A 71,291-nucleotide genomic window follows, 5' to 3' on the forward strand; every position below is an offset into this window, starting at 1 on the left:
GGGCTTGGAGATGAAGCCATCTGCATGACTCCTTCCCTGTCCCCAAAGACAGAGACACTTTATGAGACAATACCAGCAGCCACCATGGGCACACAGCAGGAGGCCGGAGAAAGCAAGAGGACAAAGGCCTTCCTCCAGGGTCAACTCAGAACACAGCCCTGCCTGTAGCCAGTCCCTTGGTGCCGCCGGCTTTTTAAGAGGCTCCTTGGAAGGATCCGGGCATCCTGAGGCTGTCTTGCGGAAAGCTTCTCCTCCAGCAGATTTCCATTAGTGGGGGCTGGGGGAAGTGTGGCGGGTGGGCGGGCTGGCTTAGGAGTGGGCTTGGAGGAGCACTCTGGGTGGTCTGAAAGCAGGCATGGGGCTGGGGACCGCGAGGCGCCAGCCAGTCATCCTTATAAGAGACTTAGAGAGATGCAGGCTCCGCTGTGAGACTGGGTGGTGGCTGTGATGGTGATGGCAGAGTCTTCCTCAGGGTTCAGGGTCCATCTTTTAAGCTCACTCTGAGTGATCTTTGCTGGCTTAGAGAAAGTGCTGGGGAGGACTGCGCCAGAAGCGGACTGCGCCAGAAGCGGACTGCGCCAGAAGCGGACTGCACCATCCCCACTGGTCCTTTGCTGTGGGCACTCTGAGCAACTTATACACAATGGTTCCCCTGGGCCTCCACTTTCCCACCCAAAGTGTGTCCTGCAACCCAGCAAGGAGAGGGCATCAACCTACTCCGCCCCCCCCCCCCCCCCCCCGCGCCCCAGCTCTTCTTTCAGCTGGTGAGAAGGCAGCTAAGGGGTGACATGGCTGTAGCGCTACGAATGTGGGTGGGCTTTCACAGGCAGGCAGTGCAAGGCCTGAGAGTGCAGGCAGGCCAGCAAGAGACTCCTGAGGAAGGAATAATACCGCCCAAGCTTTCAGTCCGTAGCTGTGCTGCTGAAGTGAGCCGCTGTGACCCGCAGCAGGGAGCCAGCTCCATGGGACAGGTGAAACTCCATTTCTCCGTGTAGCGTCTGTTTAACTCGGTGGTTCTCAACCTGTGGGTCCTGACCCCATAGTGGGGGTTTGCATATCAGCTATGCTTTGTTATGGTAGCAAAGTTACAGTTAGGAAGTAGCAATGAAAATAATGTTATAGTTGTCTGTGTTTGTGTGTGTATGTGTGTGTGTGTGTGGGGGGGGTGTTACCACAACATAAGGAACTGTGTTAAAAGGGCTCAGCATTAGGAAGGTTGAGAACCAATGGTCTATCTTAATGCCCTCTCTATCATTGATTTATCATTTATCTATCATCTGTCTATATATCGATGACCTTTCCATCCATTGTCTATTAATTGTCCATCTAGCTATACTCTATCTATCTATCTATCTATCTATCTATCTATCATCTACATATCTTTCTATAGAAATTGTCAGCTACCTGCCCTTCTGTCCATCTCACCTGTCAGCATCCTTGCCTCTCTGTCCATCCCTGCAGTTTCCTCTCTGTCCAGCTCTTGGTAGTTGACCCTTTGCTTAGCCCTGCCTCCACTGCAGCCAATGGTTGGCATGAACACATCACTCTCTCAGCCTGAGTACCTAGCTCTGTCCTAAAAGAGGGGCTTTAGTAAAGGACAGGCAGGTTACTGCAGGCCCAGGGTGCTGTCCATATTTAGTTAGACCACACAGGTCTGGGACAAGGTGTGAGTCTTTAGAGGCTGAGCGACACATCTGTTCCCATTGACCCCTCTCTTGGGTCCACACTGAGCCTATGCCCTGTGTCAGCTGGGTGCCCACTAGGATCCAGTGTGGCATGCTCATGCTGCCTAAAGAGCCTGCCCTCTCTAGGCAGAAAGGGAGACAGTATAGAAGTGAGAACGAGATCTTATTGACAAATCTCAGACCAGGTCAATATCAGAAGCGCAAGGCTGTCAGAAACCTTAAGGACCAAGGAGTAAGAAACCATATTTGGGTCATGGTTAGTGTAGGGGTGCAATGCCAGGCCAGAAGCCCAGCTGGGACAGAAAGCATTTTTTTTCTGCTTTCTCCCTTAACAGCCTCATTTGTGAAGTTGAACCCTTGAGCGCTGGCAGAAACATTTGACGAGATGCCCCCAATCACATGGCGGAGCCATGAGGGTGGCCGCTGGCTGTCTCTGCTGCTCTGCCACCTGCTTCCGTCGTCACTTCCTGCCTTCCTGCCCACCTTCGGATGGTGGCAACACAAAGCTGACTCCTCCTTGTTATGGTCCCAGGCTGGCTGTCTCCACTTCTCCCCACCCTCTGTACACCCTGGAGCTGGGTGCCCCTCTCACTGTGGTACGGTCCTCTTCTTCAAATAGACACCTGGATCAGAGAACCCTGGTCCTCCTAAGCAAGCCTTCAGCTCCTGGCTCTGGAGCCAGCCTCCTGTTCCTCTGTCACTCATGATGACTCATGGATGCTGAAATCACCACCATCAACAAAGCACACCTCCTACTGGGGGTCTGCTGACGCACCCCAGGCTGGCCCCTGGCCAGCTTGGCCTGTGTTCTGCAGAGGGTGTGCCGATGGCTCATAGGGGTGGCTTGCTGCACACCCAAGGGAGGTCAGGCAGAGAGAGCCAACTTTTTTTTTTTTTTTTTTTTTAGGCATAGACTTACCTTTAGATACAGGGCAGCCCCTGCTTGCATAATTGTCACTAGTCAGCCTTTTGCCCTACTGGGCTATCAGTGTGGTTCTCTTGGCCCCCTGGTGTCGCCTTTGCAGGTGTTCCCCTGGCTGGCCAAGTATTTACCTGTCTGTGTGTGACTCACACCCAGGAGATGAGGCACCTAGACCAATTCCAGGTCCATTTTTGCTGCAGATGAGCCTCTCTAGTGGCTCAGTATAGCCTAAATACTTTAAAAGAGAATGGGAGTCTATGGAGTGTCTATTTCCAAATGAGTCGGTGTTGTTCCTATGGCCCTAACTATTCTTTAGGCCAAGCGGAGAATGGAGAATCTTCCTTGTGGTTGTTTACCGAGCAGGTTAGTATCTGTGGGTCACAGGAGCAAGGGTGTGTGGAGTAAGACAATAAAATCAGTCCATAGGACAGACTCTGAAGTACGTGGTTAGCCAGACTGCCCCCCCTGAAGCTTCCAGAAAATGTACCCTTTTGCCTGTCCTCCTGTTTGCTGGTTAAGGCATCCCTGGATTATGGTTCCTCAAGACTGGGTCTTGGTTTGGTTTTTCGGGACAGGGGCTCTCTGTGTTAGCCTTGGCTGTCCTGGAGTCACTTCGTAGACCAGGCTGGCCTTGAACTCACGGTGATCTTCCTGCCTCTGCTTCCCGAGTGCTGGGATTAAAGGCGTGCGCCACCACACCCGGCTTGTCTGTTTCATCTTTAGGAGGCTTCCGTGTTATATCTCTTCTTACGGGCAGTGCCGGTTCGCCTAAATGTCCCTAGTTCCACAGAATCACATCCTGGGGTCCAAGTTTAGGGTTTGAATGTATCTTATGGAACTCGCTCCTCAACTCTTCATCCTTTCCGGACTTTTTGAGAATGGATCTGTAGGTGGCTGTGGCCTCCCAGTCCTTCTGCCTCAGCCTCCTTAGGGACTGGGATGACAGGCCTGTGACACTAGACCATACTAATTTTCTTCTTATTAGGATGGCTAATAAGTTTCCTTGGCCAACCGTCAAGCTAGACAAAGAGTACAAAAGTGGATGGCACGAGAGGGGAAAGCCGAATGTGGAGGAGCCTCAGGCCCTGGTGCCAAGGAGCCATAGAGAGGGAAGGCAAAGAGCCAGGACTAAAGCTGGTCTTTTGCGCTCTTCCCTGTGAGGGAGGCTCAAGTAGAAGCTGACTTTGCTGGGAGACATTTGAGGGGGCTGGAGGGGGGCTCGGGTGGTGGTGGTGGTGGAGGGAAATGACAACTGGGCCATCCTCTCAGGGGCAGATAAATAAGAGACTATCACTTAAGGAGTAGCCTAATGGACATGAGACTAAGTCATAGAATGGCATGGAACATTCTCTGGGCTTCTTCTGAAGGTGCCGCCATGCCGTGAGGAAACCCTTGTTCACCGTGGAGGCACCCTATGGATAGTCTACAAGACATTGCCATGACCCCAGTCTGGAGACAGGCACTAGCGATGGGGGAGCGTATCAACTTTCCAGCTGTGACAAGAGTGAGAACAGCATTGACCCTATTCTGCCAGCTCCTTACCCTGCAGGAACCCAGGGATGTGACTCTGTGGTGTTTACGTCCTTAAGCATCTTGTGTAGCTCTGAGAACTAAAACACAGTCTTGCAATTCTTTTCTGGGGGACCACTGTGCATACTTTTACCTTGCAGAGTGCTGGGTATGGGGGACGCGATGGTTGAACCAGGCTGGGTCATGGCGGCCTTGGGCACCTCGGTTCTAGCAAGCCCCAGAAGGTGAAAGTGGCATGTGGCTTTCTCCTCTGCCAGAGTTTGTTTATGTTGCTGTTTTATTATGTTTTTAAAAGAGAAGGAAACTTGGCCTGCATCCTCAAAGGGCTTTGAAGCTCCTGCCAGACAACTCAGCCAGGAGCTCTTGGGTCTGGCAGTGCCACTTCAGCCAGTCTGAACAGAATTAGCTGTGAGCCACTTTTTGTGGCCTTGCGGAGGATTGATGTCTTCCTTTGGTCTTTTATCTCACAGCTTCTAACTTGGGGGCAGGTGGGGTCAGATACACACGAGGAAGTGGAGGGCTTAGGCCCTGGCTCTGAGGCCACTAGGGTGACCACTTTTCAAGCTTTTCCAGAGAGGCCCCATCTTGGGCTCCTTGGAGATGCCCGCTCATCACGGTCTTCTAAGGATTATGCAGAGGTCGGTGGGGGATGGAAAAAGCCGGTTCTTTCCCATGGGTAAGGCCAAGGCTCAAGTTTGCAGAGTCTATGAAAACAAACCCTAGAGCAAGTGTTTCCAGTCCATCAGGGAGGATGAGCAGGAGGAGGGATTCCAAGGGACAGCTGCAGGGTAAAAACTGCCCATGGAGAAGCCAGGGACAAGAGTGACCCAAGGTTGGGTGCTATGGCCAGACCCCTGGTTGACTTTCCCGTGGGAACTAGGAATTGTTACAGATGGCCATGGCTCAGATTGGCACCGTGACCAGAACCTCTGTAGCATCCTTTTAGCAGAAGGTGTTCCAGAATTTATCACAGGCCTGGCCCCTCTCTGTTCATGGCAACAGAGCAGTTGTCTTTTAGCAGAGGCAGCACAGGCCCCAGGGCCTTGCAGAGGACCCTATTTCAAACACCCAGCCTCTGCCCCGCATTTTACATCACAGGACACTATGCTTTCTTGAATGCCTCCTTTACGTCCTTTCCGTACTCTCTCACTGCCTGCAAGAGTGGCTGATCACAACATCATATCTCTTGACTATGGGGATTGGCTCACAGGTAGGAACCTGAGCAAATTTTGGCCAATAATAGTCATGCTTAGGTTCATACCTAAGAAGAGAAAGATGCTCACTTTCTATGGAGCCTCAGGCAAAGATGCATAGCTGAGACCCCTACCTGGGGGGCATCATGGGGGCAGCACACACTGGAGAATGTGGATACACTGAGGTGAGATGGCACAGATGACGGCATGTGTACCCAGCCACACCCAACCTTTCACTTTCCATTAAGAGGAGTGTATGAATTCATTTTCTTATTGATGTGACAAAATACCTTAAAAAAAAAAAACTTAATGGGAGAGAGTTTATTTTGGTCTACAGTTCTAGTAAATCATGATGGGGAAAGGGAGGGTAGACTTCATGGTGGTAGAATATGGTAGCCCAAGTGTTCAAACCCCTGACCAGACGGGAACACGTCCCATTCCAACTCTTTATTTTTATTATATTAAGATTTATTTTTATTTTCATTTGTGGTGTCTGTGTGCATGTGTGTGTGCATGCACATGTATACGTGTGTACACGCATATGTATATATGTGTGTGTGTGTGTATGCCACATGTGAGTGCAGGTGCCCATGGTAGCCAGAAGAGGGCGGTAGATCCTCCTGGAGCTGGAATTACAGATGCTTGTATGTGAGATTCACAATATAGTAGGAATTGGGAACAAACTCAGATCCTCTGCAAGAGCAAGAACTCTTAACCACTGAGCCATCTCTCTAGCTTCCTCCTCTTTATTTTTGTATTTGTGTGTGTGTGCATGTGTGTGTGTGCATGCATGTGTTTGCATGCCTGTGTGTGTGTGTGTGTGTGTTTGTATGTGTTCATGCAACATGGTACATATATGGAGGTTAAAGGATGACCTACAGCCAGGCGTGGTGGCGCACGCCTTTAATCCCAACACTCAGGAGGCAGAGGCAGGCGGATCACTGTGAGTTTGAGGCCAGCCTGGTCTACAAAGGGAGTCCCGGACAGCCAAGGCTAACACAGAGAAACCCTGGCTCAAAAAACCAAAACCAAACCAAACCAACCAACCAATCAACCAAAAAAAAAAAAAAAAAACAAAACAAAACAAAACAAAAAAACAAACAAAAAACCCAAAACCCAAAAAACCAACAAAACAAAACAGCTAACCTGCAGGAGCTGGTTCTCTCCTTCCACTATGTTGGTCCTGGAGCTGGAACTCAGGCCATCAGGCTTGGTGAGAAGCTGCTTTATCCCTGAGCCACCTCACAGGCCCTTCATTCCTCTTCTACTTCTCTTTGGACCTGCGAGTTGGGTCCTAGGGACCCTGTGGCTGAAAAGCCCCTGCTAGAATCATTCTATCCTGCGAGTTATGAACCCTGTGCTCTCCAGGAATATAAAACCATGAGGCCAGGGACACAGGAGAAGACTTGATGGCCACCACAACCGATCATAGAACTCTCACGGCTTTAGACCCCAGGTCTCCTCTCTGATGGTTCTTCTGGAGATCTGGATGACCTGTGTGCATGAGCCAGCTTTGCAATCTTGCAAGAAGCTCCCACTTTGCCGGTCCAGTGGCAACCAGTCCTTAATTCCCCTCCCCCCCCCCCCCCCCCCCCCCCCCCGCCCAGTCAGAACCACCAGCATTTCATATCTCTACCCTCAGCTCCATGCGGTCACATCCAGGAGCGGTTTGCTGAATTTAAAGACATATGTGCTAAGACAAGAACCACGTGGGTCCTTAGGTCACTCATGGCCTTCAGGGCTGAAGGTATCAACGAGGATGGGATTGTTCTGCCTGTCAGTCACACAGTTAGCAGGAACTTATTATGGACCTGTCATACACTGTAATAGTTGTTTAGGGCTCATAGAGGCTGTTTGTTTTAAAAATCTAAAAAAAACCATAAAACAAAGACTGCTCATGGTATTTGCAAAATGTCACAAAACTGAAGGGCTGGGAAGTGGCTTGGTTAGTAAAGTATTGCCTTGCAAACATAAGGACCTGAATTCAGGCCCTAATACCCATGTTATAAAACAACAACAACAACAACAACAACAACAACAACAACAACAACAACAACAACCAGACCAGTGTGGCGGTTCACACTTAGGACTTCTAGGGAGGTAGAGACATGAGGGTGCCTGGGACTCATCGGGCAGTCAGTCTGCTTCGTTGGTATGCACCAGTGTCTATCTCAACAGACACGGCAGATAGTAACTGTGATTGCTGTGCTAAACACCATGGTATCAACTCGGGGAGGAAACGGTTTATTTCATCTTACAGCTGATAAGTCCTTCACGAAGGAAAGTCAGGAACCTGGAAGCAGGAACTGAAGCCGAGGCCATAGAGGAGTTCTGGCTATTGGTTTGCTCCCCATGGCTTGCTCAGCCTGATTTCTAATGGTGCCTAGGAATGGCACCTTATGATGATTATGGCCAACTCAGGTATCAATCAAAAAAAAAAAAAAAAGTCCCGCAGGCTTGTGCACAGGCCAAGCTGGTGGGGGAATTTTCTCAACTGAGGTTTCCTCCTCTCCGATGACTCTAGGTTGTCTCAAGTTGACATGAAACTTGTCAGCACAGCACAGGGATGACAATGGAGACTGTCGTCTGGTGTGTGTGCAAGACACACACACACACACACACACACACACATACACACACTCACATAACTGAAAGTTCAGTGGTTTCAAATCCCAGGGGTGTCTGAATTGCTCCTTCAGGCTCTTGTGGACAGCCTAAGCAAGCTAGAGTCAGTCTTTCTCTTCCTTGATTTATATGAAAGACCAGTGCAAAATGTCACTGAGACCAAAAAAAGAAGAAAAAAAAAAAGAAAAGAAAAGAAAAAGAGAAAGAAAAAAAGAAAGAAAGAAAGAAAGAAAGAAAGAAAGAAAGAAAGAAAGAAAAATCCTTTCCAGCTGAAAGTTAGAATCAGGGGAAGGGGGCTTTGTCCTGGTCAACCTCCCGTCCCAGACTTCCTGCCTAGCTCTTCTGATGTAGCCTGAGCCAGGGTACCATACTTGTCTTTGCTGCATTCAATTTCCTGCCCTTGGGAAACACAGGCCCTCTGTGGGTGTGTGACCAGGGCAGACAAGCCCAGGATGGAGCTGTGGCTCTGGGGTGGAGCTTAGAGGGACATGCATAGACAGGCACACCAGCTCCTGCTGCAGCGAGCAGAAAGCATTTCTCTCTGCACCGAGCCCCGAAGCTGACTGCCTACTAAACTCTGTGGGCCTTCATTTCCCCTGGGCATGTCTGTGAGGGAGTAGATTGGGTCCGCTGAGGTAAGAAGAGTCACTCTGGATATTAGCAGCACTCTTGCATGAACTGGAGGCCTAGACTGAACAAAAAGGAGCCAGTGAGCTGAGCACCAGCATCCATCTCTCTCTGCATATTGTGAATACAATATAGCCAGCCACATCACTCTCCTGCCAGCATGACCTTCCCCAATGGTGATGGACTGTGCACCCATGAACTGTGAGCCACAACAAACCCTTCCTTCCTTAAGTTTGCCTTGGCCAGGTATTTTGTTATAGCAACAAAGAAGTAACAAAGACAATGAAGAGCCCCTGGCATGAGAAGTTCCTTTTGTTAATTGAACTCAAGTCCCAAGAATGCCGCTTCCAGAATATTCTCTGAGCTCAGGGAGACTGATTTCTGCAGACATGCTCCCTCATCAATGCTTACTGCAGCACTACCCACACTGTTCACGTTACAAAATCAGCCTGGATGCCCTCCAGTAGATGAAGGCATGATGAAATGTAGTATATCCTCACAGTGGGGTATTAGTCATAAAGAAAGAAATGACATCAGCACAGGGAAATGGATGGAACTGGAGATCACTGAGTCAAGCAAAATAAGGGAGACTCAAAAAGGCAGATACTCACATGAGGAATCCAGATAATGTGTATATGATATTATAATATATATCATATATATATCATATATATTATATATGGCATAAATGGAGTAGAGTGTTCAAAGTACGATACACACTTGAATAAAAATATCACAAATTATGAAATTCGTTTCGCACAATAAGCACATGCTTATAATCTTTTTCTAGGACACGAATAAAAACACAAACCATCATCTTTTGCAGGTGAAGAGAGGAGGGAGGGTGGTAACATAAATTGGAGGAGACCAAACAAAGAAAGATCCCTCTGTCAACATCTGTCTGGGCCTGTGATGGCCAATGCATCAAAACCCCAGACTGAGCAACTCACACCCAGTAGACATTTACTCGTAGCTTCAGAGGCTGCAAGGAAGAGACAGCTCTGTGTCTCCCACTTCAGAGATGACATCGTCTCTGTGTCCTTATAGCTGGGAGAGACATAGGGCTTTTGTTTTGTTTTTCAAGACAGGGTTTCTCTGTGTAGCTTTGGCTGTCCTGGACTTGCTTTGTAGACTAGGCTGGCCTCAAACTCACAATGATCCGTCTGCTTCTGCCTCCTACGTGCTGGGATTAAAGGCGTGCGCCACCCCTGCCTGGTTCTCTGGGGTCTCTTATTCTGGTTTCTTGTTCAATGCTCGGAAACGTTTATTCTGCCTTACAGTTCAAGTGAGTGTAGACCATGTTGTCCATGGTGTGGCTGTCACATCGCATCAGCAGTCAGGGAGCAGAGGGCCATGGACACTGGTGCTCAGCTTGCTTTCCCTTTTTTTTTTTTAGTTAGCCCAGGATCCCAGCTCACTGGGTCAGTTTAGCTTCTCTGAAAGTTAACTTTAACTTCCTCCCAGACTTACCCAGAGGTGTGCCTTCTAGGTGACTCCTGCCAAGGTTGCCAGTCAATGTGAACCCTTATGATCCTTTCTGCTTTGGAAGGGAGAGGAAGAAGGGAGAGAGGGAAAGGAAGGGGTGAGGAGGGGAGAGAGGGAAAGGGAGGGATGGGGGGAGAGGAAGAAAAGAGAAGGTAAAGAGGGAAGGAGGGCTGGGAAGGAAGGCTAATGAAGGGAAGATAAAGAGGAGGGGAAGAAGCCAGGCCGACAGTGGTGGTGCATGCCTTTAATCCCAGCACTTGGGAGGCAGAGGCATGCTGATCTATGTGAGTTCGGGGCCAGCCTGGACTACAGAGTGAGTTCCAGGAGAGCCAGAACTATTGTACAGAGAAACCTTGTCTCCGGGGAGAAGAATAAAAGGGGGGGAGGAGAGAGAGGAAGGAAGGAAAGGGAGAATGCTGTGTTCCTGGAGCACTCAGACCAGCTAACTGGGGCAAGTTTAAACTATGCCTCCCCCACTCTTACCCCAAGGATGCTCTAGCCACAGGTGTCATTTGAGCCCCACACCTAGGTGTGTACATCAGGATCCCGCAGCAGACAGGTATACCCTAGAGAAGCACATCACTCAATGCTCCTGCGTGGCCAGCTGTCTCCATGAGCTCCCTTAGGAGGAACGAGGGGGCAGGGGGTCTGTTTCCACTGCAGGGGACCTGCACGGGGATGTTTCTGGGGAGCAGTGATTGTGGCACACAGTGACCACCCTTGGCCGGCACCTCACCCAGCCTTTGGGCCTGCAAGGTAATCGCTGTGCTTCTGTCACACACTGACATGTGCCGTAGAGGCACCTGGGAACCTGCTTGACCGCACAGATACTGCTGGGATGGCCTCCTCTGGGGCCAGAGGAAGCTGGTCAGTTCCTCAAAAGACTGGCTTGGAGGGCCTGAAGATAGGGCTGACCCCAGGCCTGGAAGAGCCACACAAGGTTGCAGCTATGAGCTCATCCTGTGAGGCAAAGGCTCTGGGCACTGCCCCAGCCCAGGATCCTTGGGGCCACAAGTCCCGTCTTGTGTTTCAATCTGAACCTGAGATTCAGACCTTCCCAGTGGCCTGGAATGCGTTTCATCTCTTCACCTCCTTCTTAATTGTACCGGGAGGGGGGTGGGGGGGGAGAAGAAAGGGGGCTTATTATTCCTTTGAGAATTTAAAAAGGCTAGGGAGACTCTTCTCATTGCCTCCCTCCAGCTCAGGGAGGAGATGCGAGCTTTTGCCAAAACTTGCGTGAGCTGCTGAGAAAACATCCGGAAGCCCCCGTGCTGAAGAAAGTTTGGGGGGCAAAAAGTTAACCATCAAAGGAATGTTTGAGGAGATAGGACCAGGGGGACTTTCCTGTGGTTTCTCCCTCCGAGCTACAGACATCTCTGTCATCTTCTAGATTGTTCTGCTTGGGGGTGGAGGGTGGGGCAGTTGAGTCTGAGAGAATGAAGACTGTACCCACGGGCCTGCTTAAGAGGCAAACGGGATCAGCAGGGGCAGGCTTGCTGGCTGTCAGCGTGCTGATGGGCGAATGACCAGCTGCTGTCTGGGGTAGCCTGGGACTAGGGCATGGTTGTCTGTAAGGTCCAGCTGTTTAATTTACCCTGACGCCCAGCACTGACCAGCTCAGCTATCAGGGACAAGAGAGGGGCAACCCTTCCTTCTCCCTTTAGCTCTAGAGGCACTAGGGCAATCTTTAGGCTCCTCCCCCCACCCCACCCCCATTACACCAACCTCCTGCTGCTTCTTCTTCTTGTCATCCCCCAAGGACTCTGTGAGGACAATTTCTGATGTATGTCCCTTCTCAACCTACTCATATCAGGAGTCCCTCCTGTCACATAAGGACACATGTTCACGTCCCCAGGATCCTGATGTGGATGCCTTCTGGGTGACCCACAGACTTGTATCATGTAATGATAGCTGTGGGTCCTTTCTATGTTTTCCTATCCCATGTTGTCGACCCCCAGGCTGGGGCAATGGACCAAGAGCATCTCTGCTTAAGGCAGCCTGGAGTGGGTGGCGGGGGGTGTTTGCCAACGGCAGTGGTGCGAGAGGCTCAGACTTACTGAAGCTGCCGGCAAAATAAGCAAATTTTCTGAAGGAGAGAGAAACAAAGGAATCGAGTTCACCCAGGTTAGCACGGGAGGTTTACAGAGAATGAACACATCCTCAGGGCCCCCTCCGGGTCCCCTAATCCCAGCTGTAACTCCCGCAACCAGGTTCCCTCCTGCCCTGATGCTCCTTCAGATTCCTGAGAAGTACCTCCTGGCAGTCTTTCCCACCCAGCTCTGTCCGGGTCAGTACCTCAGCCCTTCTGTAGAATATTCTGTACTCATGGAGATCATGGTTGCTTTGGCTAGGTGGGCTCTAAGTCCTTGCTTTCCTGTTTCTTGTCTTTCCTACACTCTGCCCTCCTCACCATCCCAACATTTGTCCCTAAGGACCAGGCTGTGAAGCTTCTAGCCTCTTGGAAACTGGTGATTCTTTTTTTTTTTTGGGGGGGGGGTGTTGTTGTTATTGTTGTTGGTTTGTTTTGGCTTTGTTTTTTTTGTTTTGTTTTGTTTTTCAAGACATGGCTTTCTTTCTGTAGGCCTTGGCTGTCCTGGACTCGCTCTGTAGACCAGGCTGACTCCGAACTCACGAAGATCTGCCTACGCCTGCCTCCCAAATGCTGGGATTAAAGGCGTGCGCCACTACGCCTGGCTCGATTTGGGTTATTTTTAAATTTTAATAAATTTACTTTATGGGTATGTGTTGTGGGAGTTTTTGTGTTTTGCCTGCATGTCTATATTTCTACCACATGCGTGCCTGGCACCTGTGGAGGTCAGAAAAGGGCATCAGATCCCCGTAGAACTGGAGTTACAGATGGCTCAAGAGTCTCTATGTGGGTGTTGGCAACCACGCCTGGGTCCTCTGCAAGAGCAGCCAGTACTCTTAGTGGCTGAGCCATCTTTCCAGCCTCTCGTTTTTTTAGTTACGGGTATGTCTGTTTGTGTGTGTCTCTGTGTGGATATAGTCATGTGACTATAGTTTCCCAAGGAGGATAGAAGAAGTTGTTAGATTCCCTGGAACTGGACTTACAGGTGGTTATGAGACACCATGTGCATGCTGGGAACTGAACTCCGATCCTCTGCAAGAACAGCCCTTGCTCTTAAGCACTAAACTATCTCTCCAGCCCTTGATGATTTTTTAAAAATAAATCTCCCTTCGGTCTCACCAACATTGCAGTCACCTAGGGTGGGGCTTGTGGCAGCATTAAAAGCTCCCAGAATCCAATTCTGAGCAGCCAGTAGCTGTCATCCCAACACACTTTTCCCAAGGAGGTTCTCAAGTTCCCAATGTAGCAACGTGGTTTCCACCCTTAATGCCTTCAAAAAGGGTTGTGAGCAACAAAATATGTTACCATCTCATTCCGGATCACTTGTCATCCTCTAATAATCTTTGTTGCCCTTCAGAGCTGGAAAGGCTCTGGCTTCTGTGATTTCCAAGGGGTGCCAAGAAGCCCGAAACAGAAAAGCACAATGGCCCAGGGACCTCAGGGTGAGGCCTCCTGGGGCCTTTGCCTCAGGGTCAGCTGCCTCCAGGGGCTGGAAGTCTGCCCCTGGCTGCCCAGGGACCAGCAGGCAGGCTGGAGCTCTTCCTGCCTCTCAGGAGGGAGGGAGTTGCCCAGAGAGCAGGCAGCCCTGCTGTTGTTCTTTGAAGCTGCAGCTTCTCATCCCCTCCGCCTCGCCTCACCCCTGCTGCTCCCAAGAAAGGCTGGGCAGGGTCAGCAAGGGCTCAGCCTGGATGGTGGGAATGGAGCTCAGCTTCATTCAGCAAGGCTCAGCTGTTGCTTGCTGCGAGGCTATGGCCCAAGGCACTGGTGGTGAGGGTGGCAGAAGGGGTGGGCGCCTCCTGGAAAGGGCTGCCAAGCAGGTATCAGCTAGGCTGCAGAGAGTGGTTGGTACCCAGGCTCTGTGTGTCAGTCAGCTGCTTCATGCTCCCCACGTGTGTCCATCCATCCTGCAGCCTGGACTCATAGCCCACTAGAGCTGTGCCTGTGGCCATGAAGACTGTGGTGAACTCCCCAGAAGTACTGCTGAGTCCCCTTTGCTTTGGGGACTCCCCATTAATCATGAATATCCCCAGCGATCTTTGACTCAGGTCTCGGATCTCCATGGATACAGCTGTTCAGTCCTCATCCTCTCCTCAGATGTGGAACCAGGCCTGGCTCAGGCTACAGAGCATAGAACCAGCAAGCTCTGATCCTGATTCTGTCTCTAGCTAGACCACAGAACTCTTCCTTTTCAGCACTGTGGATTGAATTCGGGGCCCCGTGTGTGCTAGGCAAGCAGTCTACCACATAGCTATATTCCTACCTCTTCTGTAGAACACTCTATGACCCTCAAGTCAGGACCCAAATCCTTAATCGACACTAAGATGTGGGGAGAGCTGATACTTGGAAAGGCTGGTTTCCCGAACACCATAGAATCTAGTAGAAAATTGACACATGACCTAGCATACTCTGCTTTTCTGAAATCACCAAGTACAGGTTTTGAGAGAATTCCAGCTGACCTAGAGGTGGCAGGTGAATCTGAAGGAAGGAGAAGGAGGGAAGGAGGGAGGGAAGGCGGGAGGGAAGGCGGGAGGGAGGGAGGGAGGGAGGGAGGGAAGGAGGGAGGAATGAGAGGAGAGGGGAAAGGAGGAAAGGAGGGGAGGGGAGAGGAAGAGGGAGAGGAGAGGAAAGGGAAGGGAAGGGAAGGGAAGAGAAGAAAAGAGGGAAAGAGTTACTTGCAGAGCTTGAAGCAGAGAAAGCCACACAGAACCCCCTGCAGATGCCAGATGAAAATCGGAGGAGGGCGGGTCCCGAGGCGAGGCGTTCTCGCAGGGCACCTGTTTGCTGTTGGCAATTTGAGAACTAACGAAGGTGCTTCGTTAGAGGCAAGGAGGATAAAGGACTAGAGTAGTCGGTTGGTGCGGCACAAAGGCAGGCTTCTGAAATACAAGTTAATTTTAATAAATCAGATTTGCTTCCGAACGCCACGGACTAGTTAAAAAGTCAAAGCCGGGCTGCTTTCTGCAGTTTCACTGTGTGTGGGTATGAAGAGATGGATCAGAGGCAGCACTCCTGTCAGTGATAATGCTGGCAGCGTTTCTTGTCTTGTTTTGAGAGAGGCTTTCTCTGTATAGCCTGGGTGGAATCCAAACTCGCGATCTTGCTGCGTCAGCCTTCCCTGTGCTGAGGTCACAGGCACAGCCCTCAAACTTATGATCTTTTTGTGTCATCCTTCCCAGTGTTAAGGTCACAGGCATCGCCCGTGAATTCATAGTTCTCCTGCCTCAGCCTCTCTGGTGCTACATACATGTGGCATATAGACATACATACAAGTAAAACATTCATATGCATAAGGTAAAACAAAATAAAAGTTTTAAACAAACAAAACCCACAAGATGGATGGCTCTTGAGAAGCAACACCCAAGGTTGACTTCACACACACACACACACACACACACACACACACACACACACACACACCCCACCCCTCACCCCAAGAAGCCATCCACAGCTCATATCACTACAGGTGGAGACTTAACACACAGGCCCAGGAGGAAAGGTGCACTGTGCCATCGGACTGTGCCAACCTAGGTCTGGTCCTATCAGCCCCTCTGCTATGTGCCCGTGTCCACCACCCTTATCCCTCGTCTAGTCACATGATCACAGACCCACTCATGTGGCTATCTGTCACACGGACACCGCAGCCTCTTAGTTTCACTTTCCGTTCCTAGGGGAGGAGTCTTAGTAGGATAATGTGTGCTTACCAGCCAGCTGCTGCCTGGATGGCATCCATAGTGTCCCAGCACAACTCCTGGTGGCCCCTTGATACCACCCTGTGCGTCTGTTTCAGGACAGGAGGCTACATAGATAGCCCTGTTGCTGACGTTCTTCACACTTCCTTTCTCTGCCATTCCCATCTCATAGGTTTAAATGACAGAGTAGGCCTGGGAGGCTGCAGTACAGCAGATACTCAAACCTGGAGGTCTCGCCTCATCCTCTGAGCTGAAGGGCTCTTGATTCCTGTTCTTGGAGGAACACCTCACGGTGGTTGGTTCCTGGAGAGAACTGATTCCAGCTACGTAAGGGCCCCAACATTTTTGGGACGCAAAGTAGCACCGGTCACATCCTCTGCTGATGCACCTACATATCTCTGGAATTTGGCAGGGCTGGCTCTTCAGCTCTGTACAGGGCTGGCTAGCCCATGGCTCCCCCTCATAGTTGGAGGTGACAAGAGAATAGATGCTCGGCGTGCGGTGTGGCTTGAAGGTCTCTTTGGTTCTGCTCAGGCCTATGCCCTTCATAGCATTATGGTCTCAGGAGAGGCATGCAGCACAGGTAGTGGCTTGTCTCAGAGATGTGTTCCCAAGAGCCAAGAGTCACAGCTGCAAGCTTCTTAGCATAAAATCCAGGACGCACAGAGTGCCCCTTCTACTTTGCTCTATTAAGCCAGGCACCACAGCTAGCTCATATCCAATTGAATCAGTCACACACACACACACACACACACACACACACACACACACACACACACGAATAGCTCAGCAGGCAACACTTGTGTCTGCCTGCCCAGGAGGACAGTATACCTTATTGGTAGAGGATATTGCTCTTTAAGGCAGCCGCTATCCAAGGCGGAGGTAGCTCTGGAAAGTTGATGTGTCCCTCCTTGGTCCTTCTCACCTTGACCTTCCCTCAGCAGCAATCAGGACAAGTGTCTTACCAGGTTGCTTCCACCCACAATGTGCACAGTGTAGGACTTTTCTCATGTCACTGTTGAGCTGTCCTGAGTATAAGTGGCTAACACTTGTACCACTAGAAATATATTCCTTAGTTGCAAATGGGATGCAGTCATGTCTGGAATTTCTTCTAAATATCCTCAGCTTGAAGGGGTGAGCAGGAGAGTAGATAGCCGAGGCTGGCCCAGCATTCCAATGCTGTAGAAAACATCACATATGGGATACGTTTGTCCTAGTTCTCTTTTTGTTGCTGTGATAAAATATCTTGACAAAAAGCAAGTTAGGGACTAAGAGCTCGTTTTCAGCTCACAAAACCAGATTTACAGTCCATCACTGTGGGGAAGTCTAAGCAGGGACTCCGAAGAGCTGGTCACATCACATCCACAGTCAAGTGGATGCTTGCTTGCTTGTGCTCGGCTGATTTCCCCACTCTTTCTTTTTGTTTGTCTGGTTGGTTGGTTTTTCGAGACAGGGTCTCTCTGTGTTAGCCTTGGCTGTTCTGGACTCACTTTGTAGACCAGGCTGGCCTCGAACTCACAGTGATCTGCCTGCCTCTGCCTCCCGAGTGCTGGGATTAAAGGCCTGCGCCACCACACCCGGCTCGATTTCCCCACTCTTAATACAGTTCGGGCTCCTTTGCCTAGGGACTGGTGTCTCCCACAGTGGGCAGGCCATCCCCCATCCATTAACTTAAGATAATTCCCCACAGATGTGTTTGAAGGCCAACCTGTTATATACAGATTCCTCACCGAGACCCTCTTCCCATGTGATTCTAGCCTGTGTCCCCCTCTTCCCATGTGATTCTAGCTTGTGTCCGCTGACAATGACCACTAACCATCTCGATATTTTACATGCTAAGATGCATTCACTGCACCCAACAGCGTACACTGCATTCTCTCCACTGAGACCTCTGGGAAAGGTACAGAGACAGCGAAGGTTCCCAATACCTGTGTCAGTTTCACAAAATCATTTCTGCAGCAGCCAGGAGGCAGCCAGAGTCCAACAGGGGCGAATGTTTCCTCCACTGGCAACAGCCTCCATTAACTTGCAGACCAATTCAGCCCCCCCCCCCCTTTTTATCCCTTAAAGACATAAATCCATCATAAACCTTCCTGACGGCAGCCAGATGCCGAGAATTGGCTGTAAAAGATTTCAAGGTCTCTGAGCAATTGAATGTCCTATGAAAGTAAAATAAGTTGTGTACAAATAATTCAATCAGCTCAGGGGAATGGCGTAGGGCTGGGTGCTAAGCGTGTTGCAGATGGTACCTCCGGGCAGTTTATTAAAGCCGGTTTCATAATTTAACAAAACCATCCTGGCATCCTACACAAAGGCCTCCCTGTTTGATCCCCTAACAACACCGCTTAGCACTTTCTGAGGAACTGGGCTTTGGAGCCTGAGCTGTTTGTAGCCTTAGCTAATCAATCATCAAAAGATACTTTCCACACAGGCAGCTGACCTAGAGTCCTGGCTTGACCTCCACAGTTGGATGTCTAGTAATGGATTTTCCAAGGTCAGTGCTGGGTATAGGGGGGGGGGGCGTTGAGGTACAGGTCATGGCTGGGGCCTACCCTGTAAGTGGTTTTCTTTTGACCATTGCTACCTCCTCTTCTTTAACCATGTGGTCTACCTGGATTATCCCAGGAGCTGACAGCCCCTCTCCCAGCTTGGAACTCAAATTCGAGTCACTGCTGTTGTTTATCAAAGCACAGGCATGTAGTTGGCTTAGCCAGCCGTTCCTGGTTCTGAGAGTAGACAAGGTCCATTCTGTCTTCCCAAATGCCGAGAACTCTGTCCCCGTCTGTTCAGTGGATTCATCTGCCTCTTTATTTTTTGGTGTCACCTGTGTGTGGTGCTCTATATTTTAAAGTTAGAAGTGATACAGGATCTTCCAGGGAGGATTCAAGGAGAGAGATGTTGAGTGAATATACAGTGGTCCCTTGAGAGAGCTGGTGTCTACTCTGACACCACTACACTGTCATGTAGTCTCTGGCATTTGTCCCCAAACCCAGCCTGATTGTAATAAACAGGAAAACCCAACATGAGACCCCGTCTGTAAATCTTCCTCACCTATATGAATCAAGGCTCTTATCTGGGAGTCACAAAGCAAGGACAGATGAAGAGTGACACAGTTTAGAGTGGGAGAAGGCTGGAGGACTGTGCACAACTCAGGGGGAGGCTTCTCAAATGGACCCTGGAGCAGAAAAGACCCTAGGATAAAACACATCTGAATGGAGAAGGGACTGGGATGGTGTGGCCTTGTTCAGCCCACCAACAGTACACAGAATGGGAGACAGACAATGATGAGGGATGTGTGTATCTCAACAAGATTGACCAATGTGGTGCCTGTCACAGAAGCTATGACAGAGTGGCCATATGGCATGGAAGCCCCAGAGCCTCATCCAAAGAAGATAAAGGCAAGTATGTATGCTCAGCTACAGTCTCCTGAACCTCAGAGTGATGTCACTCTGCTGCATCCCACTGACCGGAAGTTTGGTATCCAAATGTCCAATCTTACCTTTCTTGGCTCTCTAAACCTTCCACAAGCTTCCATCTCCTTGAAAATGCACAGTTAACTCTAGCAAGGCTGTTCCTAGATAAATATCAGCATTCATTCTAGGCTCTTTCCCTCTGTTCCCCTCTGTCTCTAGACAGCAGACAAGAATTTTTGTTTTCCTGGTAATATAATTATAGTAAAATGTCACTGCAGGTGTAGCACAGAAGTCAATATATACACAGAGCCAAAAGGCTTAGTTTGACTCACCACTGTAAAAGTGCTGAAGGTACTGTGGTGATCCTGGGCACACTAAATCTCTTGGTTTGGCAGAGATGGAAGCGGTCAACGGTAGCAGGTGCCAGGCAAAGGCCATGAATCAAAATCTTTGGTTTCCAAAGAAATGGTGTAAGCCTGCACAAGCCCCTTGGAGGTCATTTTGGTGAGTTGAGAACAGGTCAAGATGCCCACAGCCCAGTGAGGTCACTGTGATGGTTAGTATTGTCAACTTGACAGAATCTAGAATCACCATGGAAACAAACCTCTGGGCGTGGTCCAGAGGGAGTTTCTAGACTGGGTGAACTGAGGTGAAAAGATCTGAATATGGGCGGCACTGTTCCATGGACAAGTGTTCAGGGTGCTTACAAAAGAGAAGGCAGGATGGCTAGCAACACCTATCACTCTGCTTTCTGACTGCTGTAAGACGCGCAGTCATGTCTCACCAAGGCCTTCCGGAACAACACTGCCTCATGCCAGCGGACTGAACCCTCTGAAACTGTGAGCCAAATAAACCTTTCTTTCCTTTCCTTTGCTTCTTGTCAGGTATTTTGTCCCAGCAAGGTCAGTCCCTAACCTAGGCTTAGATTTTAAAAAGCCTGGGGACTGGGGTGGTTTGAATAAGAATGCCTCCCAAAGGCTTGTATATTTCAATGTTTAGCCATCAGGGAATGACGCTATTTGAGATTTTGTTTGGTTTTGGTTTTTTTGTTTTTTTTCCAGACAGGGTTCCTCTGTGTGGCCTTGGCTATTCTGGAGCTTGCTCTGTATATGGAGGCTGGCCTCAAGACTCATAGAAATCTACTCACCTCTGTCTCCTGAGTACTGGGATTAAAGGTGTGTGTCACCACTGTCCGTCTTGAGTGGCACTATTTGAAAAGGATCAGGGGGTTTGGCTTTATTGGAAGAAGTGTGTCACAGGAGTGAAATTAGAGGGTTTGAAAGCCCCACACCAGACCCTATGATGTGCGGATCGGGATGTAGCTCTCAGCTACTGCTCCAGTGCCATGTGTGCTGCCACGCCCCCTGCCATGATGATAATAAACTGACCCTCTGAAACTGTAAGCAAGCCCCCTATGAAATGCTTTTTCCCCCCATAAGAGTTGCCTTGGTTATGGTGTCTCTTCACAGAGACACAGAACAGTGACTAAGGCAGTGACACAAGGTAGGCACAGGAAGTGCCACATATGGGGCTGGAGCCCTGTGAGTAACACATGCCCGGCTCCTATGGTTCTGTCTCTGTTTCACTTTAATCAAAAGTGTGAAATAGACCAGCATAGGCTCTAAGTCCTCCTCCACAGCAAACGTATAGGAACACAGGCCAGTGGAGCCCTGAGTACAACCTCTCCTCCGCTCCATTGCACCCGCATGCGCACGAAAAGTGCCTAGGTGTTTATTCTTCAAGAAAATTTATGGTCAGGGAGCTGGGGAGAGATGGTTCAATGGACGAATCGTCATGCTGGGAAAGCGTGAGGACCTGAGTTCAGGTCCTCAGCGGACGTAAAACCAACAAGAACAACCAAGTGAGAGTGGCCGTGAGCATCTGTACTCCCAGCACTAGGAGGCAGAGACAGGCAGATCCCAGGTGCTTGGTGCCCAGCCAGTCCATGAGTTCAAGCTCCGAGTTTAGTAAGAGACAGAGACCCTGTCTTACAGAGAAGCTCCGTCCTGCAGTAGACAGGAATTAACACAGAGACCAACAACTGGACAATGTGCAGAGAGCGAGAGACACTGGGGCACTCAGGCCTACATGGGATGCTTTCATCACACCCGTCTCAAGCCCTAGGGATCCCTGCAGGAGAGAAGGCTGAAAGATTGTGAAAGCTAGAGGTGACAGATAACTCAAGGAAACAGTATCTCATGGACACTGTAGGACATATGCAACATAGAAGCCTGTAGAGACTGGGACAGCATGCCCAAGCCCTGCAACAGGTTCAACCCATTCAAGATCTCAGCACTGAACGGAGGGAGTAAACACCCGCGCTCCTGCCTCTAACCAAGAAGATTTTACAATTGATATCTGCTGCGGAGGGGAAAATCAATTTTCTCCAATGGAGCATCAGTGGGTGGATCGACCACATTCCAGGGCAGGCCTCTCGCATAGGAGTAATTGGCCAGCACAAAACTAACTCACTGTCTTAATTAGGGGTTTTTGTGGCTGCGATGGAGCACCATAACCAAAAAGCAACTCGGGGAGGAAAGGGTTTATTTTATTTACACTTCCACACTGTAATCCATTACAGAAGGAAGTCAGGATAGCAACTCCAGCAAGGCAGGAACCTAGAGGCAGGGGCCGATGCAGAGGCCATGGAGGGGGGTATGTGCTTACTGGCTTGCTCCCCATGATTTCCTCAGTCTGTTTGCGTATATAACCCAAGACCACCAGCCTAGGAATGGCACCACCCACAGTGGACTGGGCCCTCCCCCATCAATCAGTAATTAATGTCCTCCAGGCTTGTCTACAGCCGGATCTTGTGTAGGCACTTTCTCAACTGAGGCTCATTTTCTGGGGTGACTCCAGCATAGGTTGACATAAAACCACCAGTTTTCTTGGGGAGTTTTTTGTTTCATTTTAGCCTTTCCTGTTTTGTTGTTGTTTTGTTTTGGCTCATTGGTCTTTTGTTTAAGTTTCATTGTGTAGGTTGTATTTTGGCTTGTTTTTGTTCTTTGAAAGAGAAAGAGAAAACATAAAGTTGGGTGGGAGGTCTAGGGAGGAGTTGGGGGGGGGTAGGGAAAACATGATAAAAATATAGTGCAGGAAAAAAAATTAGTAAAAAAAGCTGAAGATCACTGGGGGCCAGGGCTCTGTTACATAGAGAGTCCCTGGAGAGAGAGAGAGAGAGAGAGAGAGAGAGAGAGAGAGAGAGAGAGAGAAGAAGAAGAAGAAGAAGAAGAAGAAGAAGAAGAAGAAGAAGAAGAAGAAAAGAAGAAGAAGAGAAGAGAAAGAGGGAGGGAGGGAGAGAGGGAGAGAGAGAGAGAGAGAGAGAGAGAGAAATATGTGGACAAATAAATATAGGAATTTCTTATTACTATGATGTTATTTTTATTAGTTTCAGTAAGCAAATAAAACCACATGTGTTCACCTAATCGTATTTGAGTGGGCTGACCAAATAAAGTATACAACATAATTAATGGGTTGTTTTTTGTTTGCAAGGTCTTTAAAAAAAATCTCAGGAATTTAAATAATTAGCAACAAAGTCAGGGAAAGCAAAGAAAGGAAGGAGGAGACATTTAGCCAATGACCTTTCACCTGGAAGAGAACAGGGCCAAATCAAAGGTAACACTTTCTTAGGGGGTGGGTGGGGCTTGTTTTGAAACAAGGTCTCACTAAGTAATCTTGGCTGGCCTAGAAATTTCAGTCCTTCTGCCTCAGCCTTGGGAACCCTGAAGTGGCAGGTGTGGTATGGCCACCACGTCTGGCTTCGGAGATACGTCTTTTCCTAGATCAGGCCGGAAGCTGGAAGAGAAACTGGGCCACCCTCAGAGATGAGCTTGGAACTGCATAAAGACACAACCTGCAGATCGCTGCTGCTCTGCCCTAGAAGGAGCGCCAAAGCTCTGGGCCATTAGCCAATACCCCCAAGTATGATTGCGGACTCCGCAGGGCTGCTTGGGACCAACTTGACGGTGCTCACTCTTAAGGTCACACACAGGTGGAGAAAAGAGACTGACCTCAGCTCCAGGTAGGCACGCCTTCCTCCTCTCCTCAGAACCAAGCCCGGCCTTTATTTCGGGTGCTCTTTGATAAAGTAAAGTCCCCTCTGATTTCTTTGCATTTTTCCTAGCAGATTCCGCACGCTGTGAGAGCCTTTTACATTATTAATAAAAGTTTTGAGTTCGGTTACTTTGCTGTGGAAAATGAAAGGCTCTCTTTGGGGGCCTTTGAAATGCCAGCGTTATACACCTCCCATTAAGGCACTTAGAGACCGAACACCCAGAGGGTTGAAAAAAGCGGGGCCGCCCACAGAATCCAGAATGGTGTCTGCTGCTCTGGGGAGAGCGCGGCAGACACTGGCGACAGCTCTACATTTGGCGGCCGTAATTAAAAGTTTACTTTCGTCGGTCGGTTGCCATGGGGACGATGTTTGGTTGCCGATCTGAAATCATAAAGGGCGGTGGAGATCTATTGAGGAAAGCAAAGGTGACTTGGGAAAAAGGCTTTTAAGACCCCGTGGCTTGAATGGGGCAGGTAGACAGCCCACGAAGAGGACAGACAAAAGTAAGAAAAAAACGCCTAGATCTTATTTTGCCCGCAGACAAGTTAGGAGCAATTTTCTAAGCAGAATCAGCCTTGCCGTCGCCAACCTTTCTTTCTTCTTTTCTCTTTTTAAAAAAAAAACTTTTTTTTTTTTTTTTTTTTTTTTTTGAGATAGGCTCTCCTGCAGTTCAGGCTGGCTTCTTAACTCACTATGAAGCCAAGGATGACGTTGAATTTCTGATCCTTGTGTCCTCCCCTCCCATCCCTCCCCCCCCCCCCCCCCACCTCCCAAGTGCTGGGATTACGGACATAGGCCACCATACCTAGTGTATGCAGTTCTGGGAATCAGTGCTTGCCAGGAGAGCTTTCCGCCAACCAAGCCACATCCCCAGCCCCTCAACATTGATTTTAAAATCAGCTTCTCCTTTGTGTAGTGCAACAGTGGTACTTATGTTCAGGTGTGTGCACCCTACGGGTTGAAGGACCCGTGTGAAAGGCTAGACTGAGACCTTGTAAGATTCTGCCTTGACCTTTGATTTCGGCTGTGATAGCTTTAGCCTCATTGTGACCGAATGCCTGAAAGAAATACTTAAAGGAAGGGTTGTTCAGCTTCATGGATTCAGAGGGCTTAGTCTGTGGTGCCTTTTCCCCGTGTCCTTGAGTAGATCATCCTGGTGGTTAGGGGCCGAGACAGACGGGTGATCTTCACAGAAGACAGGAAGCAGAGAGCGTGGCTTGAAGGGTCCAGGGACAAAATATCCTGGGGGTTTGCCCCCTAGGGGTTCACTCCCTCCAATTAGACCCTATTTTTTTCTACATTCATACATATCTTTTTTTTTAAACTTTGTAATTATATTTATGTACAGAAAACCTAGCAAGGTACATTTCCCCCCACTTTAGTGGCCAGTTCTCTGGCCTTTGCCTTTCCCAGCCTTGGCAACGCGAGCCACAGATTTAGGACCCAGGACGTGGCCTCCCCAGTGGTGAAGGATCTCATCATGGTATCTGTCATTGTAATTGGTCCTAATAGCTTCCACCAGCTTAGCCAGAGCCCCTTTGTCTTCCGAGTTAACCTGTGTGAAGGCAACAGTGGTGCAAGTCTTCCTGTGGACCAGCTGCCCAAGCCTGGCCTTTCCCTTGATGATGTAGTAGGGGACCCCCATCTTTCGACACAGGGCAGGCAGGAAGATGACCAGCTCAGTGGGGTCTACATCATGGGCGATCACCACCAGCTGAGCCTTCTTATTCTCCACCAAGGTGCTGACTGTATCGACCCTGCTCGAAGGACAGGTGGTCTCTCAGTTGGGACGTCCCCTTTCCCAGCAGCTTTCTTCTCAGCATGGGCCAGTAGCCTTAGCTTCTTCTTCTTAGCTTCTTTGTCTCTGGCCTGTACTTGTGGGCAAACTTCAGCAACTGGGTAGCTGTTTGCCGGTCCAGGGCCTGGGGGAACGGGTTTATGGCAGGAGGTAGTTTGAGCCGCTTATAGAGGACAGTCCTTTGCCGCTGTAGCCTGATGTAGCGGGGCTGTTTGATGAAGCGTGTGAGATTGTTTTGAGGCTGGATGTCCTGCCCTATGCCGAAGTTCTTGGGCCTTTTCTCAGAGGATTGACCACTTTTTGACTTCCTGTTTCTTTATGATGGAGGGGATTGGGGCCACCTTCTTCTTCTTGGCCTTTTTCCCCTTTGGGCATCTTGCTGAGCAAGAGAAGAGAGCCACAAATATCTTTTATTAAAAATAACAATAAAAAGGTGGTGGTGGGGGGCACTGGAGAGATGGCTCAGAGGTTAAGAGAACTTGCTGTTCTTCCCAAGGTTCTGAGTTCAATTCCCAGCAACCACATTGTGGCTCACAACCATCTACAATGAGATCTGGTGCCCCCTTCTGGCCTGCAGTGGTTATATGCAGGAGAGCATTGTATATATAATAAATAAATCTTAAAAAGACCAAACATCAACAACAAAAAACCCAATAATTTCCCAAATGCCACCTTCTCCCTGTTTCCTTCGATTCTACTTGTCTTCTTTCCCTTCCCCCAACAGCCTCTTTCTCAAGTTTATATCTATTTCTGCGACGCACTGTGTTTAACCAGGGTCATCTGTGTGACTATGGGTTTTGGAACAATCCGTTGGAGCCTGATAGGCTCAGCAGTGGGCATACAGCTGAAGACAGTGATTCTGCCTTCCTCAGATTCTATCAATAGCCAAGAGATCAGCAGGGAAGGGTATGACCTCATGAGCCCCTCCCCTTTGGGTGATTGATTGCCTACCGGGCCAATCTTGTGCAGGCCCAGGTAACCACAATTTTAAGTTTGAGTAGAGAGGATGGTATCTCGCGGCCGCCCAGGCCCACCTTTATTTTCCTGGTCTTAAATGTGTTCTACCTTCTCTTCTGCTGTATTTTCTGAGCCTCAGAGAAGGCAGAATAAATGTCTTGGTTTGGGCTGGGCCCTCCGCCAGCTGGGCATTCAGGAGTCTTTGAATTCTTACTACAAAGAGAGGCTTTTCTTATTGAGGCTGAGAGTAGATTTGGCTATAGGTGTAAACACAAGACACAAGACTTAGAAGGTGGTTTAATGCCAGGTCAGTTTAGTTAAACGATAGTAGTAAGTGCTCTGCCTGGGTCTACAACTTCCCGGGGAGTAGGTTGTTAACCAGGCATACAGGACAAGGGTGGTGTTTCCCTCCCATAAAACGGACCTCAAATGAAATTGGAGAGCAGCCCTGAAGCAATTCTTAAGCCTGCTTTTTTACAATTTCTAGAGCTTTCCAAAAATAGTCCCACAACCCTGGGCGCTATAACCCCTACAAAAAGGGGCCTATAGGGTCATTTCATATTTAAGCTATAAGAGATATATATATAGCTTAACAACTGTAGCTTCTGAGGCCAACCTTCATGGCGGTCTGTGTCTCCCCTGCCCTGTGGTAAAGGAATTAGGAGGTGGGTCTAATCACTGTGACAAAACACCTAACAAAAGCAACTTAACGGATAGAAGGGTTTGTTCTGGCTCACAGTTTGAGGGTACACAGTCCATCATGGAGGGAAAGCGTGGCAGCAGGAGCATGAGGCAGCTGCTCAGGTGGCCACCACAGTCAGGAAGCAGAGAGAGAGAGAGGTGGATACCAGTGCTCAACTCAGTGTCCCCTTCTTATTCAGTCTGTGACCCCAGCCCATGGGATGGTGCCGCCCACATTCAGTGTAGTACTTCCCAGCTCAGCTAACCCGATCTAGAAAAATCCCTCACAGACATATGCAGAGACATGTCTTCTGGGCGAGTCTAGATCTTGTCAAGGTGACAACCGTGCTGTAGTAACCTGTGTTGGATTCCAATGCCACCCAGCTCAAAAAGGTCAGAGGCGACATGACATGCTGCCCTCCGGTCAGGGCTCTGCACTCTCTTGTTCCCTAGCATATATTCTCCTGATGTTGGCCTTGGACCAGTCACTGCCCAGCACTTCCCTGCTTGGATCTTATATATTCCTCATGGTACCTACCTGAGTATAATTATCCCCACTTGCCAAGGCAGGGAGCTGTGTTGCAGAATGTCTGTTTGACCTCCACAGCCTGGTTCCAGAGGGAGGCAAGTTTAAACTTGGCTTGAGCACGGCTGACTCCTCCCTTGGGCACTGCAAATCCCAACCTCTTGAATCAAATGCTTAAAGCTGGCCTTGGCCAACACCAGGTGCAGAGAACATTAGAACTTTTTATAGGGAGCCGTCAGGGGCAAGCAGAGCCTACCTGATGCACAAGGTGGGTGTTGCCAAATTAGAGAAAATTATAGACTTTTACTCAATTGGACAGGCAGGGGGTTCTCTCGGGAGTCTTTAATCACCTTGTAAATCACCTCATAGCCAGATGGCAGAAAGCTGGCCGAGAGTGAGTCGGCTCGCTGCTTCCGTGTGTCAGGCTTACTCGTCTTTGTCTTTCTTCAATCATGACTGATGAAATGACTAGTGTGTGGAGTTTCCCTGAGCTCAGCCTCATTAAAGAGACCTCTAACCCTAAAACTACTTCCTCGAAGGCCACCCCGCTTCAAGGGATGCCATTTCCATATCCGCTGTTATCCTGGAGACCATCCTATGGAGACTCAGCTCAGCTGACAGCACATCCTTTCTCTGGCCAACGAATAGATACAGATGGAGCATCCAGGATCCCTGTTGTGTGATAGATTTTTTTCCTCCTGGGGAGATGCAACACATACAAGTCTGTTCACCCCAGAAAGGGAACCCATGGCAAATGAAAGCGACGACTTCAGTGAACGTGTGTTACTGTTGGGGTTACTTCCAGGAATATGGGTGAGGAGTTACTTCACAGAAGGAATGACATGAGAGCAGTTGCGTCATCGAAAAGCTCACCCCAAGGGCTGGAGAGATGGCTCAGAGGTTAAGAGCACAGTCTGCTCTTCCAAAGGTCCCGAGTTCAATTCCCAGCAACCACATGGTGGCTTACAACCACCTGTAATGAGATCTGGTGTCTTCTTGTGGTGGGCAGAACACGAGTGGGCAGAATACTATATAAATAATAAATAAATCTCTAAAAAAAAAAGAAAAAAAGAAAAAAGAAAAAAAGAAAAGCTCACCCCAAAATGGATGGCAACTCTCAAGAGCTGCAACCATGAAGCTCTCTGCTGGCAGCTCCCCTCTTTTCTCTGCAGTTCACTTGGTTAGGGTCTCCTTTCCCAGCAGTTTACTCCATTTTATACTTCTGGGGAGGGGTCCTCCAGAATCTCCTCAGTGTCTGATCTCATGGACACGTGACTTTTCCTTTACCCACAGAGACCAAGGGGACCCCCTCCTTTCTCAGGGGACTATTTCAATACAGAGGAAAATAACATCCAACATTCCAGCACACCTGGCCTAGGTTGGGGCATCTGATGCTCCCGTAGCAGCAGATGGACCAATCCCACTGTGATACCAGCTCTAAGAAGCATCCTTATAGAAGCACCTATGTTGAGCCTTTCCGTGTAGCAGTAACTATAGCTCCATGATGTTTGGATATTGATACTGACTTCTTTGGAATCCTACAGTTATCCTTCAGTGTAGAGTTGCAAACCAGAATGCTTCAGGATTGTGACAAGGGCTCAAGGTCTAGTCCGGTGTCAGTCGGGAGACAGAAAAAGCAGGATAGGATAGCCTCTTGTTCCCCACCCTGTGCTTGTGGGGTAGGTTATCCTGGTATAACATGGCAGAGACCCATAGATACAGCATGCATGTCTTGTCTCTATGTCATTAATACACTAGAAGCATAAGCTCAAGCAATACCTCCTCGTGACTTGAGAACCAATCAACTGCCCACCTCCAGTTGACTTCTTTATCTACAGGTACCTAAACTCTTTCTTCCTCTTCTTTAGTGATGGTCCCGGGGATGGTTATGAAGATGCCCTACTTTGGGCTTAGTATTCCAACTCTCTTAGTTGAATACTAACTTGATAAGATCTTATTTTTATGGAGGTAAATGCACACACACACACACATGAATGCATGCACACACGCATATATACGGTGGTTTTTTATTAAGAGTGAAATTCAATGACGTTTGAAAAAAAATGTAAACATCTCTGTCATCCCCACCCCATCAGATGGGGGAACATTATCATTCCAGAAAGTTCCATTTTGCTCTTCACCAGTCAGTGTCCTTCAGCCTTGACAGCCTTATAACACTGAATGGTGGATGACCCCACATTACATTGGGTCCCTTTTTAGAAAGCTGTCAATTTCCCCCAACCACCACCCTCATTCTAGGGCCAGAGAGAGTCTGACTTCTCTATCCTGTCTCACTGCTATTCTGGGCACAAAGGACCATGTGACCTCAGAAAGGCAATTCAAAAGAGAGAGGAACTTTTCTTTCTTTCTTTTTTTTTTTAAAGCAGACTTCCATATTCAAATTGTCTTTCCTTTGAGTCTCCCAACTTCCAAACATATCATAAAAGGGCAGACTATGGAAAGAAAAATAGGCTGGCCCTGGGGGTTCCTGCATGGCCATGTGTAGGTTGGCCCTGGGCTAACGGCTTCAGTTTATCCACTGGTGAGAGACTCCACTGTGGGGTTTGCATACTATGAAATACCTGGGCGAGGTGTATAAAACTGGGGCGACTCCGAGCGTATGGCTATGTCATGTCCCTTGGCTAAATGGCTTTGTATTTGCACTGGGTCTTGCTTCATAGGCACCTAGAACCATGTCCACCCAGTGCCCGCTAGACACGGGTGGTCTCCAGATTAGGGGCTGCTGTGATTGACACTGCTTTGAGTCAAGTTCATGCATAAATCCAACACACATGCATTATCTTACTCCGCTGGGACCTCTATTTAGGAGCAGAGGCGGTGGCTTGTAGGGGCAGGTGTGCAGTTCTCCTAGGGCCTGGCAGGTGATTTCCCACAGTGAACTTCTTTATAGGCTCAGCCATGCACCCGCTCCCACATTCCTATGTGGAAGCCCTAATTCCAGCTGCCTCGGAATGCGAGAGTATTTGGGGTAGCAGCTTTATAGGGATAAGTAAGATAAAATGACAGTATCACAGTGATCCTCGTGGGCTCTGGCAGGTGTCTTGGCAAGAAGGGGAGACCAGAACACAGACATCCACAGAGGGCCAGGAACTGAGGACTCAGGGGAATGACACTGTGTACAGGCTCATGAGGCACTCTGGAGGAGGAGGCAGCATGGGAAGCCAGGCTCCTGCCTCTAGCCCCGAGACACAGATGGCTATCGATTGGGCCTTTGCCTTCAGGACTTTGTTGCAGGCTCTTTGTTGGCTACACAGAGGTGAGTCCCATTCCTACCGGTGTGAGGTGTGAGCTTCGGCTGCCTTGTCTCTGCGCTCTTTACAGTTTCACCTTCATGTTAGGCATGCTGGGCGAGGGGCATCTCGGTGGTATGTTTGTGTGTTTAGATGATAGATAAATGATAAACGGAGATGATAGATAGGTGATAGGTGATAGGTAGAGAGATAATAGATTAGAAAATAGATGATCGATAGGTAGATAGAAGACAGGTAGAGGATAGATAGATGACAGATAGGTAGATCGGTAAAAGATAAAGGTTTTTTTTTTTTTTTTTTTTTTTTTTTTTTAGCAATGGGAATTGAACCTTACCTTCATACCTGCCAGGCAAGCAGGTGAGCAATTCAACCTTGAGCTACACCCTAGACCTCTTTTGGCTTTATACGTTGAAACAGGATCTCATTTATTTGCGTAGACTGCTCTTGAACTTGGAATCCTCCTGCCTCAGCTTCCCAAGTACCTAGGAGTATAGTCTTCAGCACCAGGCCTGGCTGGTGTGTGTGTGTGTGTGTGTGTGTAATCTAGGGTGCTCTACTATATCACCTTAATGGGGGGGGGGCGGCCCAGGATGTTGTTATCACTATAGGAGGCACCCCAGCCTTATATGTCCAGCCTGAAGCTACTGCCCACTCTTGGTGTCAGAGCCCCATATCCCCAGGCACTTTCTGCTTGTATGAATTACGCCTCCTCTGGCCCCTTGTGTTTGGCTCTCCCCACCCGTCATCGTGCTTCTGTGGTCCACTCACACAGTGTCATGTGCCCGTTGGTACCTCACCCTTCTTCACGGCTCACAGCTGAGCCATGCTCCTTTGTGTGCCACATATGGCTGGCCCATCCTCAGTTGATAGGATACGTCCCTTTTAGGGATGATGGAGAACACCACCTCAGTGTGATTCTAAGTTGACTAGAAAAGTGACAGGCAGACCCAAGGAACTTCTCAGGGGTCTTGTGCTGTATGCTCCCACCCGAGGTACCATCACCTCTCTAAGCCAAAAAGTTCTTTAATTGATAAATAGACGACTATCCGCCTTGCTGAGTTACCATGAGAGCAAATGAAGACGGCACCCAGGCAAGCTGACAGGCAAGGCCACTGTTTCTCTCCACCCCCCCACCCCCCCTCCCTGCTCAGCGTCTTGATAGGAAACCTGCATTTACAAGGTCTTCCAACACCGCAGTTCTGCAGGGTGGAATCTGAACCCTCCAGGCTGGGAGTGATTCATGGCCTGAGATGGTAGCATCGGTGCCTTTCCTGATAACGTTCCTCCTTAGAGACCTGGATCTTTAACTGGCTGACTAGACACACCATTGTTTCCCTCACTCTATCTGTAAGCCACCTGCCCCATCAAAGACTGGCCATGGTTTATTTTGAGCTCCTAGGCAGACAAAAGCTGTCGAAGAGGAAAGTGCTAATGAGCATTCTGTATCCTGTGCAGACGTCTGTTGGGAAGAAAAAGTCAAAACAACACCACAAACTGCTCCTCTGGACACAGGGGCATCAGATTAGCCAGGACCAGGACCCCAGGAGCTGCTTTTCTATGGATGGGGGGGATGGGGGGAATAGCATCCCCAAGTCTAAGCCAGAAACAGGGGAATTCTCCTTTCCTTTTCCTGGCAAATATCCCTACCCATGGCTTTCAGAACAATCTGGGGATGGGCTGAATGCTTTGGAATAACACAGGGCAGGTGGCTTTTGTAAATGCCCAAGGCACATCTGTGAGGGCATTCCCAGAACCCTCACTGACCCATATGAAGCTTCTGAGATAAATTGTCATGCTAGTTAAAACCACCCGCCCACCTCAAAAAAGGTGATGTCCTGTCTCAGGCTTTGATACAGGCTCATAGTGTTCTGAGATGCCCGCATGTCCTACTTTGCTTTCTGTTGTGGTAAAGTATTGGTCAAAACACTCTTGGGGTGAAAGAGTTTGTTTCCTTTTACAGTTTGTGTAGTACGTTATGAAGGGAAAGTTAGGGAAGGAACCTGAAGGCCTTGGAAAGATGCTGCTTACTGGCTTGCACCTTGTGGCTTGCTCAGCCTGCTTTCTTACAGCAACCAGGCCCACCTGCCAAGGAGTGACACCACCCACAGTGGGCTGGGCCGTCCCACATCCACCTTTAATTGAGAAAATGCCCCGCAGACATTACCATGGGCCAATCTGATGGGGGAGGGTGGTGCATTTTCTCAACTGAGGTTTCCTATTCCCAGATGACCCTAGAGTGTCAAGTTGACGAAAACAACTAACCAACACACTGTCCTTCCTCTGCTTGGGCAGGTGACAGAAGTGCCACACCCTTCTGGTGTTTTCTACCATTTCTGAGGGAGTCTGGTGTATTCTGTGTTCTGACTACACAAACTTCCCACACTGTGAACTCTTTCAGGGGTGCACAAACAGGCTGCTTTTGTGATTGGAGAGTGCAGGCGCACAGTGGCTTCCACAACTTTGGCAAACACAGACACATGTTACTGGTACTAGTGAGAGAGGCTGGGCTGGCGTTCTCTCTCTCTCTCTCTCTCTCTCTCTCTCTCTCTCCCTCCCTCCCTCCCTCCCTCTCTCCCTCCTCCTCTCTTTCTCTCTCTCTCTCCAAAACCACAATTAGCTCCAGGCATTTTGGTCTCAGACCTGTGAAAATACTCACAGCCCTTGCCTGTATTGGCTTAGCATCAGCATCAGCAGGTCTCTGGGATGCTGAGGTTTCCCACAGCTCAGCGCCCCCCCCCCCCCCCCCCCCCGGGAAGCCGGGGAAGCCAGGGAAGCGGCCCAACTTCTGCGGGCCTCTGATAGCTGTCTTGTCTGCCTGTGGCACGGCCAGACCAGATAGGGAGGAAGTCAGTGGGTCAGGCAGTCAAGTGGGGGCACGCGCTGTGGGGTGAGGCCTTTGATCTCATTGCAGGGAGCTTTACACACTGCTTCCACGGAGCTCTGCTTTTGCAGCCTGGGAGACAAAGGGAGGGAAGTGTGAGCAGGGCAGAAAACAGGAAGCCATGGGGTCAGGCAGGAGCGGTGGCTTTGAAGGGCTCCTGGCCTGGTGCTGGTGTGTGCGTTGGACCTTATCTGCTTTCCAGGAAGACGGTCCATTCTCACCTCCTTTCAGCCAGAGACTTGCGAATCCAGGACTCTTGACTTGGGGTGGGACTTGGACGATCACTCTCCATCTCCCCACTGGCTGCATGAGGAGAAATAGTAAGTTTTCAGGATCCCTTGAGCCCTGACATCCTGCCTCCTACCTCACTTGAGCTTCTCCTGGCAGGCAGCTGCAGTCCTGCTGTGTGTCCACTTCTGTTTCAGGTTGGTGGGCGTGTCCTAACACTCAGATTGTCACAGAGCCAAAGGGCGGAGGCAAAACCTCTCCACCCACCCCAAAGCAGGGGAGCTGCGACCTTTAGCTCCTGCCATAAGCACGCACTGAGTCCTTCTCTGCTTGGGCGCGTGGGAGGAGGCCCTCTCTGCATTGCAGAGAGTAGGAAGGTAGGACCAGTCTCCAGAAGCCTCCGGGTGATGACAGAGGCAGTGAATGCTTTCAGGACTCTTGGGCTGCCTCCAGGGTCCTGTGGTCATTCTGTGGCCAAGACTCCTCCGTCCATCATCCCTTCCCTCCACTCCTGAATCACTTCCCTCCCAGTTACCAGCCACTAGCCCTATGGTGTGCCAGGGGCCAGAAGAGGGAGTTATATCTTGTGGGGCAAAAGTTAACATTGTGGTTGTGGACTACCCTGCATGGGCACTGGAGCTGACCAAGGGTCCTCTGCAAAAGGAGCAAGTGTTTTTGAACCACTGAGCCATCTCTCCAGCCCTGACCTGAGAAGCTTCCTTCAAAAATATAACTTTGACTTTAAGATCCCTTCTATAGGTACCCCCACCCCACCCCAGACAGGGTTTCTCTGTATAGTTCTATCATGGAACTTGCTCTGTAGACCAGGCTGGCTTGGAACTCAGAGATCTGCCTGCCTCTGCCTCTTGTGTACTGGGATTAAAGGCATATGTAACCATTGCCCAGTTTATAATTAATAATACTTTTATTTTTATTATTATTTTGGGTTTTTTGAGACAGGCTTTCACTGTGTAGCCTTGGCTGTCCTGGACTTGCTTTGTAGGCCAGGCTGACCTTGGACTCATAGTGATCTGCTTGCCTCTGCCTCCCAGATAGCTGGGATTACAGATGTATACCACCATGCCCTGCAAATTATTATTTTTTTTAAAGGAGAAAACCCATTCCCATTTGATTCTGAACAATAATAACTGGTAAGAGGTCGCAGTTCATTTTTGGGATTCCTCAGGTCCCTTTACTAACACTGTAGAAAATTCCTTTAAGTTCATATCACACAAAAGCACCCAGCTGGGTATGGTGGTACATACCTGTCATCCCAGCACATAGGATATGGAGGCAGGAGAATCAGGAGTTCAAGGCTATCCTGGAGTATATAAGGAGTCTGAGGCCAATCTGGGCTACTTAATGTCTTATTTCAAAATAAATAAATAAATAAATAAATAAGGCAAACCCAGAAAAACCATGCAGGCTATGGGCAGCCATGCTATTTGTTTACAGACTTTTTTGTTGTTGTTGTTTGTTTGTTTGTTTGTTTGTTTGTTTGTTTTTGAGACAGGGTTTCTCTGTGTAGCCTTGGCTGTCCTAGACTCGCTTTGTAGACCAGGCTGGCTTCGAATTCACAGTGATCTGCCTGCCTCTATGCCTCCTGAGTGCTGGGACTAAAGGCATGCACCATCACTCCTGGTTTGTTTATAGGCATTTTTGATGCACAGATTCCTGTTTCTAACACCACAACTGGATGGAAGACATTTCCTGCCATTCTTTATGGACAGACAAAGCCAGCAAACCCAGGGACTGGAAAGAAAATGGCGAAATTCTGGGGGGAGCCAAGGAGACTGACCATGGGCTCTGCCTCTGGAGGAAAGAGGAGGTGGAGCCTCTTCACTCTCCGTGGAGACCTTGATTGGCAGCAGAGTTACTGCCCACTGGTTGGGTGTGTGCAAACTTCACGATTACACTTGAGTTTGGAAGGCGCCCCCTGTCATGTTCCCACAAGTTCTCAGGAAAACCTTGAGTCTCTGTCGGGGTCCCCTCGTAGAGTGAAGTTTCTGGAATAAAAGCTTTGGAGGTCCTAGAGGGAAGAAAGTAGACACTCATGTTGCCACAGAGTCAGTGAGAATAATGTGTGTAGCCGTGGAGCAGGTCACCATGCTACCCAGGGGCAATGGTCCCCCTCACTGGTGTTTTTCTAGAATTCATCATCTTCATCGACGGGGGGGGGGGGCGGGCGGGAGGGGGCAGGGGTGAGACGCAAATGCCTCTAATTGCCTTCATTTAAGGTTCCCTGTCCAAGTCACATGCATCTGTTACACTGGTCTTTACAAGGCTGCTGTTGCAACTATCCAAGCAGGAACATCCCTTCTCCCCCAGTCCCCCCAAATGCTTTCTCATGTATTGAGTAATGTATAAGGTAGGCTTAAACGTGAGCCCCCTTTCAGGTTCACTTTCCTCTCTTCCCTGTACTTAGACGGGAGCAGGAATTCTGGCCCCAAATTGCCCTCGCTCTTACTTTGGCCCGTGCACTGTAAAGAGTAGGGCCTTCCGCCCCTGTGGTCGCAAGGAGGACCCATGCCTGTCTATGACATGTAGTTCCTGGTTTATCTCGGGCTGCCACTATTGCAGCCAGCCACAGGGTGCAGGAAGCGTGGGCAAGGTCTGTATCCAAGGGTCGGGTCTGATGGCTTTTGCTCATTTTTGTGGGCTAGGGCTTGGGAACATAGCTAATTAGCACGGAATGGCAAAGGAACCTGGGAAATGCAGGCCAGCTGTCTGCCAGGGAAGAGGAGGCAGATGAGTTTTGGTGAGCAGTGTTCTCAGGAATTCCCCCACATTGGGCAGGCTCTGTGGGTCTAGCCCTCAAGTCCCCCTGCCTCCAGTCTTGGCCCAGGCGTCTGGTCCACACTTGGCCAACTGGAAGTTTTCTCCCATGGCTTCTGAAGTCGAGGGGCCATTCGCCAGGGCAGACTGAAAGAGCAGACGTAAGCAGATTACTTCTGTGGCGGAGGATGAAACCTTCCCGCTCCCCCTGCTGCAACAACCCTGGGAGCTGGGTTCTTTGTCCACCTCCAGCGTGCCAGCCTTCTGCTGCTCACCGGAGTGCTCGCATACCAGCAGATGAGCTAGTTGATTAAATGAGACAAAGATGTTGCTAGAGCTGCAACCAAAAAATGTTCATCCATAGGGCTGGATGCTGTGTGTGTGTCGGGGGCGGGGGGCGGGGAGGCTGGTGCTGACTCATATGTCATGCCAATGGAGAGGTGGCTGGCAAATTCTGGCCATCTCTCCCTGTGTCCTGTTCACATGTCCTCCTCTGGGTATTCTGGAGAGAGAGAGAGAGAGAGAGAGAGAGAGAGAGAGAGAGAGAGAGAGAGAGAGAGAGAGAGAGAGGCGACAGAGACAGAGAGACGCAGAGATAGAGACAGATGAGAAAAAGACACAGAAGCAGATCAGAAAGAGAGAATGCGATGTGTGTGTGTGTGTGTGTGTGTGTGTGTGTGTGTGTGTGTGTGTGTGTGAGAGAGAGAGAGAGAGAGAGAGAGAGAGAGAGAGAGAGAGAGAAGAAATAGACATACATACATACACACACAGAAAGGGAGACAGATATGGAGAGACAGAACAGATAGACAAAACAGGCAGAAATAAAAGACTGAGAGAAAGTGTGTATGTGTGAGAGAGAAACAAATAGAGACAGAGATAACATGTATGTATGTGTTTGAATGTGTGCACACATGTGTGTGAAAGAGACAGAAGACAGACAGACAGACAGATAGACAGACAGACAGACAGAGACTGTGATTGGACAGAAAGCATCCAAATAGAAGAAAAGTCTTCAGATGACTGAGAATTTGTTAGTATATGGAATTCCACTCCTGTGAGCAGAGTTGGTTTTGTGCATTTTTTTCTTGCACATATGTATGTGCACCCTGCGTGTGCAGGTGCCAGCCCAGGCCGGAAGAGCTATTGGATTCCTTGCAGCTGGAGAGACAGGTGTTTGTGAGCTCTCATGTGGGCTGAGAACCCAGGCCTGTGCAAGAACAGCAAACACTCTTATCCACTGAGCCAGTCTTCAGGCCCACGAGGCATTTTTTTAAAAGAAGGACAAATGCTACACCAGGGTCAAGTCATTTTATTTGGGAACTAAGCCTGTGGGAAAGAAATGCAAGTTTCAGTCACAAGGTAACTTATTAAGACACAACCACACAATCTATCTAAAGGAGAGCAACATCCCATGGTGTGGTATCCCAAATAGAGGTGGGAAAGAGACTGGGAGGGCACCGTGCTGGCACGCAGGCCACGCAGGTCCTCATGGGCTGCTTAACTTGCGCCAGGCGTAAACGGTAAAACTGTCAAAATTGAAAAGCCAACAAAGGCCAAGTCAGTGTTTTAAATTCATTTTTAAATTTTTGAGCATTTCATACATGAATACTGTATATAATTTCTACCCCCTTCTCTCACACTTCCAACTGCACTCACGTCCCCTTCCTTCTCGCTCAATATCATGACTTTGGTTATTATTATTACACATTTATGCATCTGTAGACATATGCATACACAACTCACAGGGACCAGTTTTCCTCATATGCTCAAATGTTTTAGGGCTTGGAACTGGATAACCTCTCAGGGAGCTTGTCCATGAATATCAGCTCTCTCTTTCCCAGTGGCCATTGGTTGTCTATAGCTCTTCATCAGAGGGTGGGGCCTCGTGGAATTTCCCCCATCTACGTTGGCAGTGTTGACTCTCTGCTCCCCTTGAACAATCTGGGACCCTGGTAGTGCCCAAGCGCTGTTGCTCCGTGATGTCTTCCAGCAGGAGAGGCTGGCAGTACCTGCAGGTCCTCAAATAGTCTGCTTATCCATTCATCTGGAACAGCTCAGCCTGCATCTGCAGTCCCCAGTGGGACCACTGTGAGGTGCACACCAGGAAACATGGCTATGTCCCCGAGTTAGGGGGAGCTACTGTGATCCACAGAGAGATACACAGCCCACCTCTCTTTTGCCCCCCCCCCCCCCCGCCCCATTTTGTGATCGAGAGGACTGCAAACCACATGTCTTGAGTCCTGAGTTCCAGCTCCCCTTTTAGCTTCTGCTACCATTCTCACACCCTCTCCCGGCTCCTCCCCTCCCCTCCCCCCGCACCCCCCCTGCCTTCTGCCAGCTTTACCCTGTATCCCCTGGGGCCCTGTCCACAAGTACAGGTGGAGGGAGGCCTCTGCAGTCCCAATGGCTGGGAAGAGCGCCATGCAAGATGGATCATAATTATTACCTGGAACCAAATTACTTTTAATGACTTGGGGTAGTTTCCCAGCCCAGTTCCAGCCCCCACCCACCAGCGAGGAAAGTTTAATAATGGCCCAGGGATAGTTGGTAATCCTGAAAGTATTAAACTGCTTAGCCAATGAAGAGGGAGGCATTTAAGCATCAGCTGGGATGAGCATCCAGGAGGGTACCAGGTTCTCATGCTGATCCGGGAGCCATTATTAGATGCAGTAAATATGAAAGGGAAGGCAACTTTAGGCTGTCTGGCAGGGCGGTTTTCCTGAGAGTGAAACCAAGCAGCCTCTAAGGTCTCATTCTGAGACAGCAGCCATCACACTCCAGATTTAGAAGGACCTCTGAGGAAGGGACACATATGGATGTCCCAGCAGAGTGTGAGGCTGGGCTCCTGGGGTCTTTTTCCCCTCCCTCATTTCTTTAAGTGAAAATGATTTTGCTTTTTTTCCCCCCTTGAGGTCTGTTGCAACCAGTCTGATCCAAGGTTGCTGCCAGCTCCTAAATCATAAGAATTCCTTTATGTTTAGTGTCTCGGAACTGAGAATATAAAGGTGTTGCCTTCTTCTCCATCTTTTCCCCTCCTCCTTCCCACAGCCCCAGCTCTTGACCCCTGACCTCTCACCCCTGGCCCCTGACCCCTGGCTCAAGACCCCACATTTTCCTTAATCTCCTCATGCTGGGTCTTTCTTGCTCAGTCTGTCACGTGTCAAAAGGCAGCCAATGTTGACTGAGGACCTAGTAAGCCTTAGACACAATAGCTGATGCCAGAGAGCTGAACAAGATCTGACCTGCCTTTCCACCCACCCCTGACCCTCACCTCAGAGCAATCTATTTAGTTTGAACCCAATATACCTGGAGTACTCAGTTTCCCAGACTTCTCTGAAGCAGAAATGGTCATGTGATCCAGTCCTGGTCCATAAGGTAGAAGCAAGCATGGGCTTCACCATCAGTGGCCCTCTTCTGAGGGATAGAAGCTGCTCCTGCTGGTCCTTTGACCTTGGATAGTCACCATTCTGAGCATGCTTGCATTCTTCAGTCATCTTGCAGCCACAAGGGCCCAGTGTCCTGGACAAAGGAAGAGTCCTTCCTGCAGGCTGCTGGTGACAAACCCCTCTGAATCTTGCTGTCATAAGATCACTTACAGTGGTTGGATCGCTCTGCATTGCATCTGAACCTAAATTTGATTGCAGGGAACAAGTCACCCCCCCCCAAAAAAAACTTCCTGATGATCAACCGCCATGTTTCTTGTACTGTTTCACTAAGAACGTATGGACATGCTGGTGAGCTGCACTGCCAAAGGCTCGTGCTCTGAAACAGGAGCTGCAAGGATGGGTTCCAACCATCAGGCACCCTCAGGTGACATCTCTCTATGTCATAGGATCCCAACAGTGAGGGCTTGGGCAGAGCGAAGGAGGTGTAGATGGGCTTTCTAGACTCCGTCTCAGAGCCCTTTGTGCTGGTATCTTTTTAATGTGGTCTGTGGGAGAAGTCACACGTGGCCCAGATCCAAGGGCAGGAGATAATGACTCTTGATTACTCAGTGAGAAAAATCAGAGAAACAAGGCCTGCTTTCAGACCCTACAGCCTTCAGGGTCCCTTTCGAGAAGTTTCCTCCCAGCACTCAGGCCTTCCTAGGCTTCCCACCGAGTAGCTTTAGAGACATTCGTTTGACATTTGTTCCCTCCAAGTGGGTAACTACTCAGACTGTGATGTGACTTCTCGTCTATGGAGCCCCATCATCTTTGGGGCACAGATGCTGTCTCTCATCTTTGTTTCTCCCTAGTTACGACATTTTCTCTTTACCTGCAGAGGGGATGTTTTAAAAGGGTCAGGATGTGGTCTTTAGAGCCCAGGGATCTTACTGAGCTCTTGGTTCTTGTTCTCCTTACTAGGAAAGATGAAGTTGTAATGTGTGTTAATGACCAAACACACACAGACCTCTGCACCCTGCACAGGGCATGAAATTGTAATCATCCTTGTTACCACCATCACTATTATCATTGTCATCACTGTAACCGCCATCACTGCTGTCACCAACATCATCATCATCATCATAAACATCACCACAATGATCATTATTGTCCTCACTCTAACAATCCTCAACATCATCATTACCATCAGTGACATCACCCTCAGCACTGTGGTCCTCATTATCATAATTGTTATCACTATAACCTTTGCCATCATCGTCACTATTACCATCACAGTCACGATCGTTGTTGTAATCATTGTGGCAATCATCACCGTTATCAATCTTTATTGGTCACTGTTGTGATCCCCACCACCATCATTAGCACTGTCATTATCACCCTCAGCATCACTATCTTCACCATGGTTACCACTAATCACCACTATCAGCATTAGCACCAGCAGAACCAGCAGCAGCAGCACTAACATTGTCACATCCTGTTACGCTTATACATCTTTACTTTCCTTCATACACAGCTGGTTTCCCTTTAAATAATCCTCAGCAACGGGGCTTCATTGAGAGTAAGTACCATCCAGACCTATTTAATTAAGAGTCAGGACAAACAGACATGAGGAGTTTAGGAAATGAACCTCTTCAGGAAGTCTGGAGGGTGTTTGGAGCGTTCTATGACAACTGAAAGTACAGTAAGTGGAGGGTAATGTGGTTCTCCTGGGCAAAAAGGAAGAGCACAAGGATGCTGCCAAGGCTGGGGGAGAACCCTGGGTCCCAGGGCTTGAAGGCCACCTCTGTACTTGGCTTTATTGGGTCCCTGGGCATCATTTCTTGTAGGTCAATGTGACATTGGATGCAGCTTCAGCAGGGTTTTAGTTACTTACCCAGGGGGAATTAGACATCCAGGGATGTCTGCCAGGATGGAGAGATTCCACCTTTATGCTTTGGATCAAAACCAGTGAAGTACTTACACATGAGACCTGCTTTGCCTAAGTGTGATGGCTGTGAGAGGGAACACCAGGGCATCTCAGCCAAGTCCGAGGAGCTGGGTTAATGGGAACTTCCCAAACTTTCCTTGGCTGACTGTGAGCAAAAAATGTCACAAAAATGGCATCCTGCTTCATGTACTCTACCTAGTGTACATGAAGATTACCACTTTTTCTGTTAATTTGGCCATGTGTTGTTAACAAGTTGAATGCCAGCATACCATTAAATATTTGCAAAGCTTAGGCATTGTTCCCCAAGGGCTATATGCTCTGCCTCTCCTATGCCCATGAACAGGTTCCTTGACCTCTGACCTCTTTCAGTCTCAGTGTCCTCCCTTCAGCAGCAGACACCATGACAGGGCTGAACTCATAAGGGCATGAGTACCGAGGTAAATGATGCTATATGTTGTAGCGCTTGACGGAGTGACAATTTCCTGTCCCATAATTTAAAATGTAAATTACATGCCAATTTTCTCTTCTAGAAGTACCCAGGGCTCTGTTACCTGGTAAACAATTGCTATCAACTGTCCTCTGACGATGAGTATCCTGGGCCCATCTCTCCTGTCACTCTGACTCAGCTGCATTGCCTCCCATGGGACAATAGACCAAGTTGATTTCTTCTCCTGTCTAAGCCTCAAAGGCTGGTTTCTTCCTAGGAGGCAGGGCAGGCCTGTGCCTACCATCTCCCAACATTGTTACAAGAAAACTAAAGACAACCCTGGCATGGGTTGAGCCTCATGGCTCTTGGACTTCAGGCTCTCAGCTTGCTTCTCTGTCTGTAAACTTAACTTGTGATACAGCCCTTGCTGGCCCTGGGCCATACCCGCCTCCACGCTGGCTCTTCCTGTTCAGGCCCTGGTCACCTTCAGAATTCTGTTCTAGAATGACCTCCTATGACACTATGCTGGAGAGACACATGCTGGTTACTCCCGTGTGTTAAGGAGACCGGTCCTCCAAATTCTAGCCAGAGTATCTTGATCTGTTGTCTTTGAAAGTTTTTAAATGTGTGTGGTGGGGCATGTGGGTGTGCGGATGTCCTTAGAGGCTGCAGGTGGAGTTGACGTTATAAGCAGCTGTGACCCATCCAGTGTGGGTTCTGGCACCTAAACCTGGGTCCTCTGTCTAGCCCTGAGTGCCTTGCTATCCCATCCAGGTGCCATTTAGCCACACTACATGCCAGGATGCTACATAACAAGCCGTTCTCCCCACAGTGGATACTATTTGCTGAAGCCAGCAGAATCTCCCAGAGTGTGGCTCTATGCTGCCTGAGTGTTCCAGTTTCCTTTCTGTTGCTGGGATAAAATACCATGACACAAAGCAACTTAGAGAAAGAGGATTCATCGGGCTTACAGATCCAGGGTACAGTCTACCGTTGTGGAGGGGTCAGGCACTCAAAGCAGTTAAGTCACATCCTAGCTGCAGTCAAGAACACACACACACACACACACACACACACACACACACACACACACACACACACAGAGAGAGAGAGAGAGAGAGAGAGAGAGAGAGAGAGAGAGAGAGAGAGAGAGAGAATTAATATAAATGTGTACGTGTTTAGTGCTCAGCTAGCTTTCTCTACTCTTACACGTTCCGAGGTCTAAAACCAAGGAATGGTCCTGCATCTATCAAGGTGACGGAGGCAGTCCTCTCCAGACATCCGCGCAGGCTACTACCTCCGAGAGACTCTCTTCCTTGGTAATTCTAGGTTGTATCAAGTTGAGAATTACAATTACCCATCACACTGAGCCTGTGCTCACCTCTGCTGCCCTGACACCAGCTAGGGTTCTGAGCTCAAGTTTGCATGAATTCTGCTGAAGGCTTACAGCCATGTGAAATATGAGCAGGAGCTTGCTAACAGGTATATCGGGGACTCTTGGAAAAGACAGTTGTCATCTTCCACACACACCCTGAACACGTTAACGACCAAGACATTTGTATTATTCTTGATGACAGGCTGGAATGGGCCTTTCTTTGGGTCGGTGGTACCATCCTAGTTGGAAAGCAGATGTTAAATGTTCAGCTTGCCCAAATGCCATACAACGGCATCCTTGAAAGTTTTACTCATTCGTTATCACTGCCTGTTTGTCACAGGCCTTAGTCAGAGCACAGTGAGGTTTTCCGGGGTGGATATGTAGTTCATAAGCACTCACAGGCAGCTCCCCAACCCCAAATGTTCTGCTTAACCTGTGAGCTTCCCATGACCAGGCTGAGGGCACATTCTGACATACAGATCCCAAAGAGCAACAAGGAAAAAAAACCCACCAGCCTTTATAGGGCTGGTTGCCCCAGTGGTGGCCTTGTTCCCCTCCCTGGTGGCTTCTAAATCACTTGGAAATTCGGCCATTCCACTCTTCACAAGGCATGAAGGGATTCGTCTTCCTTCAGGCTGGCTTTGAATGGCTTCTAAGTAGTCACGGATGATGGAAGTGTCGGAGCGTGACTACGTCATCAGAGCCTACATCCGATGAGACTACACCGTCAAAGCGTGGTGGCCTCCCTGTTGCTCTTTCTTCCTCTTGACTTCTTCAGCTAGGGAAAGCCAGATGCCCTGCCATTAGAGCATCCATGCTTCTCCTTTGAGGGGGCCACATGGCTACAGCCATGTGAGGGTACCATTTTGAAAAGAGAGCCTCTGTCTCCTTCCAGCTTTGGCCAATATCAGGGGAGACCCAGAATCAGAACCACTTCCTAGCATAACCTCTGTATCCCCCAAGTTCCTGGCTCAGAAGCAAAGCTTTATGCCCAGTTTTGGGGGTACCGTGGGGATACCATGTTAGTAACTGCCCCACTCGTCTTGAAGTTCCTTGCTTTGCTCACCACAGATCTATGCCCTTGGGGAACCAGCTTTAAAGGTCCTCAGAAGCTACTGGTAACGCTGTCACTTCATCCTGGGGCAGACCTCTGTTACAGTTGCCAGCTTATCTCTGAGAAGAGCCTTCCAGTACTTTCCCACACCTGATAGTGTACCCACAAAAACATTCTCATCTTTATTACTTAAGCTCACCTCCCCCAATTCATTAAGGATATGAAGCCCGTTAGGCTGAACCTCTCTTAAGGATGCCATGGCATGAATTAAAGAGCCAGCCCCTGCTCAAGGCTTCCTGTGTCAGGGGTTGATGATAAACACACAGAGAGACGTGCACCAAGGGGCGTTGATTGATAGGAGGAACGTGGTATTTCTCTGGGTGCTTCCTCCTGTTGGTGTTGGAAAATTCCTGCTTTCTCTTCTTCGGGCTCTGTCATCTACTCTATTATATAGAAATATATAGAAATATGAATCCCAGAACATTCAGATTCTGTTTTTTTCACGAGGGCATCAGGCTCCAGAGTTCCCATGGGGAGAGGGAGAGGGAGAGGGAGAGGGAGAGAGGGAGGGGGAGGGAGGGAGGGAGGGAGGGAGGGAGAGAGAGAGAGAGAGAGAGAGAGAGAGAGAGAGAGAGAGAGAGAGAGAGAGAGAGAGAAAGGGGCTTTTCTCAGCTTCCATTCACAGGCAAGCATCCAGGACAAGGCTGACACCGCTGCCTACTGAAAGTAGGACAGCCTTTGTTATTGTCCGTGACCCTACCCGGAAGTGGGTCCGAGCCTCACAGTAAGCGTTCCTGGCCCTCTGGGCTGCATTGGGTGGCTAGTGAGGCACACATTAGATCTGGGATCCATTCAGCGACAACAAACGCATGGTTCAGGATGTTTAAGTTACTTGAATGGTGAAGCTGGGTTTGAATGCAGTTTCTGCTTTGAACTTGGCACCTTGGTGACAGTTAAGCAGAGATTTCTGCGGACTTTCAACTGACTCTGAGCTGTGGATAGATGAGGTGGCCAGTGCTCAGCGCCTGGTGCTAAAATGCTGATTGAGAGCCTCGGTGCTGGAACGTGAGGCTTGATTTCCTCCCTTCCTGTCTTCCTCCCTTCTCTTTCTTTCTTTCTTTCTTTTTTTTTTTTTTTTTTTGAGGGTGGAGGTAGACTCTTACTCTATAGCCCAATCTGTCCTCAAACTCATAGCCATCCTCCTGCATCAGTCTCTTAGTCCTGGTCTCCTGTCTGAGGAGGCAGTGTGTTGCTGGCTTGGCTCTGCTCAGGGCTATCTAGGCAAGTTGCTATATACATGTGGCCTCAGTTTCCACATCTGTACAAGTCATGTGACAACAGCGCCACCCCTATATGAGGAAGTGATGTGGTCTCCCAGAGTTAATCCATGGGTGTGATTACAATGCCGGGCCCAGGGTAGTGATCTAAGGATTTAGTCCCTATCAACTCCACGTTGTATTTATAGTTTTAAAGCTCTCAGGGGGCTGGCTGTGCACCCCTATTGTCTTTTATTTCTGGTGTCTGTAAACACTACAGGCTGGCTGTTGTTTATGCTGGCACTGAACTGGGGGTGTAATAATGTGGCTTGAGGGAGTCACCTTGTCATTGCCGGAAGGTTACAAAAACCAGCAAACTTTGCTCTCTGTACACTAAAGTTAGGTTCTTAGGGTGAAGGGAAAAAATAGGAAGTATTATGACACGTGTGTGATGATACTATGATAAGATCCATTATTTTGTATGGTAACCTAAAAAATTAATTTAAAAAAATCATACTTAAAAAAAAGAAATTTAGTTCTTAAACACACTCTGCTATTCAGTGAAGGCAGATGATGAAGCAGGAACCAAGGTGACATGATTGGCAAGGCTGTGTCATGGAGGCCAAGGCGCTGGAGCAAAGCATGGCCCAGGTCTGGCCCCCAGAACATCGGAATGTGACATAAGGATGGACAAGATGGGTGGGAAGATACATAAACAACGAATGATGGACAGATGAGTTAGATAGACAATGGACAGACAGATGATGAGTGGGCAGATAAATATGGTGGATGGGCAAATGGATGGGTGAACAGACAGTATATAGATGGATGGACAATGCGTGAATGGGCTTATGGACAATGAATGGATGGAGGAGGGATGGTGAGAGGATGAGCAGATAGATGATGGATGGATGGGTGGGAGGATGGATGGGTGGATGGATGGATGGGTGGGTGGATGGATGGGTGGATGGATGGATAGAACATGGATCCCATCTCAAGCTGATCCACAGCCAGTGAGAGTGACTCAGGATGAATTGCCAAGTGCCACTTTGTCTAGTCCCACAAGGTTTAAGAAAAGAGGTCTCATCTCATTTCCTTCCTCAAGGTGTTCAAGGTCTCTAAATCCCCCTCTGAGGCCCAGAATTGGCAGGAATCATGCGCTTGTTTCGTGTGGGGTCAGACAGGCAGGGTGGGTGAAGGCATTCGTTCCGTCAGATGGAACAAGAGGTTCTAATGCAAAGAAGAGGGGCGGGGGACACGAGTTTCTTCTGCCTGGCAGTGTCCAGGGGTCAGCATCCTGCCCTACAGCTCTCAGTAGCAGGGTGTGGAGTCTGCATGCTGGCGATTTCAGGAGGGTCTCGTCTGGAGACAGCCTAGTCAAAAATCAGCTCTGGGTATACTAGTTGGGTCTCTTGGGACAAGTCATCTCACCATCTGCTGCCTTCATTTCGGTGTCTGTAAACTGGTCCCAAGAAAAGGCCCTGAGCTGCTTGATAATCTAAAAAAAACAAAACAAAACTATAAATGAAGAGGAGTTTAAACAGAGCTACCCAATGTGTGTAGATAATGTAAGCAGCCCCAGTTAAACTCATTGGGACAGACAGACAGACAGACAGACAGACAGACACACACACACACACACACACACACACACACACACACACCCTGAACATGGGGACTGGAGAGACAGTTTAGCAGTTAATAACACATACTGATTTTTTTTTTTTTTTTTTTTTTTTTTGCAGAGGGCCAGGGGTCAGTTTCCAGCACCCACATCAGGTGGCTCACAACTACCTGTAACTCAAGTTCTAGGCTTTTCTGACACCCTTGGGCCTCCATGGGCACCTACATGTCCCTGGTTCACATAAACGTATGCAGGTACACACATGTACACAAAATTAAAAAATAAATAAACCTATTTTTTTTAAAAAGTCTTTAAGGTAGAAGAAAGGCTGGTTGGGATGACAAAGGGGATTAGAGGAGGGGGGAGGGGAATGAACAGGGGAGGAGGGGCTAAATAGGAGCAGAATACATTATGTACATATATGAATACGTAATAAGGAAGCCCATGGTTGCGTATGATTAATATAGGCCCCTGACTGTCTGCTGCATCAGGCTGTCCCACGGAGCTTCAGAATTAGACATCAGAGAGGACAGAGAGCAGAGAGAGAGAGCTCATGGCTGGCTTAGTCCCCTTGTTTCTGCAGTGGAGAGAGAGGACACAGTGCTTATTCCTCAGGGGGGTGGAAACAGCACTATACAGTTGTGAGAGTGCTTAGCAAATGCCCTCCCTAGCAAGACCATCAGTGCCTTTGCACAGTGCACAGCCTGCTCAGGGGCCATGGGGTGCAGGGTGCAGGGTGCAGAGGGCTCTGTGGTCAGAGGCACTCAGGTCAAGCCAGGGGATCGATCCACAGATTTCTAGAAGACCAGCAGAGTAGGGTAATGAACTTGTAAAGGACCGTTCCTTCCTTCCTTCCTTCCTTCCTTCCTTCCTTCCTTCCTTCCTTCCTTCCTCCCCCCTCCCTCCTTCCCCCCTCCCTCCTTCCCTTATTTCCTTCCCAAATCCTGCTCACTTGTACCCCCTGCAGGCCACTTGGGGATCTACATGGTGCATCCATCGCCACTCAGAGGGGCCCCAATGGTTCTGGCTGGAGCTGTGAATACAGAAGCAGCAGTTTATGAACACTGCTCCCTGGGTCTCACCCCAAACAGATGGATAAAATAGCATTCCTTGCTTGCCTTGAGTAACAGTTGTTTTAAAAAAGAGACCTCTAGCCAGTTAGTGTTGTGCTGCACAGTGTCCGTCATGGCTGTGGGCCCATTACTGTCCTCTCTGGAGCACCTGGCTGTCCACTCCACACAGCAGCTCATGTGTGAGACCCGTTGCTCACTGAATCCCTGAAGACCCTCCCTCAGAGGCAACCCAGAGCTGCTGGAGTCAGGAGTGATTTACTTTTATTTTTAGCTCTTGATTGAGACAGGGTTTTGTGGCTGGCCGCAAATTAACCATGTTGCCCAAGATAAACTCAAATTTTCGATCCTCCTGCCTCCACCTCCCAAGTGCTGGGATTACTGGTGTGTGCCACCATGCCCAGTTTACACACACTGTTGGGGATGAACCCAGGGCTTTGTGCATTTGAGGCGAGCACTCTACCAGCTGAGCCACCTTGGCAGCACCCCGCCCCCCCACACTTGAAATTGTAATAGCTGCATCCAATTGCCCAAAAGTTGCCTCTGCTAATTTACCCTTCCTCTGGTTCCTCCCCATCCACTTGATAACATCAAACCTGAGTGGTTTTACCCATCTGATAGAGAGCAGTTTTATTTTGTTTTGTTTTGTTTTGTTTTTTTTCTTAAATGGCACCAGTTAAAAAATAGTGGGGAGGACTCCACCCACCGGTTTGGCAAGATCACCCAGATGAACCTTGAAGTGAGCGAAAACAGGTTTCAAGATGTCTAAAACCACCCAGGGGAATGGTAGAGACAAGTTGCAGGAGGGGGAAGTCCCTCTGCACCCCCCACGGTGTCCCCTGGGGCTGCCGGCATCCTGGAGAGCAGACGAGGAAGGTGTTTCTGTAGCTTGTGAGGTGAAGGGGGAAACAGGGCTGTAGTGGGCTGGGCACTGTCCTTGTTTGAAAATGGGAGCTTTTGCAGAGAAGACCGTTTTTTGTTTTTTGTTTTTTGTTCTAAACTAGTAGGTGAACTTGAATGTATGTGTATGCGTGTGTGTGTGTGTGTGTGTGTGTGTGTAAGCCTAAGTGTGTAAACATAAATGTGTGTGTCTAAGTGTGTAAACATAAATGTGTGTGTCTGTGGTATATTTGTGTGTGTGCATGTGTTTATGCAAATGTGTATCTGTGTGTGGTACGAGTATGTGTGTTCAGGTTTGTGTTGTGTGAATGTGTGTGTGAGTTGTGTATTATGTAGTATAGGTTGTTCAAATTCCTTCCCCGAGGGAGACATAAAAAAAACCTCTCCTCCCCCTCCTTCTCCTCCTCCTAACAAAGGTCCCAACAAACTGAGGTGTGATTCCATCAAAGTTCTTATTGGGGTACCAGTGCCTTTATTAGGCTTACTTAGAAAGTAGTGGGTGCGAGGCTACAGGGAGAAGCATGGGTGACCTTAAAGCAGCCACAGTGAAAGATCCTCACTCAGCAGGCGTGACTCTCCCAGGGCGGGGTAGATGGACCCTCCCCCTCCCCATCCTGGCCTCTAGCCCCTCCCCCAAGGCCACGTGTAATTAGAGCAGATCCGCCTACAGCTGCCTGGGAGGGATGGCTGCGGACCCAGGTGAGGGCCCCTTGACCTTCCCTGGCCAAAGTCCACAGAGCCAGCTGTAACGTTCTTCTGCAGGCAGGCCCAGCAGAATGCTTGAAGGTGGGGCCAGTTTGGCTTAGTGGGCAGTCCTGTACAATGGTATGTGTGTGGGGTGGGGGGGGCGGCAGCTATGTGTCTGGTGTGCACTCTGTGTAGTGTGTATGTTTTTGTGGTGTATGTGTGTGCAATATAGATGTGTCATGTACGTGCGTTGCATGAGTTTGCACGTATGCATATGTGAAGACAGATGGACACACACACAGTATCTGAACATTTTGGAACATGACGTCTGGAGTGCATAGCAGAATAAGATACTTAAGACAGCCTTTAGTGTCATAGAATAAACAGCCCTTGTTGCTGGTTGCCATAGCGCAGGCAGGCTCCACCCTCAAGGTCGGAGGACCCTGGGAGAGGAAGCTTTTAGGGCTCATGCCAGAGAGGGTCTGGTAGCCGGGTGGCTTGGGTTCCCAGAGAGAGCCCGGGGTCCATCAGCATCTCCATCCTGCCAGAGAAAGGAGAGCAGTCCTACCCTCAAAGAAAGGCCACCGCTGTCCCCGCTAAAGCCTCTGGGACCAGAAGTTCAAAGCCACTGCCCTCCAGTTCTGCCAGAGCGGCTGTTTGGCTGGGGATTTAGCGGATTACTCAGTCCTTGTCGAAGACTTTGGGTACCCAGGCCTCAGGTGCAAAGAGGCCTTTGATAAGCCCAAACAAAGCGAGGGACAGGCCAGCTGGGCCGCCCAGGAGGGGGCCCCCACAGTTGAGCCTTCTTTCTAGTCTTAGGAAAACAAATACTTGATATTCCAAAGGCTGAGTAAACTCATTAGAAGGATCTTGGGTTTCCTGCCTCCATCCACTCTGGCTCTGAACTGTTCAGGGCCAGCTCTGTAGTAGGGGGAGGAGCCCAAGGCACAGCGGCCCTCTTAGGCTGGGTCCCCAGCTCTGCACTGCAATTCCTGTCACAGGGCACTGGGGTTGCCACCTCTCCTGCTCAGCCTGAATTGGCACGTTGCTTCCTTCATTTCTGTCCAGGCCTGAACAAGGCAGGGATGACAGGTACAGCACCAGTGGGCAGGCTCCAGGGGGGTGGGGAGGGGGGATGCAAAGTGATTTTTCTTATCCAAGATGGGGCCTGGGAAGATTTAGATAACTTCCTCCAGCTACCCCGAATGTTGCTCTTTTATGCTTGGGTATCAGGCATCCTGCAGTATCCTCTCCTAAAGACAGGATCACTTTAGATCAGGATCCACTCCAACAATAAATTGACCACATCTTCAAAGACTCCGTGCCCAAATGCTGCCAGAGTAGGTGTGCCAGGTCAAGTCTTCAGGTGGAGCTGGGGGAATTTTGCCATGAGGAGAAGCCTCACTGTGGCCTATGGAGGGGGGGGGGCAGGGGCATGCTGCTGGAAGAGGAAATTGGGTGTAAAGAGTACAGATTTGCACTGGTGCAATCTTGAGCTGAGGGGGACCACTGGCCAGGGCTTGTGGGACTAGGATAGATGTTGCAGAGCACTGGCCCAAGGGGTTGGGGAGGAACCTCTACAGAAGCCACCTCTGCTCAGTCCAGCTTGCCTTAGAGCACTGGTTCATCTTGCTGGAGACATGGCTTTTTCCATGGTCACAGAGATGGTGCAGGTGTGGGCAGAATCCACCAGTTTCTAAACATTGGCAACTCAGTTTACAAACAGTCAGTGGACCGTAGGAGACATGTCTACAGAGCAGGTATGTCTCTCGGCTCAGGTTGTAACATGTGGTCTCAGCAGAATTGCCAAAGGCCTGAGGAGGGGAGGGGCCTCCACCCGGGTGTCATGCATCTGGGCACATGGGGAGCAAATGTTACTCATCCTATGAGATGGTACACACGTGTGTATACACCTCCTATATATGTGAGCATGCATGTGTGTATCTATGTGTGCATATGAGTGTGTGTGTGTGTATGTACATGCAGGCCTCTGTGAACACGCATGGGTATGCTTATGTGAGCGTGTATTTGACAGTGCAAGTTTGCTTGCACACATATAGGGCCAGATGCAAGCATAATCATGTGTGTGTGTGTGTGTGTGTGTGTGTGTGTGTGTGCGCGCGCTCTTTACGTTTTTGATGATTCCTTTTTTATTTTTTATGTGCATTGGTGTTTTGCTTGTATGTATGTGTGCGTGAGGGTGTCATATCCCCTAGAACTAGAGTCACAGACAGTTGTGACCTGCCATGTGGGCTCTGGAAATTGAACCAGGGTCCTCTGGAAGAACAGCCAGTGCTCTTAATGTCTGGGCCATCTCTCCAGTCCTGTGTTCATGTTCTTATGTGTATGTGTGCATGTGCCAGATGCGCATATGACCGTGTGCTTGTGTGCATATGTGCGTGTACATGCTTGTTCATATTCATGGTGTACATGCATATAAATACACCCAAGCAAATACTCACGGGCATGTGTGCACGCACAGATATACATACACTACGGGCAGATTTGTACTATGTATCTGTGTATGTACACACATATGTGTGCATATATGCTTGCAGTGGCTCCAGAACTGGTCCACAGAGTACCTCGGGTCAATTTGCTAAATTTGGGCTGTGGGAAGAGGATGGGAAAGTGCGGGTTTCTGCTTTGACTGCCAGGTTTCCCTTAAACAGTGTGAGTGCTGCACTCTTGTGGCAGCTTGCTGACACTGCCGGCAACCAGGCAATGGTTTCCAAGGTGTCTGATGGGGGAAAGGCAGCATTAGGGTGGAGCACCGTGGCAGGTGGGTAGAGAGGCACCGGGTGGCCCAGCTGTTTGCATGTCTTAGGGATCTCAGGTTTCAGAGACAGGCAACAGACGTCTGCAGCAAGTCTTCACACGGATAGTTTCCCAGAGTGAGCTTTGTATGGCCTCTGGGTTGGGCACTCTTCTAGTCACAGACTGTCTGGGTAGAGCCTAGATCCCTCAGTGATACTCTGTGCCTTGGGGAGTAGAGAGCTCCGCCTTCTGCCTCAGTTTCTCTACCCACAATGGATGATGGCATTTTTCTGATACAGATGCTAAGCAGTAAAAGAGTGTAGCACACACGAATGCGCTTAGATCTCATAGACTATTTTGTCCATAGCCAGCCTTGGGTCACAGTTGGCCAGCAAGCGTTATTTTGCTGATGGGCACGTGTGTCTTCCTAACAAGACTGTGGGTCCATCTCATGTAGGTAAAACCATTACCATGTGGGAGGTGTGCTTCTGGCCTGCTTCTGGGTAAAGGACCCTAGAGTTTAGGAGTCCAGGCAGGGAGCAAACCTGTGCAGTGAGCCATCTCCTCTGGGGTTGACCACAGGTGGAATTGTGGGAACCTGACCTTAGCTACGGGCCCAGGCATTCGTTTGATCACTTTCCCTCCTCTCTTGCTGTGCCTTCCAGTTAGGCTGGGCCCTGCCACTCAGGGGACTTGGGTAGGTCCCCCTCCTCTTGGGGCTCTGGGTGAGTCTATCCTGGAATGCTCTGGGAAGATCTCCTTAGCTCAGTCTGCAGGAGAGTGTGTGCACGCATGCGCGTGTGAGTGCACGTGCATGTGTGCGAGTGTGAATGTGTGTGCGCGCATGCGTGCGTGCATAAGCATATGTGTGCATACATATATGGATGTATGTGCCTCTATGTCTGTCTTTGTGTGTATGTGTGTAGTTTACATGTGTATATAAATGTGTGTGTATGATTGTGTATATATATATATGTTTGTATGTGTTTCCTGTATATTTGTTTTGTATATATGTGTATGATAGCATGTGTGTCTGTATGCATGTATGTCTGCATGTCTGTGTTATGTGTTGTGTGTATTTGTGTATGTGGTATGTGTGTGCATGTGTGTATGCATGTGGTATATGTTTATATTCTTGCTTTCAGCCTCTCTCCACACAGCTGGAATCGGATCTGCAGGACCAGGTGCTTATTTGCTTAACTTGTGGAGAAGTTTCCAAGTGAGTCCTCAGAGGATGGCCCTTCTTCCATCCTCCGTGTCTTCCAGCATCGGTTCCCAGGGTTCCTGACCCATCACCTAGAGGGCTGGGTCTGGTTTCCTCTCTCCCTCTGCCCTCTGGCCTTTTGTTTTGCTTTGAACAAAAGCATCATACTCATATGGGTCAGCACGCTCTCACAGCCTGGATGAGCTTTGCCTTCTGTGCAGAGATTGTCCCAGCCGTCTCCCCAACAGCAGATGAGCCTCCTCCAGTCCAGGATCCCTCCTCATGACCTGAGTCTTCTGTAACCCATCCTTCTCAGGCTGATCAGGCCTGGGACTCCCCTGAGGCAGGCACCTAGTGGTGCCCTCTACCCCACCCGTGGCAAGGGCTAATGACACCTGTCCTCACACCTGTCCTGCAGGCTGTCATTATGACAGCTAGTAAGCCCCATTCCCATATGGGGAATCCGAGACACCTGAGCTACCCAGTGCCTTTGAATGCCTCAGTGTCCCGCCAACACGCACTAAACTGTTAATATTTCTAAGTGTGCGGTGATGCTGAGATGAAAGGCGTCGCCTTGGGCAGGCCTGTTATTATCTGGGTTCTTGCTTTCCAGTGAGAGTGCTTTGGTGCTTCTCTGGGCTAGTGGGGCAGGGGTGTGAAGGTCCCACTTGAAGGCTGGCTTAGCTCCTCCGATGCCCTCTGTTCCTTGCTTTGTGCCCAGAGTTAAATCTCTTCCGAGAGGATGCTGGGCAAGGGGTCCGTTCTTTTCTTTCATTGCTAAGACACTGATGTTCTGACACATTCACGCAAAAACCATTTTTATTAAAAATTCCACCCGAGGGAGGAGCTGAGCGCGGGGAATCCATAATCAGAATATACCGTGTGAAAAATATTTTCGATAAAAAAGGTTAACAGAAAATTCCGCCTGGTGGTAAAATAATGAGAAATTAACGAACGGCCGCAACATCGCCCGGGAGACCTTGCTGTTTCCTCTCCTGCTGACTTCTAGAGAAGATGCCCTGTCTTCACACTCGGTGCCAGGGCTGCCAGCCTGTGACCTGGCACTGGTGGAGGCTCTTGGCTTGAGAGGAGACTGCGCAGTAATCAGCTGTGGCTTGTCACCCTGCAGACATGGGCTCTGGCATCTAATCGAGGCCCCATGAGTCCTCAACTGCTTTGCTTCCTGGCTGGGGCGCTTGTGCGAGCTATTTGAAGGATGAGACTCATCTCTTAGATACTGACCCAGTGAGAGAAAGAAAGTAAAAGAGAATCCCTCTGTGGACCCTGCTTTAAGCAAACCCCACGCAGCATCAATGCAGATTGGCAGCCAGCACTCAGGACAGCCACACTGTTGTGGCGGGGGTGGGGGGTGAGGGTGGGAGTGAGGGCGGGGGCGCAGTTCCTGTTGGTGGTGGGGGAGCTGTGGGGGCGGGGTGACTCTGATCCAGGAGGCTAGAGGAAAGTGAAATCCTGCACCCAGCTATCCCTCCCTCCCCGCCCAGGAGCCCTCTGCATCCCCCCCTCCCCCCCCCATAGAAGGCTGAGCTGCCAAAAAGCTGCCAACATAGAGAGCCACAGGGGATGATGGCCCAGTGACTGGCACTCAGGGAGGCCACGCGGCGGCCTCTTAGGCGAGCAGGTAACTCAATCCTGTCATGTTGTTGGTGACTGTTCAGGACTTGTGCCATTTTTACCTCCCTCCCATTCATCAGCAGCAAAAGCTCTGGATAACGGATGAATCTTTTTATTCTCCCCTTTGATGGTTTCCTTTCTGAGCCAACTGTACTTTACGTGGGAAGCCGAGCCCTACCGAGCTCTGCCAGCCTGGGCGGGCCCTACTCACAGTGTGGGGAATTTCATAGAGGCACGGAACAGAGGAGCAACTTCAAGGCTTCGTGGCCCATCCGATTTCCATCATACAGGTCCCCAGGGGTGCGCATCAGCGGCTTCTCATGAATCACTCGCAATGAATCTCTTAGATTAATACCCGCGCTTGCTTGCCTGCCTGCCCGCCTGCCCGGCGTCTTCTGCGTGTGAACTGGGCCTGTGGCTTAAGCTGTTAAAAAGAACACCCAGAGCACCCTGGAAGCTTTTGTCTGAGAGGGACAGAGGGGATTGCCTGCAGTGGGGGCAGTGTGCATTCTCTGAAGTTGGCTATGGAGACAGCCAGGGACACAGGCTGGAGGGGACAGCATAAGTTCAGGGAAATGTGTATCCATCTCGCAGTGAAGACTCAGTTCAGGCCATGAGAGAGGCTCTGATCAGGTTGGGGACCAGCTTGAAGGAGTGTGTAAGTGTGTGGAGGGGGTAGTGCAGACGGGACTCTTCCTTTCGCGTTGCCTCTTGGCTTGGGGAGGTTTGTCAGTCGATTCTGTTCCCTATAACTTACAAGGAGTTGTTATCCTGGCATTGGAGGGTTGCATGGGACCCATGGGGGGAGGGGGAGGCCTGGAGAAGGGAATGACACAGCATCTTATGGCAAGGGTCACAAAATAGAGAAAAGCTGTGCACACCACAGCCAAGAAGCAGAGATAGAAAGAAGAAAAGCAGGGTGGGTGTGGTACACACTCGTGATCCCAGCACTTGGGAGGCAGAAGCAGGCGGAGCTCTGTTGAGTTTGAGGCCAGCCTGGTCTACAAAGTGAGTCCAAGATAGCCAAGGCTGTCTCGGAAAACAAAAAAAGAGAAAGGGAAAAAAACCTACAACCTCTGGGTGGGAGCCTGTCCTCTAACATATATTTGGGGGGTGGGGTTATTTTAGAGAAGTTCTTACTGACCAGCCTCCAAACACAGGGTTTTCAAGCTTTTTAAGCACCAGACACTTTTGGTTTCTTTGATGGAACATGAAGTCGTCAGCCCAAAGTCACAAGCATGCTAGAAAGCCCTAAGACCCAGACTCAGAGAATCCACCATGCGGAGAACAGTGGCTGTGTGCCAGACCAACCCTGTGGAGTCCCCTCCCTTCCAGGAGCATCTCAGAAAGGGTCCCAAGGCACTGCTGACAGCACTCACCCAGTCATTTGGTTCACTCGAAAGCCAGACATTGCCAGTGGATCCAGGATCCTCCAGAAAGAATTTGGGGGAGGGGGCAGGGAATCTTAAGTCATTTTTCACCATATATCAATCACTTTAAGGTTTCTTTTAAGGGGCTGGTGGGCAAATGCATCTGTTTGTTGGTTCCATTGTGCTAAATTAGTGGGGAAATCTCACACACTGTAATCCACTTGTGGTGTAATTAACCAAGACTGTAAAACCATGGAGCAGAAGAGAAGCCAGGCTGTGGTGATAGTAAAGCCAAAATGTTGCTCTTTCCCTGGGGCCAAGCATCATCTGCTGGAGTGACTAGGACAGCCATGGCTAAGATAAAGTTTGGAATTGAAAGGAGGAGGAGGAGGAAGAAGAGGAGGAAGAGGAGGAGGAGGAGAGGAAGGAGGAAGAAAAAGAGGATGAAGAGGAGGAGGAAGAAGAGGAAGGAGAGGGAGGAGGAGAGGGAGGAAGAGGAGGAGGAGAAAGAAAGAGGAGGAAGAGGAAGAGGAGGAAGAGGAGGAGGAGGAAGAAGAGGATGAAGAGGAGGAAGAGGAGGAGGAGGAGCAGCTTTAGAAACAGCCGGCCGGTCTGAAGGTGGAGGCGCCCCAGCTGTGCGTTGCAAAGGCAGCAGGCAGCAAAGCATCCAAGCTCTTCTAGATTGGAGTTGTCCTGCAGGTGAGATGATTCATCTGCTAAGGAGATTTGCGGTAAAAATGGTCCTCACTGTTTCAGTACACAGAAAGTATTTGGACGGTGTCTCAGTGGTCAGTCTCTATGTCCCCAGTGCTGGGATTTTGAGGGTAGGGATGGGGGCACCACACTAGGATTTAACAATTTTGACTTTTATGTTATACGTGTAACTGTCTTGTCTGCATGCTTGTATGTGTACCTAGGGAGTGCCTGGGACCTGGGGAAGCCAGAAGAGGGCATTGGATTTCCTGGAACTGGAATTCCAGGTGGTTGTGAGCCTCCGTGTGGGTGCTCTGGGAAAGCAGCCTGTGTGCTCTTACCAGCTGCGGCATCTCTCCAGCCCCACATGACTGGCTGATGATGTGGGTTTTCAGGATCAAAACTCAGGTCCTCATGTTTGGCAAAGGCAAGCACTTTGCTAAATGAGTCGCCTCAGCCCTGAAAACAGTTGATCTCTTATGGAAACCATGCTGTCTCATTTGATGACTGTTCCCTACGGCCTCTGCTTTGCACAATGCCATCTTCTATATCCGCGGCTCTCATTCTTCCTAATTCTGCAACCCTTTAATGCCGTTCCTTCTGTTAATGGTGACCCTTGACCATAAAATCATTTCCTTGCTACTCCATAACGGTAATTTTGCTAGTGTTCTGAATTGTAAATATCCGATATGTAGGATATCTGATACGTGACCCCCCTCCCCTCCCCCAAGGGGCCTTGTAAAAGGAACTTTTATTTGCCTGATCTAATTGTTGTTTTGGAGCTTACTGCATCCGTCTGCTAACCTAGGCCCAGTCCTGGAAGCTTCTAGCCTCTGTACAATCTAACCTAGGCCTAGGATGTTTTCAGCCTCTGAGACTCACTGCTTAATGAGCTCACCCTTTCTTGTTCTTACTGAGGCTGGCTGGTTCAACTCAGCTGTTCTGGCTCAAACGCTTCTCCCAGCTGACTTACTCAACCTGGCTTTTATCTCGGGCTCTGAATTGCTCTGCTTGGCCTCAAACTAACTCCAGCAATCTGCTCTAATCTTCTGGCTCCTTCTCATTCTCTGTCTCTTTCTGTCTTCACCTGTATCTAGATTGTGCTCTCATTCAACCTCTCTCTCTGTAAAACTCTTCCTGGTAAAACTGCCTCCTCTTCCCCTCATTCTTTGTGTTGTTCTTGTAAGTGGCTTCCCTTTCCCCTCTGTTCTCATGAGAGTTGGGCGGCTCCTATTCTGTCCAATCTTTCTCTGATTTGCCACTTTTTCTGCCACCGAATTAAACATCAGTTTCAAACATGGGTGCTTCCTTCCGCAAACTAACTTTACCTTCATTGTTTGGAATTAAAGGCATGTACCACCACGCCTGCACCTAAGCTTTTCTTTTGCTGATACTTGCTCTACCCTAGCTTGGCCTTGAACTCAGATCTGCTTGCCTCTGTCTCCTGGATCAAAGGCGTGTTTGTATTCCAGCCGGATCACACAGACCTAGAAGGTCTTTGGATGTCATCTCTTGCCAGAGGAGCCATGTTCTGAGTTAAGTTTCCTCTACAGGGTCTCGACCCACAGGTTGCAAACTCCCATTTAACAAAGAGAGCCCCAAGGTCCAGGGCCTGCAGTTGAAATCTTAAATGAATACACTAGATTCAAGATTCATGACAAACTATCAAGACCAGAGCAGAGAGTGGTACTAGAGCTGGTGGCAGAGGGACAAGCTGGAGCAGACACCAAAGCTACTTCCCTGCTCTGTGTCCACCTTACTCTTCAGAAGAAGAAGCCGCCACGGTGCACGATGTGATCCCAGCACTCAGGAGGCAGAGGCAGGTGGATTGCTGTGAGTTTGAGGCCAGCCTGGTCTACAGAGTGAGTCCAGGACAGCCAAGGCTACACAGAGAAACCCTGTCTCAAAAAACCAAACCAAACCAAACCAAACCAACCAACCAAAGCTCTTATTAAACAGGGCTTACTTAAGTCTCAGGGAAGAAACGTGATGGTGTCTGTTATGGTATAATCAGTGTGCTTGCACTTAGTGTGAGTCTTCACACACCTGCTTTCTTCATCGGTTCTCTAGCCTCAGTGACTTTAATGTTCTAGAGAGATAATCATTAAAGTCAGATATGGCAACATGTGCAAGGCATTCAGTTTTCTTTTTGCTCCAGGCGGAATCAAGGCGTGGGGACTTTGGGTTATAATTCCTTGTTTTGTAAAATGATTAACAAAGGAAAACAAAACAAAAACGCACTTTCCAGGACCAGGGTCAGCAATGCATAAGCATTTCCCGGCCCTCCCTCTATATTGTGAACCGGGTCGGTGTGTTTGTAATGTACCAGTGGCAGCTGCTTCTCAATTCTCTTGCAGTTTGAGTCAAGGCCCAACGTGAAAGAATTTAAGGTGCCTGTTCTCGGTGCTGCCACTAGGGGGCAGCATCCGCCTCTGCTTTCCAAACTTGGTGCCCCCAGCATCAGAAAAAGACATCTTGGGGCCAGGTGGTGTTGGAGCACGCCTTTAATCTCAACACTCAGAGGCAAGCAGATCTCTGAGTTCAAGGCTGGCATGGTCTATAGAGTAAATTCTAGGACAGCCAGGGGTATGCAGAGAAACTCTGTCTCAAAAACTCATTTTTTTTTTAAAGAGGGGTGGGTGGCTGCAGAGGTTAATAGCACTGTCTGCTCTCTCAGAGGCCCTGACTTCAATTCTCAGCAACCACATGGTGGCTCACAGACATCTGTAATGTGATCTGATGCCCTCTTGTGGCCTCTTCTGTACATGCAGGCAGAGCACTGTATATATAATAATAAATAAATAAATCTTTAAAACATAATTTAAAAAAGATATCTTGGACATTGATGGAAGAGGCTTTTGTTTTCAGATTAGATCATGATTCTGATACCTAATTCTTTAAAAGGCTATCCCAGCAAACGTCAACATATGTTTAATAATAATAATAATTAATAATAATAATAATAATAATAATAATAATTTAAAAACCTGGTCTGTTTTATGTTAGCAACACTGAAATCCCCAATGTTAGGCTCTTACCCTCACTCCAACTCTGTATGGGCTGTTTGGACCCTAGCAAGTAAATTTTGATAAGAAAAACATGCAAAGGCTGGAAAATTGTCACTTGTGTTTTGAGGGTACTTTGTATGGCAGCCATGAATCCGGGTGAACAAGAAGCTGGTTTCTCAGTGTTCATTTGGGTTGTGTCAGGTACCATCGCACAGCGGCTAAGTTCGAGTGGCCAGAGGCATTCTGGGGAGTGAGAGTGGCTTCTTGCCCTAGGCAGTGGCATGTGCAGCTTCCGCTCTGTGACAGTAGCGGATGGGGCTGTATGCTGGATCGTTTCATGTCAATGTGACACAAGCTAAAGTCATTTGGGAGAAGGGAACCTTGATTAAGAAAATGCCTCCACAAGATTAGGCTGTAGGCAAACCTATAAGGCATTTTCTTAATTCATGCTTGATGGCGGAGGGCCCAGGCCACTGTGGTGAGGCCATCCCTGGGCTGGTGGTCCTGAGTTCTATAAGAAAGCAGGCTGAGCAAGCCATGGGGGAGTGAGCCAGTCAGCGGCATCTCTCCATGGCCTCTGTGCCAGCTTCTGCCTCCTGCTGACTTCCTTTAACAATGAACAGTGATATGGAAGTGTAAGCCAAATAAACACTTTCCTTTCCAACTTGCTTTTGGTCACGGTGTTTCATCCCAGCAACGGAAAGCCTAGCTAAGACGGACTGCCTTGGGGACTGGACCTCTTGTGCTTTAGGTCAGTCTGTGGCAGCAGCCTCCTGGGCCACATCAGTTCCCTGGGTCAAATTCCCTCTTTCTGTAAACCAGCTGGACATCCCTGCTTCTAGACACAGAACACTCGGCTCTCCATCCCTAAGCTCTGGGCATCTGCCCACCTTCCACTGGGTACCATGAACACAGCACGGAGAAGCAAGCCGGACAGACGTCTCCATCACTGAGCAGCTGCCATTGACGGTTGTCATGGCTCTTCTTGCTGCGGACTACCAATGAAAATGACACCTTCCACTGTCCTCTCAGTTGGCTCGCTGTGGCCATTCCACATCATGTGCTCCATTATCTCCAAAGAAACATGAGCCCAGAAACAGGGCATTATGATCACAGAGTGGGATAGAATCGGGAAGGAAAAAAAAATATCCTCAGCTCATATCTGGGGTGGCATCAAATGGAGCCGCCATTCCATCTCTCTGTGAAGTGGAATGCCGATTTCCCCCCAAGTATTAATACTTTATATGTGTGTCAGGAGACAGTTTCACGAAAAGCCAAATCACTTTGTTACTTAGACGGGACCTCAAACACGTAAGACACACATTCGATTCTCTCCAGTAAATCATGAAGCCAGACATGACCATCAGCCCAGAGGTAAACACCCAGAACAGATATTTATAGACCAGGATATGCTAGGGGGTGGTGGTGGTGGTGGTGGATATACATGAACCCCAAGTTCATTCTTCTGGTGGCTGGAGGTCAGTGGACCCCACCCCCTGCTCAGGCCATCTTTCCCCACAGAAAATCCATGATATGAGTGTGTGTCCCTGTAAGACTTATTCCAGTGTTGCTGCGGTTGTTGTGGAATTAATGGGTCATAGAGACATCGAAGGCCATGGACATCTAATCAGACAGCCCGGAGGGACATTTCCATAGACGAATGACAGTCTTCCACTGAAGTGCAATTTGTTTCCCACACACAACAATTAGACAGTATTAGATGAATTAGTCCATCGCATGTGCTTGGCACCGATCTGACCTTGTTTCTGTGACAGAATTGAAGAGCACAGTGATGAGCTTGTAGCCGGCACTTGAGAAGCGCAGAAGCCAACAGACTAATAAATGCATGGCCTGCATCCTTGACTCGCTGCCCAGAGGTTCCTATTGACTTCCTGTGACCAGTCAGCTGCTACCGAGGCGGATGGAGTCATCTCAGAGCTCCGGGAGGTTTGCGTATATAGCGGCAGCCTGTGAACCCAGAGGAGGAGAAATAAGCCATGGGTTTGCCGAAGTGTCCTGGAGTTGGCTAGGATGAGCTGGCGTGCGTGGCTGGTGCTTTGAACCCATCGGCCTGCATAGTTAATGTTGACCCGTGTCCTCTGCCAAAAGAGGGGTGTGTGTGTGTGAGTGGCTTTGGAGAAGTTTCAGAGTGTACTCATGTTTGAAATGGTTTTTCTCATGGTGACTAAACCTGACAAGAGTCATCGAAAGGGAGGAAGCGTCTGTCTTGGTTCACAGATCAAGGGATATCGTCCGTCGCGATGTCGGGAGGACCAGCTCCTGCCTGCGGTGGAGTGAGGGTGCTTATGCGCGTCTTGGTGGGTCAGGAAACACAGAGAGACGAAAGCTGGTCCTTTGCCAGATTTCCCTTTTTGTTCAGTCCAGGACCCCATCTTCCGGGATGGTACGGCCCACATTCCCCGTCTTTCCTCTTCAATTAAACTTCTCTGGACGTGGGCAATGGCGGGGCTCACTGACGCCCTAGACATTTCTCAGTCCCGTCAAGCAGCTCACTGAAATTGGTCATGGTAACTCCTGTGGCTTTGTAGCTGCTGTACAGCATGGTCCTCCAAGTGATGCAGCCCCCCTTCTTCAGGCCGGCTGTGCTGCCAGCAAGAAAACACCCTGAAGGCTGTGGGCTGTTGATGTCCCATCAGAAAAGGACGGAGGGGGAAGAGGGCTCATCCTGCACCCTTTTGAGTTTCCCCTTCTAGCCACAATGTACACAACCCTGCTCTAACAGCACGTGGCCCTCATGTCTCAGGGAGGGGCTGGTGCGAATTGGCTGGGGACGCCTAGGGGAAGGGACTTCCGTTTGCACAGCCCTCGGGGAAGCCATCGTCCATGCTGGGTGAATATCTTCCAGTGCAAAGGTTTTGGGGGGGGCGTCACCCACACTCCCATCAGTAACCCCTCACCCGAGTTCTGCAAGTGAGCTCTGTGCACTCACGGGTCTCCTTTGGTGAACTTTGATGGGATCACACTTTGATTCTTTGGGATGGTAGGATAAAGAGGTAGTGCTTATTCCCAACTTGACTGGAGATCTCAGGACACATGAGGCATGCTGATTTCTTTGAGTGAAACGGGGAATCTCCTCCTCTTGAGGTAAACTTCCATGATATTTGTTCGGTGTCTGATCCTGAGTCACCATCACTGACTTCCTCCATCCTTCATCATCACCCATCACCCAACCACAGCTGTGGAGTATCCCCAGTCTGTCCTCTGTCACCCTACATTGAAGTCTCCACTTACAGAAGTTGACACTCAGAGAACACTATGTTGCGTACGCTTCATCTCTCCACTTTCATAAAGTCTAGTAACTGCCTAGGGAGTGGTGCTGCCCACAGGGGGCTGGGTCTTCCACATCAGGTGATGTCATTAAGACAATCCCTATAGACATACATGTCCACGGGCCAACTGAGTATAGGGAACCCCTCATTGAGATTCTCTCCCCAGTGGTTCCAGGTTGTATCAAGTTAACAATGAAAGGAGCCAGCGTAGTATGTGTGGCTCCTTCCTCTTTATAAGAGACTTGAGTGGACAACTTTGGTATGATTGGTCTTCTCTTTATGAGGCTACATACAGTATGATTTAATGATTATTTGTTGACTTCCTTTCTTCCTTCCTTCCTCTCTCTACCCCTCTCTCCCTTCCTTCCTTATTTCTGTCCTTCCTTCCATCCTACCTTCTTCCCATCCTGCCATTTTTCCTCTCTCCTTCTCTTCCTTCCTTCCTTCCTTCCTTTACTTCTAGGACAGAATCATACTAAGTAGCTCAGGCTAAGAGAAAACTCAATGCTCCTGCCTCAGCACCCTGAATGCTGGCCTCACAGATGTGGACAGTGCCATGTCACCAGGCAGCAGCATTCCTCAGTTCAGTTCATCGCTGCAAACCAGTTGGCAGGCGCATCCTGCCTAGAAACACCCTCCTCCAAGCCCCTTGTCCGGGTGATGTGCTTTATGCTTACAGAAAGTGTATCTGAAGAGCAGTGGGCCCAGGACCTATTCTAATTCCTTCAAATTTTATTGCAAGGCTGAACCAGCTATAAAGCCGATTGACAGATATAGGGGAAATGAAAGCCCACATTTTACAAGCTAACGACATTATTTCACCTCGCATTCTCACCCAGGGTGATGGATTGTCCTGGCGTTTCTGACCCAGGACAGATGCTTTGGCTTCTTGGATGAAGCCTGGCAGCCACAGTGATGAGTGCCCACAGCCCAGCCCATTTAATCTTCTCCAGTGGTTCCCTATTCATGTTTCTCTCAGATGGCCTTGTTTAAGGAGGGTGGCATTTCTAGGCTCCGGGCTGTTTATGACTCCCAGAGGCCAAAGTGCTTGAAGCGAGTTATCAAAAGTAGAGAAGGGCTGATCTGGAAACTAAGCTTCCTATAGGCTAGGCTTCTGTTTAGACCACTGATGGCCAAAAGAGCCCACACAGGTGATAGTGACCAAATATCAATTATATCCCAGGCACTTGGCTCAGTGTTTAGCCTTCAAAATGCATTGCTTTCTAAGGATTGGCACTAGAAACCTTTCTCTATGTGTCCGTGGGGAGGGAGGGTGTACATTTGTGTACACATGTGTAATGGAGGCCATAGGTCAACCTTGGGTGTCATTCCTCAGATGCTGTGCACTTTGTTTTTTGAGACAAATTCTATCCTTGGCCTGGAACTTGCAGATTAAGATAGTGTTGTACAGCGAGCCCCAAAGACCCACCTGTCTCTGTCCTGTCCCAGTGCAAGGATTACAAGCACACACCACCATTCCTGGCTTTTCCACGTAAGTTCCGGTGCTCCAACTCAAGTCTGCATGCTTGCAAGGCAAGCGTTTTACTACTTAAGCTGAGACCCATCCCAGCCCTACAAACCATTTGTGCTCTGCTTTGCACAGAACAGAAGAGAGGTTCCTAGCTGTCACCTCGAATGGGTAGAACCCAGAAATCCCAGCTCCAGGAGATGGGTAACCCTGTGCTGGAGCTTCCACGGAAGCTGATCTGCATAGCTAATGAAAAGCAAAGATGCTGAGGAAGACGGTCCCAGTTAGTCACCTTCCTCATTGTTGTCACTAAATACCTGGAAAGGTCACGTTTATCTGAAAGAGCCGTTCCACGGGATCCGATGCCACCTTCTGGTCTCCAAGGACACTAGGCACATACATGGCTCACAGACACACGTGCAGGCAGATGTTCATATGCATAAAACAGAAATCCAAACAAGCACCTGTGACAGAGACATCATCTTAAGATCCAGCTTGGGGCCCTAGCATTCTTCTTTTCCGTGTGCAAAGCCAAGCTAGTTCCAGGAATGTGCAGGGAACACCCCTTTCCCACCAAGTTACAGAGAGTCAGCTTGACTCGCCTTCAGAGCTTCCACCTGCACAGCCGGATACGGTCTGATGTGAATTGTCCCCCCAGCCTTACTTGCTCTCTGGCTGGTGGTGATGTTTTGAAAGGTTGTTCAGTCTAGAAGGCGGAGCCTATCTGGCAGGAGTAGTCACCTCAGGGGTAGAGGTGGTGGGGGAGGGGACAGGGAGGGGTAGACTTTGACGCTTATATATGTTTTTTCTCTTTCTCTCTCTTTCTCTCTCTCTCTCTCTCTCCCTGCCCTTCATGGTCTAGGGAGACATGAACAGACCGCCTTGCCTCATGATGGTTTGGATAGGAATAGCCCCCATAGACTCATGTGTTTGAATGCTTGGCCCATTGGGGAGCGGCACTATTAGGAGGTGTGGTCTTGTTGGAGGAAGTGTGTCACTGTAGGGGCGGGCTTTGAGGTGCTCATATGCTCAAGCTATGCCCAGTGTGGGACACAGTCTCCCTTTGCTGGTAGAAGTCTCATCTCCTTCTCCGGCCCCATGCTTGCCTGCGTGCACCATGCTTCCCACCCTGATGATAATGGTTTACTCGGAAACTGGAAACCAGCCCCAATGAAATGTTTTTCTTTGGAAGAATTGCTGTGGGCATGGCGTCTCTTCACAGCAATAGAACCCTCACTAAGCCACTCCTGGGTGCCATGCCTTCCCGCCATGGTGGGATTGTACCCCTTCAAACCGCGAGCCAAAAGTAACCCGCTGTCTCCACCTCACCAGCTCTGAGAGTAAAAGCTCCTGCCCAGCTCTTTTGTGTGGATCTGGGAATGAGACTCAGGGCCTTGTGTTTGTGTAGGAAGCGCTTTAACTACAGGGTTGTCTCCCATCCTCTCCAGTGCACCTTTGATGGCTGTCTCCCTTGTCCGTGAAGGGCACCCACCACTGAAGCCCAGTCTTGGGACAGGGAATGAGGGTACAGTGACTCCTCTAGATTCCACGGGAGGCATCTGTGGCTCCCACTTCAGCCCTGCTACTCCACTTACCTGCTTCTCGATCTTACTATCTGTAGGATGGAAACATCACTGCCGCGTGCTTTATGAGATAACTGAGAATTAAATGTACTCGATATAGCATGATTGGATACGATTTACGCAGCAGATATGGATCTGAAAATAGCTATGTTTATGTAGCAAGTCATTAACACAGTGTTGGGAGGATGTGCAGGGTATCTGGCAGACATGTAGCCCTCAAATGTATTTTAATAATTGCTGTCATCCATCATCATCGCGACAGCATTGTCACCGTCACTCTTAGCTCCACGGTGAGGCTGCAAGATAACAAGATTTATTTTCTCCATCACTGATGTCACAGCTCATGTATTTTGTTTTCCATTTCAGCAGATTCATTTGTCACAGGAACCAAAGGACTCTTAATTATTCGCTAGCAAACACAAATGTATAATTGTGACTTGGTCCTGGCTGCATTAAATGTTTGAAAAGCAACGTGAAGGGGCTGGAGGGATGGCTGTGTGGTGGAATAATCCTTGTTGATCTTTCAGAGAACTGAAAGAGCTCCCAGAACCCACATGTTGGCTCACAGCTGCCTGTAACTCCAGATCAAGGCAATATGGTGCCATCTTCTGGCCTCTATGGGTAATGCACTTATGTGGTACACATGCACACATGCAGGCAACACACACACACACACACACACACACACACACACACACACACACACATAATTTAAAAGGAAGCTGTAATAGAAGTTTTGGGTTCTTTATAAACTCAGTTATGTTATGTAAATATGCTTTTGTTTTAATCCCAAGTATGGGATTTTAGTTCAGGCTTTAGTTTGTCCACAGCTGGTAATTGTCTCTTGTGGGGTGTGGTCTTTACCTGCTGGTACCACCTGCCTCACAGAGAGCACAGAGAGGGGCGTGGTCTAGGGCTCTGAGGAAGATAAATAGGAGAGTGCAGAGAGAGAAAGGGTAACATAGGGTGGTGGCATGAGGCGTGTAGCAGTTTGCAGAGACCAGAGACTGGTGTGGCGGGCAGAGAGAAACATTTCAACGCAGCAGCTCAGAGGAGCCTGCTTGCTGTGTTTGCTGTTGATGGAGACTGGTATTGCCCCAAAAGAACCCAACTGAACCTAAACAGCTGGGAGAAGTAAAGGGGTCTGTGTCTCCTTCCCCCACTAATGTTCTCTCTTAATCCCAGGATTAAGGGGTTGATGGGAGGGAGGTAGAGGCTTAAGAGCCCCAAATAAGATGGAGTTTAAAAGAAAAATGACAACAGGAAGCAACAGAGCTTCTTCCTCACTTTTCACAGAACCACCTAGATAGGGGTGTCTAGCCAATGGCCCATAGCGGCGTGGGGACCAGGAGCTTGGGGCCCAACACAAGATCAGAAACTTACTTAAAACACTGTTCTGTTTTGTTGAACATCATGATTCTTGAGCATGGCCCTTGTACATGTCATGTCCCAATGTCACACATAGTAACCATGCCTTTTTATGTGGGCCAGGAGTTGAACACCCATGGATTTGATATGGCTGAGACGATCCTATGTCCAGTGTTTTACACACACACACACACACACACACACACACACACACACACACACCACAACAACATTAAAAAAACAAAACAAAACAAAAATGTTAGACACCCCTGACCTGAAAATTTATGCCAGGCATTTCCCCAGATGCTCCCCAGGTGCTCCCAGGTGCTCCCCAGCTGCACTGGTGGGGAACATAGATACCCTATAGCCCAGGATGCCTTTGACTCTCCAGTGACCCTCCTGCATCAGCGTCTTGAGTGCTGGGATTACAGATGTGAGCCACCACGCCTGGCTCACAGGTACATGCTTAAAGACTGTGTATATCATTACAAAATTTTCACTGAGGGGCCACTTTCCTTTCTTGTGGAACACCATAGGCTGGAGACATTTTGTCTGCAGCTCAGGATCACAGAATCAGGAAGTGGCAAAGCTGGAGTATGACGGCCCTGTGAAACTTGCCCTGGAAACCCCACCTCAGAGGCCCAACACTGAGCGACCTTAGAGACCTATTTTACGGGGTTCATATGATGCTTAAACAAATCTCACGTCTAGATTTAAGAATCAGGATCTTTTAAACACAAACGTGCGAAGATCAGACAGCCTCAGGCAGCCGTTACTCCGAGGAGCTGGGCCTCAGCTGGCCATTAGTGTGACATATTCCCACCATGACCGACTGCCTTCCTGACTCAACAGATGTCACTGTGCTTGTTTGACAAATCTCTGTCTAGTAAGGAAAGATTTACTGACGTTTGTGTTTTCACCAAAGCTGGGCGAGCGCGCAAGCGAGTGAGAGATGGTTTAAGAGAGTTAGGTGTTGAAAGACCGTTGTTTGGGAGAGAGAAGACTTTCCCAGTGTTTGATGTGCAATCCTGGGGTCTGTGCAGAAAGAATCACATCTGGGTAGCTTCCTCTTTTTACATCACTTGCCCCACCCCTGTGGCATTCACACTGCTCTAGAAAAAGGAAGTGGGGGGAAGCGTTTTATAATTCATCAAAATTGACAAATGTCGTAGCACCAGGGATGGGGGTGGGGAAGGAGGGTGCCCCGAGACTCAGAGCATGGACATAGCAGAGGCACGTGCTGGGAGGAACGGCACAGATGTTGGCAGGCTGGTAGTGGGATGTACTGTGTGAGGAGCAACCCAGGGGATGATGATGATGGTGATAGTGGTACTGATGAGGGTAAGGATGGCAATGATTGTGATAAATGGTAGTGGAGATTATGGTCATGGTGATGGTGGTAGTGGTGGTGACAATGACGACACTGGTAGTGGTGGTGGTGGTGGTGGTGGTGGTGGTAAAGTCCGGTAGATAGCAGTGGTGGTGATTGATGATGGTGATGAAGGTGATGCTGAAGATGGTGGTGATGGTGGTGACGGTGGTGATGGTGGCAGTGATGTTGCTGATAATAATGGTTCTTGGCTGTCAACTGGACTACACCTTCCATGAACTTAAAAACCCAAGCGGCTGTGAGAAATGGTTCTAGATTAGATCATCTGAGGTCAGAAGACCCATTCTAAGTCTGGGCCACGCATTCTATGTAAGTGACACGGGAAGAAGAAGCATTTGCTCTTCTGCCTGCTTGTCTTCATTCTGACGAGCAAGTTCGTCTACTCTGCTGTGGAGGCATTCCTTCATTGGCTTCAGGACCTTCTTCTTCAGGGTTCTGTCATCCAGCCTCAAGGGGTAAACAGCTGTTGGATTCCTCACCTTTTCCTTGGGAGACAGACAGCCTTTGTTGGACTGGCTGGACCACAGCCTGTAAGCCACTCTCATAAGCCTCCTTTTTAATATAGATGGATTCATTCTCTCAGCTCTGTTCCTCTAGTATACAGAGGTGATAATGGAGATGCTTTGGGCCATGGAGGTTTGATGGTAGCTGTCTGGCCCATGGTTTCCCAGGATATCTTTACGATGTCGTCCAATTTCATCCCTAGCGAAATTTTGGGCGAATCACGGCATAGAGTTCATATCAGATGTTTTCTTATTTGTTCAAAAGAACCCACGTAGGGGCTGGAGGGATGGCTCAGCAGTTGAGAGCACTGTGTGCTCTTCCTAAAGGTCCTGAGTTCAATTCCCAGCAACTACATGGTGGCTCACAACCATCTATAATTAGATCCGGTGCCCTCTTCTGGAGTGCAGGCACACATGCGGGCAGAATACTGTATAAATAATACATCTTTGGGGGGGGGAACCCCACATAATTATAACGAGCAGCATCATTTTTGGTTGTCTTTCCCAGAGAGCTATTTACAGAGGCATGTGTAGATCAGCAGCTCTCAACCTTCCTAATGCTGTGACACTTTAATACAGTCCGTGTTGTGGTGACCTTCCACTATAAACTAATTTCATTACTACTTCATAACTGTAATTTTGCAACTGTTAGGAATTGTAATGTAAACATGTGATATGCAGAATACTGATATGTGACCCCTGTGAAAGGTTGAGAACATAGACCAAAGTTGTTGAACAAACCCTTGACACACAACTTTGAAGCTGCAATGTTTCTCCATGGACACAAGGGGGCAGCATTGCACTACAGTTTCTGTACGTAATGCCGAGCTCTTTCTTCCCTCCTAGCAAAGCACCCTTGCTTTGGCACGATTTTGTGTCCATCTCAACA

General features: G+C 49.1%; 3 long non-coding RNA genes and 1 pseudogene across 4 annotated transcripts; 2 read left to right on the plus strand and 2 right to left on the minus strand.

Moving 5' to 3' along the window:
* The first annotated feature begins 23,745 nt into the window (after positions 1 to 23,745).
* Positions 23,746 to 31,627, plus strand: LOC311585986. Its single transcript, XR_014775417.1, has 3 exons — positions 23,746 to 23,815; positions 30,861 to 30,903; positions 31,585 to 31,627. It is a non-coding gene; the product is annotated as an uncharacterized lncRNA (long non-coding RNA).
* LOC311586327 (large ribosomal subunit protein eL8-like) lies at positions 24,350 to 26,689 on the minus strand (annotated as a pseudogene). Its single transcript has 2 exons — positions 26,684 to 26,689; positions 24,350 to 25,475 (listed from the first exon to the last, which is right to left on the minus strand). The product of its transcript is annotated as a large ribosomal subunit protein eL8-like (transcript).
* A 2,028-nt stretch (positions 31,628 to 33,655) lies between the features above and the next one.
* LOC311585987 lies at positions 33,656 to 35,574 on the plus strand. The gene is made up of 3 exons (XR_014775418.1): positions 33,656 to 33,747; positions 33,853 to 34,032; positions 35,309 to 35,574. It is a non-coding gene; the product is annotated as an uncharacterized lncRNA (long non-coding RNA).
* Positions 35,575 to 37,784: 2,210 nt separating this feature from the next.
* Positions 37,785 to 42,604, minus strand: LOC311586575. Its single transcript, XR_014775588.1, has 3 exons — positions 42,295 to 42,604; positions 39,737 to 40,687; positions 37,785 to 38,439 (listed from the first exon to the last, which is right to left on the minus strand). It is a non-coding gene; the product is annotated as an uncharacterized lncRNA (long non-coding RNA).
* Between the last annotated feature and the right edge of the window lie 28,687 nt (positions 42,605 to 71,291).

This window comes from Acomys minous (genome assembly GCF_964271855.1).
Source record: "Acomys minous genome assembly, chromosome: 16".
Taxonomy (NCBI): domain Eukaryota; kingdom Metazoa; phylum Chordata; class Mammalia; order Rodentia; family Muridae; genus Acomys; species Acomys minous.